Raw genomic sequence first — 72,089 nt, 5'->3', positions numbered from 1 at the left:
CGCTGCTCCCAAGAATGTTGCCTTCAGTTCTTCCAACATCTCGGTCATTCAAGCCGTACAAAGTTGCCTTCGGTTCTGCCAAGAACGTGGTTTTGGTGAGATTTAAGTTTTTTTGGTTTTTAGTTAATGGGTTTTGAATGGCTACCGATTTTTTGGTCTGATTTAAGTTTATTCAAAGTGCGTTGTTGCTCAATTCAGGATTTCAAGACATTTTTTTTTGGTACTGTCCAGCAACATCAAGGTTTGCTTGGGGACCTTTTGGTAAGTTATATTGGTTGTTCTAATTTAAATCTCGTTTCCCCAGTTGTTTGGTGAATGTTGGTGTTTATTGGATTTTAGAGTTTAGTTTTGAAACATTTCAGCTTGGCTTAGGACTATTTTGGATTCTGTCCTTGGAGCTCAGTGTAGTTCTTGTTACGTCGGCATTCTTTTTGGTGAGTGGTTTGGAGTTTTTTTTTGGTGCAATTTGGGTGAATAGGTTGTGTTTATAAGGTTTAACATTAAATTGGTTTATTCTAGGGCAATTCGAGCGTCTGACTCGAGTCAAAGAGGGGTTTGGTTGATAATTGGAGTTTGGTTGCCAATTGTTCGACATAATTTCGAGGTAAGTGGTTTACTATCGGTTTGCGCTCAATCCTAAGCATGTGTTACGTATTGGTTCCTTAGTTGGAATAAACTATTTTGGTATGCATACTGGTCCGATGAGAATTTTGAAAGCTTATGGTTATGCTACTGTATGTCAGTATTGTATGTTATTGCAAAATTTGATTGGGTGGGTAAATTATGAACTGTTGGATGGTCTTGGCATGGTTTGTGACCTTATAATCTATGACCTTGTTTGCATGCTTATGTCTGTTTGAGATTCTAGTGACTGTTAATGTTACCATTGGGCTATGTACATCGCATATTGTGAGCCTTCGAGCCACACCCTATGCTTATTTACGGTGTCCCTTTTTGGGATCCCCACCTATGCTTATGATTGTGATCCTTCGCTATCACTACTTATGGAAGTGTGCCTTCGGGTTCGCCCCTTATGCCTATGCCTATGCCTACGCCTATAATGCCCTTGTGTACTTTGGCCCAATGGAAAGACTAACAGATCACTGAATGGGCCCAGTAATGGGCCGCTTACTGAGTATATTTATATACTCATCCTTTTTTTTTCATGCTTTTCAAGTAGGGGTAACGGTAGACTGACGCATGACAAGAGGGATCCGTGACCTGACCATTTGGACATTTTACTGCTTCCGCATTTAGGATTTAAGTATTGGAGTCTGGTTTTGAAGTTAGGCGTTTTTAGAATTTTTTGAAATATTCATTGATTTTATTTATTGATTATTTACTTATTATTCATTTTAAAGTTAGGTTAGGGGTACACCGACGGTAAATTTTTTTTTTTTTTTTTTATGATTTCTCACCTTTTCTTATTGGAGTATTATTTAAATTAAATAATTTTTTTTTCTTATTCTTTTATATTGTTATTCTTTGAGAAAATGTATTGTCAAGTCTATGCATGCATAAAGTAGCGTCCTAGAAACATATTAGAAATTTGAGTCGTTACAGTTGGTATCAGAACCTAAGTTTTAGGGTCTGTAGACTGACTTACATTGCGAGTCCAATCTGTTTCTTATGGCCACAAATGGATCTTTCGTCATAGCCAGGTATGTTGTTAAAGTCCTTTAGGAAAATATATATGAAATCTTACCTGTTGTGCAGTCGTTTGATGGTTTACCCTACTAGGGGGTATTAAAGTGTTGTGTGTGGTCACCAGGTATGGTGCCACGAACTAGAGGAAGGGGCATCGAGGTAAGAAAGTAGTTGGGGAGTGGGACCCTGACTTTCAAGAAACCCAGGTGCAGAGCCAAGAGGTGCGGGACCCGCCACCTTGTGACCCTTCTAGGTCAACTTGGCAGAAGGTCAGACCAAGAAGAGGGCCTCGAACTTCGACTGTGCCCCTGTCAGAACCGTCATCTTCAAAAATTCCAGTAGAATATACGACTATGGCTGCAGCTATTGGGAACGTCGTCACGCAGGCCGTGGTAGGACAGCTAAGGGGCATGGTGGCTGAGTAGATAGCTCAGCACGCACAGTCACAGCAGACACCATCCTCGTCAGTCCCATTACCATCAGTTCAGAATCAAGATAGGGCCACAAATCAGACCGTGGTAGGCCCTTCTTTGGAAGTCGGATACCTATGAGACTTCAAAAAGTATGATCCCCTGACGATTAACGGGCCCCTAAAAGATCCCACAAATGCAGAATTGTGGTTGTCCACTATGGAGGGAATTTTTCAGTACATGAGGTGTCTAGAGGAGCAGAAACTGCAGTGTGCCGCCTTCGTTCTCATCAATAATGCCAAGTGCTGGTGGTGCTTAACTGAGAGAATGATAGAAGCCAGTGGAGGCCAAGCCACGTGGGATCAGTTCAAGGAGCGATTTTACGAGAAGTACTTCCTACTCATGTGAGGTATAACAAGCAAGCTGAGTTCATGAATCTGAAGCAGGGGACCATGTCAGTAAAGGAGAATGAGGAGGAGTTTAACAAGTCGTCTTACTTCGCCTCTGATCTGGTGTCTACTGAAGCAAAGAGGGTTGAAAGGTTTGTGCAAGGACTCCGAGACGGGGTGCGAGGTATTGTGCAAGCTCTAGAACCTCTCACCTACGCTGCAGCTTTCCGAGCGGTAGCACGAGTGGGCTGTCTTTCAGGGATAGAGTTCCTGAAGTCTTTGATAAAGGAACTGGCCTCGGCTAGAAGAGGAAAGCTGAGCAGAAAGCTTCGAGACCTCCGCAGAAGGTTTAGAGTACAAATAGGTCAGTAGGGCATGCCCAATGACAAGCTACTACTTTAAGAGGATTTTGGAGGGAAAGACCAATGTGCAAGTCATGCGAGAAGCGTCATTGAGGATGCTGTCTGACTGGCACAGGGACTTGTTTCAAATGTAAGCAGATAGGGCATACGGCGAACCAATGCCCTAGTAGTGGTTCCGGAAGTGTGAGGGGTTAGCACCTGCGTTCGCATCAAGGTAGTTCAAATCGACAGCAACAACAAGATCGAGTCTATGCCTCCAGTCGTCAGGAAGCTGAGCATTCAGGAAGAGTGGTGACATGTACGCTCCCAATCTTGGGGCACTATGCCTTGGCATTGTTTGACTCTGGCTCGGCTCACTCTTTTATTTCATTATTGTTCATAAAGCATGCTATGTTAGTTCTAGAACCCTTGGGTTATGTTTTATCAGTATCTACACCGTCAGGAGAAATTATGATAGCAAGTGAAAAGATAAAAGCGTGCCAGTTAGATAGTGAATCGCACCCTTGATGTGACTCTGATAGTGTTAGACATGCGTGACTTCGACGTAATTCTAGGCATGGATTGGTTGGTTGCCAACCATGCTAGCATAGACTGTTCTCGTAAGGAGGTGATTTTTAACCCCCCTTGGGAAGCCACTTTTAAGTTCAAGGAGGTCGGGACGATAGTTTTGCCCAAGGTGATTTCAGCGGTAAAGGCCAAGAGGTTGATTAACCAAGGTGTCTAGAGTATCTTGGCTAGAATAATTGACACAAGAGAAACTGAGATTGCACTAACCTCTGAGCCAGTTATGAGAGATTATCCCGATGTGTTTCTGGAAGAACTTCTAGGATTGTCTCCGCCAAGAGAGATTGATTTTGTGATCGAACTGGAGCCGAGCACTATCCCCATATCCAAAACCCCGTACAGAATGGCTCAGCAGAATTGAAAGAACTGAAGGTCCAACTACAGGAACTGCTTGATAAAAGGTTCATACGACCCAGTGTTTCTCCGTGAGGTGCACCGGTGTTGTTTATGAAGAAAAAGGATGGATCGTTACGTTTATGCATAGACTATCGGGAGTTGAATAAGGTGACCATCAAGAATAAGTACCCACTTCCTAGGATCGATGACCTGTTTGACCAGCTACAGGGTGTATTTTCAAGATTGACCTACGATCAAGTTACCATCAGCTGAGGATTAGAGAGAGTGATATCCCGAAGACTGCGTTCCAATCCAGATACAGGCATTACGAGTTCATTGTGATGTCTTTTGGTCTGACAAATGCTCCAGCGGTATTCATGGATTTGATGAACTAGGTGTTCAAGGACTTCCTGGACATCTTTGTAATCGTTTTCATTGATGACATTTTGGTTTACTCCAAGACAGAGGCGGAACACGAGGAACATCTTAGGAAGGTCCTAGAAAGACTGAGGGAAAACAAGCTGTATGTAAAGTTTTCTAAGTGCGAGTTCTGGCTATGGAAGGTGTCCTTCCTTGGGCATGTGGTGTCGAAGGATGGGGTTTCAGTGGATCTAGCTAAGATTGAGGCCGTTACCAATTGGCCCCGCCCTACAACGGTCAGCGAGGTGCGTAGTTTCCTGGGATTGGTTGGGTACTATCGTAGGTTTGTAGAGAATTTCTCTAGCATAGCCACACCGTTGACTCAGCTAACCAGGAAGGGAGCTTCGTTTTTTTGGAGAAAAGCTTGTGATGACAGTTTTCAAGACCTCAAGTAGAGGTTGGTTCAGCACTGGTTCTCACCGTACCAGACGACTCTGAGAATTTCGTGATCTACAATGATACTTCTAAGAAGGGTTTGGGTTGTGTGCTTATGCAACATGGTAGGGTGGTCGCCTATGCCTCCCGCCAGTTGAAAAACCATGAGCAAAACTATCCTACCCACGACTTGGAATTGGCAATAGTGGTGTTTTGTTGCACAGTAAGGTGATCCAGACCTGGTTCAGAAATGTTGTCAAGTAGGGTCGAGTCAGGCAAGTGAATTTTTCTTGTCGATGGACAAGGGTCTTTTGTATCAGGGACGGTTGTGCGTCCCAGCAGATGATGACCTGAAAGGGGAACTATTGGCAGAAGCTCACAACTCTCCATTCTCGATGCACCCAGGTAGTACCAAAATGTATCAAGATGTGAAACGGTATTACTGGTGGCCCAATATGAAAAGGGAGATAGTTTATGTCAGCAGATGTTTAATTTGTTCAGCAGATGAAGGCCCCGAGGCAGAAGATAGCAGGCTTGCTACAACCATTGAATGTGCCAGAATGGAAATGGGAGAGCATGGCTATAGATTTTATTATGGGTTTGCCTAAGACAGCGAAAGGTTTCTCGGTGATTTGGGTTGTGATAGACAGACTCACCAAGGTGGCACATTTTATTTCAGGAAAGCCCACGTACGCGGTGAGTAAGTAGGCTCAACTATATATGAAGGAGATAGTAAGAATACATGGTGTGCAAGTATCAATTGTGTCCGACAGGGACACTCGTTTCACCTCCAGTTTTTGAAAGAGCCTCCAGGTAGCTTTAGGGTCGTGGTTGAACTTTAGTACAACTTTTCACCCCCAAACGGATGGGCAAACAGAACGTTTAAATCAGACGTTGGAGGACATGTTGCATGCTTGTGTGTTAGAATTCTCAAAAGGTTGGGACTCCCACTTGCATTTGGCAGAGTTTGCTTATAATAATAGCCATCAGGCTACTATTGGCATGTCATCGTTTGAAGCTCTTACGGCAGAGGTTGCAGGTCTTCTGTTTGCTGGGGTGAGATTGGGGAGAGGAAACTGGTAAGAACTGAGTTAGTGGAGTTGACGAATGAAGCCATGTAGAAGATCAGGGCTAGAATGCTAGCAGCGCAAAGTAGACAGAAAAGTTACGCGAATGTTAGGCGTAAAGATCTGGAATTCAAGGCAGGTGACAAAGTGTTCCTGAAAGTGGCAACGATGAAGGGTGACCTGAGATTCGGGAAGAAAGGTAAGTTAAGTCCGCGTTTTGTAGGGCCATTCGAGATCTTGGAGCGAGTCGGCTCTATGGCTTACCATTTGGCCTTGCCACCGTCTCTCTCCATGGTCCATAATGTCTTTCATGTCTCCATACTAAAGAAGTATTTAACAGATCCGTTTCATGTGGTGGACTTTGAGCCCTTGTAGCTGAATGAAAACTTGAGTTATGAGGAGAAGCCTACGCAAATTGTGGCCAGAGAGGTGAAAGTTTTGCGCAGTAAAGAGGTGCCACTAGTGAAGGTTCTGTGGTAGAACCATCAATTTGAGGAAGCAACTTGGGAGCGAAAGGACAAGATAGAGAGCACTGCATCCAGAGCTCTTCCAGGATTAGAACTTTCAAGGATGAAAGTTTATTAAGGGGGGAAAGAGTGTAACGCCTCAAAGATTTATACATATATTTATTTTTTAAAAAAAGAGAGATAGAGAGTTAATAGTTAATTAAGGAAAATAGAAGGCGAATTAGGATTATAAATGAGGGTTTAGGGAACTTCGGTTTGCGTGCAAGGAAAAAAATTCCTTTTTTCTTTTTCTTTTCTTCTTCCTCCTTCCAGCCACGAAGCACCCCTTCACCCAACTTCTTTGCCGCCGCCTTCTCACACCTCAGTCCAGTGCACCACAGCTTCGTCCATCATCCACTGCTCGACCTTAGGTCTCAGTCGTTCCAGCTGCGCGAAGTTGCATTCGCTTCCAGTTGCGCCACTCGACCGTCACTTCTAACCGCGCTGCTCGACCATCGCTTCCAACCGCACTGCTCCCCGCCAGCTGAGCTTCTTCGATTTTTTTCCGTTCCGTTCTTGCATCCGCCAATCGTCAACCATTTCGGTTCTGCCAAGAACCTGGGTTTAGTGAGATTTAAGTTTTTTTGGTTTTTAGTTAATGGGTTTTGAATGACTACCGATCTTTTGGTATGATTTTTTGTTTATTCAGGGTGCGTTGTTGCTCAATTCAGGATTTCAAGACATTTTTTTTTCGATACTGTCCAACAGCATCAAGGTTTGCTTGGGTGCCTTTTGGTAAGCTATATTGGTCGTTCTGATTTAAATCTCGTTTCCCCAGTTGTTTGGTGAATGTTGGTGTTTATTGGATTTTAGAGTTTAGCTTTGAAACATTTCAGCTTGGCTTAGGACTGTTTTGGATTTCGTCCTTGGAGCTCATGTAGTTCTAGTTACGTCGGCATTCTTTTGGGTTTGTGGTTTGGAGTTTTTTTTGTGCAGTTTGGGTGAATAGGTTGTATTTATAAAGATTTAACATTAAATTGGTTTAATCTAGGGCAATTCGAGCATCTGACTCGAGTCAAAGAGGGGTTTCGCTGATAATTGGAGTTTGGTTGCTAATTGTTCGACATAATTTTGAGGTAAGTGGTTTACTATCGGTTTGCCTTCAATCCTAAGCATGTGTTACGTATTGGTTCCTTGGTTGGAATAAACTATTTTGGTATGCATACTGGTCCGTTGAGAATTTTGAAAGCTTACGCTTATGCCATTGTATGTTATTGTAAAATTTGATTGGGTGTGTAAATTGTGAACTGTTGGATGGTCTTGGAATGTTTTATGACCTTATGATCTATGACCTTGTTTGCATGCTTATGTCTATTTGAGATTCTAGTTACTGTTAGTGTTACCATTGGGCTATGCACATCGCATATTGTGAGCTTTCGGGCCACACCTTATGCTTATGTACGGTGTCCCTTTTTGGGATTCCCACCAATGCTTATGATTGTGATCCTTCGCTATCACTACTTATTGAAATCGTGCCTTCGGGTTCGCCCCCTTATGCCTATGCCTATGCCTACGCCTATGATGCCCTTATGCACTTTGGCCTAATGGGAAGACTAACAGATCACTGAGTGGGCCCAGTAGTGGGTCGCTTACTGAGTATATTTATATACTTATCCTTTTCTTTTTATGCTTTTCAGGTAGGGGTAATGATAGACCGGCACATGACAAGAGGGATCTGTGACCTGGCCATTTGGACGTTTTATTGCTTTCGCATTTAGGATTTAAGTATTGGAGTATGGTTTTGAAGTTAGGGTTTTTTAGAATTTTCTGAAATATTCATTGATTTTATTTATTGATTATTTACTTGTTATTCATTTTAAAGTTAGGTTAGGGGTACCCTGAACGGTAATTTTTTTTTTTTTTTTAATGATTTCTCACCTTTGCTTATTGAAGTATTATTTAAATTAAATAATTTTTTTCTTATTTTTTTATATTGTTATTCTTTGAAAAAAAATGTATTGTCAAGCCTATGCATGCATAAAGTAGCATCCTAGAAACATATTAGAAATTTGGGTCGTTACAGTTGGTACCAGAGCCTAAGTTTTAGGTTTTGTAGACTGACTTACATCGTGAGTCCAATCTGTTCCTTATGGCCATAAATGGATCTTTCGTCATCGCTAGGTTTGTTGTTTAAGGTCCTTTAGGGAAATATATATGAAATCTTACTTGTTGTGCAGTCGTTTGATGGTTTACTGTACTAGCGTGTATTAAAGTGTTGTGTGTGGTCACCAAGTATGGCGCTACGAACTAGAGGAAGGGGCAGTCGAGGTAAGAAAGTAATTAGGGAGCAGGACCTGACCTGCAAAACCTAAGGTGCAGAGCCAAGATGTGCGGGACCCGCCACCTCATGACCCTTCTAGGTCAACTTAGCAGAAGGTTAGACCAAGAAGCGTGCCTCGAGCTTTGACTGTGCCTCTGCCAGGACCGTCATCCTCAGAAATTCCAGTAGAATATGCGGCTATGGCTGCAGCTATTGGGAACATCGTCACGCAGGCCATGGTAGGACAGCTAAGGGGCATGGTGGCCGAGCAGATAGCTCAGCACGCACAGTCACAGTAGGCATCATCCTCATCAGACCCGTTACCACCAGTTCAGAATCCAAATAGGGCCATGAATCGAACCGTGGCAGGCCCTTCTTTGGAAGTTGGATACCTATGGGACTTCAAGAAGTATGATCCCCCGACATTTAACAGGTTCCTGAAAGTTCCCACAAATGCAGAATTGTGGTTGTCCAATGTGGAAGGGATTTTTTAGTACATGAGGTGTCCATATCAAAACTAAAAATTTTGTCATACTTGCAAAACCTCAAACATAAAAAGCATTGTTGAACAATCATATTCTTAAATTGCTATCTATTGAAATTTTGCATTGAAATTTTCTTATTTCTATACCATCATATATATTTAATAAGATGATTATATCACATTCGTTAGAAATATTCTACAAGAATCTCTATGTTATATATACTATTCACTAATATTTGAATTATAAGATTTTTGTACCTTTAATCCTTCAGGGATATAATTATTAGAAGATGTATATTAAGTTTTTCATAAACAGTCAGATATATTATATATCACATGGTATCGTATCTACCATAGGAGAATATGTCTTCACATATAACCAATATCAATTCTTTGCAAGATTTATTGTGGAACTTGTCTCACTTTATATAATGTGACCTCATTCTATTTATTTTTTATAATTACTCACTTTGTATCCTTGTACATTCTCTAATGTCTGAACTAATAATTCTCACAATTTGAAAAATTAATGTATTTCTATTGTTTCTTTTCACATAAGTCAATCCTTTGTATGTTGTGACATTTTTTTTCCAATATATATGAGTATATAATACTCATAATATCGTGAGAAACATCGTATGTATATATATATATATATATATATATATTGTCAACTTATACAAGTATGGCTCCATATTTTTTTTTCTATCATGACATATAATTTATCAAGAACTCTTTATCATCCTCTTTTACTTCAAAATTTCCTAGTGAGTACTCATATTCAGGATTTGTTCTGGAATATCCATATAAAACCGAGTCATTTTGATTATTGATTACTTTTTTAGGATCTTTATCTTTGGAACTCATTTGTCTATCATGCTTCAGGTGTGTTGCAAACTAATTAATAGTGACAACTTGTTGCACTGGGATATCAATCTTAGATGGTGTATTTGCAATAGTATCTATCATTTAGTCACTTTTTTGTAATTGTAAATACTCTATAAATACATCTAGCATTTGATTTACAATCTTTTTCAAATGAAGTATCTTTTGAACTTCTAGTTCGAAGTAATTTATATGGTGATCAAAATGAAGCAATACTTATGCATTTCATTCAATTTCTTTTTCCAACTTTTTCTTAATTCCTTATCTAATGTTGAAAAACTTGATTCATTAATGAAAATTAGCATATTATGCAATAAATTCATCACTTGTCAGGGGTTCAGAGTATTTATTAATTAATGTGTAATCAATTTCACCTAGATTTATAACATCTTTTGAGGACTCATTTTAATTGCTTCATCTTCTTAATTGTTGTTGTGGAACAATTTAAAAATTTAGTGCACATGAAATATATTTGATTGGTCATCAACGTATATGCCATTGGCTTAAAGCATATATAATAACATGAACCCATTCAAATTTAGAAGCTATGCTATTTGAATATAAGCTACATAAGTTTCAATACTTATCTCAATCAATTATCAAATGTTTGGGATGCAAACTCACTAGCATTACTAAACAAAATTAATAATTTCAAAATCATGAAATTGTACTATTAACTATTTGAGCAACTAACCTTGCAAATGTAAGTTTTTGAAATGACAATAAATATATATGTGATCATCGACTGGATGCGCCAACAAAAACCATAAAATATTTAAATGCTTCACTTGGTAGATTAATAAATCCAGATATACAACCATGAATCTGTTCCAAAAGCACAAAGGTTCAATTTCAATTTTAGCTAGTGAGAGTTTGATAATAAATCTTTTAAGAACAAGAAGCACTGATAATTTATTAGATAGAAGAATCTTTTAGTTCTTCAATGGAGGTTAAAGTATATTTCGAATAATTATTTTTACTATTGACCCAAAATGGCTCGTGTCAAATAAAAAATATATTTGGATCAATAAACTTCAGGTTTATTGGTTACATATACTTCAATTGCATGAATATGTATGTAATACAATATAGAAAAGAAAAAAAAAAAAGCAAACAACTTTTCTATATACATTTCCCTTAGGAGACAATAGGTATAGTATATTGTTGGGATTGATGTCTTAAATCTCAATGGTTCTCGTAGTTTGTAAATTCGTATGAACAAATTGTTATTAATAAAATAAGAGTTATTTTATTTATGCATTAACTCTATCCAATAAACTAAGATCCAAAGTTATTTTATATAACTTAAACATGTATGTAGTTGACATATAGGTGGATCATGTTTAAGTAATAACCTAAATAGTTAAAAGAATAAGATTGGGTGTCTTATCCTTGTGACACTACAGATACAACACACTTTGTAATTGTTACAAGAGTTATATAAAGTGTTACAAATGATTTAATTCTTATCATTGATGTAAGGATACGTGAGTGGGAGTATCCTATACAAATAGTTTGTATAAGACCGGACCGCGAAATGATTAGTCTATCTTTATAGCACCGTTACTTGAAGAGATTAGCATTTCAATAGGATGACCATAAGTGACTTGACCTTAATCCTGAGTGAGTTGTGAACTTCTGTCTATGAGGGCAGTCTTTTGATTTGTATGGGTGAGAGTGGCTAGATTTGTCAACTCAATAAGCCTACCATTTTGAGGATTTATCTGAGTAGGGAGTTGAGAATATAGTTACACAAAATGAAACTCACTCCTTCGAAGTTCTATGATAAGTAGACGAATTGTTCCCTAAAGAGCTGATTTCGGGTCTTGAACAATAAGGGTCCTTACCCTCTCACTGACCAGAGAGGGGTTTTAATTTATAATTGGACTATAACTAATTTTTCATTAGAGGGATTTGTGGTACTTAAGAAATAGATGTAACTACTGAAGGAACGGTGAAGTTCTGCAAAAATAGAGGTCGTCTCAGTTTTTAATTTTCACAGAACAGAAACTTACTGAACCAAAATATGCATAAAATCAACTAATTTACAGCATGCTGAGAGAAGGGAAAAGAAATTAGGGTTTAAAAATCACTTACCCTTGAAGAACTCACAACCTTCACAAAATCCCCTCTCCAATAATGATCAACCACGAACAATTACAACCATGAACGGTAAAACAAAGGGGCATCACCACAATAATTACCTCTGTATTCTCCGTAGGGTCTGACGATCACATGAGGTGTGAGTTCTGTGATTTTGGAATAGGGAGATAGATTGATAGGAGAAGAAAGAGTGTTTGGGATTTTCTTGAGATCTTAAAAAAAAAAAAAAATAGAGAGTGCCTTTATCACAAGTCTTCTGATGAAGAAGATTATCATTAGTCCAACTGCCCCACACACTACGTGAGATTAAGAGAGAATTAAGTGGAGGAAAGTTATTTCCCTCCCTTTAATTTTAAAATTAAAATTAAAATTAATTAATTTTAATTTAAATAAATATTAACAAAATTTTTATAAATAAAAATATCCCAAAAATATTTACATTCTATAGCAAAAAGTTTCAAAGGTGCTTTGTACTTTTGGAAATTTTTGCTATAAAATGTAAATATTTTTACATTTAATATTATATCAAATATAATATAACCTATTGTTTTAATTCTCTCATTAATGCATGGTATTTAATATAAATCCATTTATACTAAATTTAATTATATGAATCCAATTCACATCATTAATATTTGAATTGTATTCAAATATTTATTTCCTCTCAAATAAACTTTATATAATGTATCAAATACATTATATTAATTATATCATATATAATTAAGAGTTAAATTAATTATATCACATATAATTAATTCCCTCAATTAATTTGAACGATTCAAATTAATTCAAAATTGATTCTCATAAATCCCTGTTGAGCTATAGAGTGAACCTCATGGACCTGTAGATTGAAACTCCAATGGTATTTGAATAATTAATTAAACTCCTTTAATTAAATTATTCAACATCCATTAACTATCACTCCACTAAAGACCGACAACTACACTCTTCGTACTACAGATATATTTCTATGTCTATTTGATATAACCAGTTAACAACGTAATGACCCTTCACAAATTGCTAGTAAGTACATATGAGTCAAAATTACTGTTTTGTCCCTGTAGTTACATCTAACTCCTTAAGTACTACTGATCCCTTTAATGAACAATAGGTCATAGTCCAACTGTGACCAAACTTCTCTCAAGCCAAGAGAGGGTATGATGCCACATTGTTCAAGCCTCAGAATCAGCCCTTAAGAGAGCAATTATATACTTACTCCGACATCAGGGAATGAGTGAATTCTGTCTTGTGTAGTTGTGCTCCCAACTCCCTAATCAGACGAATCCTTAAAATGGTAGGCTTATTGAGTCGGCGATCTGGCCGGCCACTCTCACCCATACAAATCAAAGGACCGCCTTCATAGGTAGAAGTTCACAACTCACTCAGGATTCAGGTCATGTCACCTATGATCATTGTGGAGAAATGTAGGTTTCTATTATTAATGGTGTTATATAACGAGACTAGTCATTTTGTAGTCCGGTTTTATACAAACTTCTTTGTATAGAATACCCCCGCTCACATGTCTCCATGCAAATAATCAAGATCAGATCATTTGTAGCACTTTACAATAATTGTAATTCTACAAAGCGAGTCGTATTCGTAGTGTCACCAGGATAAGGTACCCAGCCTTATCCATCTACTACAAACCATTTAGGTTATTACTTAAATATGATCTACCTATATGTCTCTATATACATGATTAATCTACAAAAGATAACATTGGTTGTTAGTTTATTGGTTTGTAGGTTAATGCTACTAAATATTGAATAAAACATCTCATATTTTATTAAAATGTTTGTACATTACAATTACAAACTACAAGACCCACGAGATTTAAGGCATCAACCCAACAACTACATGGGTAAAACGGTAATTTGACCCAACTATAGCTATGAACGATTCGTGAAAGGTCAACTTGTTGTTGATTGGTTATATTTGTGGACATAGATATATATTTAAAGTGCGAAGAGTACAGCTGTCGGTCTTTAATAGAGTGATCGACAGTTAATGAATATTGGTTAATTAATTAAAGAGTTTAATTAATTAATCTCGTACCACTGGAGTTTCTAATATTTAGGTCCATAAGATCTTTTTGCTAGCTCATAAAGGGTTAAATAAGAATCAATTAGTTTTGGATTAATTTGATTTGTTCAAATTAAATAAGAGAATTAATTGTATATGATACAATTAATATAATGTTTATAAATACATCATAATATAAAGTTAATTTTGAATAAGAATCAAAATTATACTTTATAATATGTGAGAGATAAATATTTGGATAAGATTCAAATATTATTCATGTTAATGAGACTCATATAAAATTATAGGTTATAATTAATGTGGATGAGATTCATATTAAAACTGTAGGTTAAAACTAATATGGATGGGATTCGTATTAAAACTATAGGTTATGTGAGAGAATATTATTTGAATATGATTCAAATGAAATTAAATATATGATATTTAATTAGTTAACTAATTAACGGCTCAATAATTAATATTATTTAAATATATTTATATATTAAATTAGATTTAGTATATATATATATGTTGTGAAAATAAGAACAATGCATAAACAAAACAAGAACAAAAGAAGCAAAGTAGAAAAAAGATTGAAGAGAACAAATATTGAACTCAATTGTGTTTTGTCTTATAAAGACACCTTGCACCAGAATGATGTTGTATGTTACAACATAGAATTCAATGGAGGGTGCATATTACAACATGAAATTCAATGGGAGGTTTGTGATATTTGAACCTATGTAGGTTATGGATATCTATACTAAATAGTATATTACAATATATATTATATTTGTAATACTTAATGCTCCCCCCTTAGATGTCCATATTATATAACATAATAACGTCTCGTTAAAATCTTACTAGGAAAATCGAGTGGGAAAATCCTAGTGAAGGGAAAAGAATACATTATTTTATATACTTTAGTGACTGCCTCATTAAAAATCTTTCTAGGAAAACCGAGTGGGAAAAACCATAGTCAAGGGAAAAAGAGTGCAATATTTCTACTCCCGCTCGTGAATACATCACTTGAGTTCTCTGAGTTGTCACATTCCAATGTTGTGCACTAATTTTTCGAATGTTGGTATGGGTAGTGCCTTCGTAAGTAAGTCCACCAAGTTGTCTTTTGAAGAAATTTGTTGAAACTAATGTCGTCATTTTCTTCAAGGTCATGCATTCAGAAGAGTTTTAGTGAGATATGCTTTGTTTTATCTTTTTTTATATACCCATCTTTGATTTGAGCTATAAATGCAGTATTGTCTTTGATAACGAGCAGAAATGCACATTATTACAGTGACAAGTTATTAAACCATACAGGTTTGCGTTAATAAAATATATAAGGTTGCGTCCAAAAAGCATTAAGTTTGTAACATTGCGGTCGCATGCGTTCATCGCATAAAAACAGTTAACTTTTGTATTTTTGTGCAAAATATGCGTTGACACAAAGCAAAAAGTACGATCACAAGAAAGCAATGGTCGAGCACAGCGTTACCGCAAGGCTTTGTGGTGATTTGTGCTCGCAAACATTTGCTCAAGAAGGATTGCCACATAGAGTTGACGCAACTTAGTGGGCGCATCTGGGTGAAAAGCATAATTAATCACGATGGGACAAAAAGCTGATGACGGTCGAGTTCAAATTAAGTTGACAAGCCGCTAACAATAGCAAGTACACTCAGCTTTTCAGTGACAAATATTCGGCGCATCAGACAGGGAATTAAAGCCATCTCATTAGTGCAATCATAAGAGAGAAGACGTCTTTCCCCCCGAAGCTTTATAAATACCAAAGGCAACCTTCAGAAGATGAGTTCAGATAGTTAGAGAATTTCCCTTAGATAGAATAGCCTTGTTCATAGTTTTTCTTTTTATTTAGAAGGCGGAGCGAGAGAAGGGAAGAAACGCCGGAAGATCGCTCAGGGCAACTCGAGAGAGAACTCAGAGGCGTGGAAAAGCAGAGAGCGGGTCGACTCTCGCGAGAGCAAGACTATCTTTTGAACAGAGTAGAAAAGACAATGTAAAAGCCTTGGGAAGCAAGAGATTGCCACCAGGTTCTTTATTCTCATCTTGGATTGTTATTTTGTATTTCGACTCTATATCTATACAATGAAACTTCTTTATCTACATCTGTTCACTCTCTTAAAAGCATGCATGAGTTGAGAATAACTAAGCTAACATGACCTAGGATCTTCATCGTATGCGATTATCTTGTTTATGTTGTGCCCAACATCCCTTTAGAGCTACTCGAGAGAGAGTCTAAAGAAAGAACCTAAGACGTGAGAGAGCTAGGTTGGAATCTAGACTCGAGAGAGCAAGATTAGATCTGCATAAGCAAGAGATAGGGACTTAGAGATAAGCTCTGTTTGCCAACCTGCATCGTGTGCACCCTAGAGATAGGTTATGACATTATGTGGTCACCTTATTTGTGTTTATGTCATTTTGTCATCGCATAGATAAGAATAGAGGGTTATGTGTAGGTCCTATAGACTCATCGCATGTGTTCTAGTATTAGAAGCTGTAGCATTTGCATCGAGAGATGATTTACTATTGTATGTGTATTGCATGATCGCATAATATAAACGCACCCTAGAAAGTGTTAGCTGAAATCCTTCTCAACCCGTTCTCCGCATATTCATCGCATCTTTCGTATTATCTACTCTTTTCGTAACTCCACGACATATATTTATTTTACACCGCAAATAACAACCCAAAACAACTATTTGAATTATTTGGTTACCGCAAAGTTTTCTTGAAAATCATCACTGCATACTGTTTTCCCTAGTCTCTGAGTTCGACCCTGAACTTACCAGGAAACTCAATAGGGTTTATACTTGGATTCCGCTGAGAAAACTTGTTGCTCAACTCATTTCCATTACCGCATTTCATTCCATAATTTCACCTCATAAAATAACGCATCAAGTTTTTGAAATAATAACATTGGTAAATTTTTATTGGAAGACAAGTTGATGAGTCATTAACCTCAACCACACACATTCCCTACCAACTTCATGAATTGCAAGAATTTCTACATGATTTGAGGAAGTGGTTGTGATGATTTACTTTACGGATCGTCAAGATATAACAGTTCCTCCACATGTAAACAGATAACCTATTTGAGATCTTGCTTTGTGTGAATCAGATAAATATTCAACATCTTCATAACCAGATAGATCAAAGTTTGATTTGTTTGAATAAAAAAAACTCATATCAATCGTTCCTCAAAGATAACGGGGTATATGCTTAACTTTGTTCCAATGTCTTTTTGTTGGAGAACTGTATCTTACTAATAAATCTACTGAGAATGCTATATACGATCTTGTGTTGTTAGCAAGATACATTAATGTACCTATTGCATTAAAATATGGTACTTTAGGACCAAGTAGTTCTTCATTATCTTCTCAAGGTTAAAAAATATCATTTTTCACATCTAGTGATTGAACTATTATTGGAATGTTCAGTGGGTATGCTTTGTCCATGTAAAATCTTTTTAAAATCTCTTTTGTATATGTTAATTGATGAATAAAAATACCATCGGCTAAATACTCAATTTGCAAGCCAAGGAAAAATTTTGTTTTACCAAGATCTTTCATCGCAAATTCTTTTTTGAGATATCCTGTTGCCTTTGAAAGCTCTTTATAAGTACCAACTATATTTAAATCATTAATATATACAACTATATTAGCAAATCCTGACTGTGATTTGTTAATAAAGACACATGGACAAATTGGATTATTTTGATAACCTTCTTTTAATAAAGAATCACTTAGATGGTTGTACTACATTCGTCATGATTGTTTCAATCTATATAATGATCTCTGTAATTCGATCTAATATAATTATCTAGAATTTGAATTACATGATTCAGGTATTTTAAATCCTTCAAGAATTTTCATGTAGATTTCATTTTCCAGATATCCATATAGATATGTTGTGACAATATCCATAAGATGTATGTCAAGCTTTTCATATACAGTTAGAGGCTAATTAAATATCTTAATATAATAGCATCCACCATAGGAGAATATGTTTCCTCATAATCAATGTCTGGTCTTTGAGAAAATCTTTGTGCAACATGTCGTGCTTTATATCTTGTGTTCTCATTATTTTCATTTCTTTTACGTACAAATACCTATTTGTATCCCACGGATTTTACACCTTCAGGTGTATGGACTGCAGATCCAAAAATCTCACGTTTCGAAAGTGGTTTTAATTATGCTTGGATGGCTTCTTTCCACTTGACCCAATCCTTTTGTTGATGACATACTTCAACAGATCTAGGTTCAGAATCCTTATTCTCATGAGTGATATCATGGGCAACAATATAAGCAAAAATGTTGTATATAACTACATTAGTTCTATTCCATCTTTTTCTTGTCACGACATAATTTGTCGAGATCTCATTGTTATCTTCATATATTTCAGTCTTTTCAACATTTTTATCATTAGTCACGTACAGGGTTTCTTTTTTAATGTTCTCATTTTCAATTGAGTGATTTCAACTATTGATTACTTTTCTTTTTCAAGGATTTTTATCCTTTGAACCTATTGATCTACCATGCTTCTAGCGTACCGCTGACTCATTAGTTGTAACAACTTGTTAAGTTGGGATTTCAATTTTAGATGGAATATTTGTAGCTGGAATATGTGAATTAGTCACTTTCTTAGTATCTGTAAATGCATTTGGCATTTGGTTTTCTATGCTTTGTAAATTAATTATCTTTCGAACTTTCAGTTCGTATTGATCTATACAAGGATCTAAATGGGACAATAATGATGCATTTCAGGCAATTTTATTTTCCAACTTCTTAATTCCTCCCCCTAATAATGTTGGAAAAGTTTCTCATCATAATGACAATCAGTAAATCGTGCAGTAAATACATCACCCGTCAGAAGGTTCAAGATATCCAATAATTGATGGGGAATCAAATTCGACATATATTCCTAACCTCCTTTGAAGTCTCATTTTAATATGTTATGGTGGGCCAATTGGAACATATACTGCACAACAAAAAAATCACATATGAGAAATATTTGGCTTATGGCCATAAGCTAATTGTACTGAGGAGTACTTATAATAAGATGTCGATCTTATGCGTATAAGTGACGTTGCATGCAAAATAGCATGACCCCATATAGATATTGGAAGTTTTGTTCTTATAAGTAATGATCTAGCAATTAATTTTAAATGTTTGATAAATGATTTTGCTAATCATTTTGTATATGAACATGAGCTACAAGATATTCAACACTTATCCCAATTGACATACAATAATCATTAAATACTTGAGATGTAAATTCACCAGCGTTATCAAGTCAATTGCTTTTGATTGTATAATCAGGAAACTATGCTCTTAATTTGATTATTTGAGCAAGTAATCTTGTAAATGCAAGGTTTCGGCTTGATATGTGACCATTTACTGGATGTGTCAATTAAAACCTAAATGGTCCGCTTGGTAGATTAATAGGTCCACATATGTCACAATGAATTCGTTCTAAAAATGTTAGTGGCTCAATTCTCACTTTAGCTGGTGATGGTCTAATAATCAATTTTCCTTGAGAGCAAGCAACACATGATAATTCATTAGATTGAATAATCTTCTGGTTCATAATAGATGTCCATGAGAATTTTCAATAATTCTTTTCATCATTATTCACGTGGGATGACCCGATTGATCATGCCAAACATTGAACATATCTAGATTCATGAACTTCGGGTTCATGGTTGCATATATTTCAATTACTTATATATGAGTATAATATAATCTAGAAGAAAAAGCAGGCAGTGTTTCCAATATACGTTTTCCATGTGAAACAATAGATGTAATATAGAGATATTCTATATTATTCTTATTGTTGGTTTCAACATGATTACCATTTTCATGTATATCTTTGAAACTCAATAGATTTCTTTTTGACTTACTATAGAACTAAGCACTATTAATTGTGAATTTTGTTCCTCTACGCAAAATAAGGTTTGCTCTTCCAAAACCTTCAATCAAGTTTGTATTGTATTAATATTTGCTTCAAGCATTGTCAATTTAGAAAAATATTTTTCTACTTTTAAGTATGGTGTGCGTAGTTGCCCTATGTGCCAAGCATCGTCTTCATTTTTCATTTTTGAGTCAACCAAAATATGAGAAATGTCCATGATTCTTCATTATAAATAAAACGATTACAATAAATCTCAAATCAAAATTAACTTGTAAATGTAAAAAAAGAACAAACTAAAGCATAAATTAATATTAGTTTTGGACATTATCAAAATTAAAAGAAATTATTTGCTACTCTTTAAATGTCATCATTTTTTTCTGCAGGAGACTCAAAGAAGTCCGCAACATCCAAATGTGTCATGTTTGAAGGGTCAAATACATCATCTTGATACGCAAAGTTTCCTTCCACATTTTTCCCTTTCTCCTTCAATGAGGCTTGATAGAGATCAACTAAGTATTTGGACGTACGACAGGTACGAGATAATGCCTCTTCGTACGACATTGAAAGCATTGATTTTCAACACTTTTAGAGCTCTTATTTTGTGGAACTTTTCCTCTATGATCATCAATATTTGTGGTTTTCTTGAAATCTGAATGATTATTACCATGGAAAGAATAATTATTTCTTCCTCTACCGCGATCACCACCTCGACCATGATTATTTGAAATTACAGCATTTACTTCAGGGAATGGTGCTACTCCAGTTGGTTGAGATTCATGGTTTTTCATTAATAGCTCATTGTTTTGTTCAGTCATGAGAAGACATGATATAAGTTCATAATACTTTTTAAAACCTCTTTCTTGATATTGTTGTTGTAGAAGCATATTCGAGATATGAAATGTTGAAAATGTCTTCTCTAACATATCTTCATCAACAAATTTTTCTCCGCATAACAACAATTTTGAACTAATTTTAAATAATGCGGAATTGTAATAACTTACTGGTTTAAAATCTTCCAACCTTCGATGCATCCAATCATAAGGAGTTTTGGGAAGAATTACTTTTTTTTTTTAATGATTGTACCTTTCTTTTAAACTTTGCCTTAGGACATAGAGATCTTTTACCATAAGATATTCAATCTTTAGTCCTTCATGAAGATGATGTCGAAGGAGAATCATGGTTGTTGCTTTTTCTTTTTCTTTTTTTTAGAAGTCTTATTTCCTTCTTTAATCGTTTCTCCAAGATTCATGACATCCAAATGAATTTCAACATCAAGCACCCATGATAAATAATTATTACCATTGATATCAAGAGATAGAAACTCTAATTTGGTAAGACTTGTCATGGCAAAACTATAACAAAGAAATGTAACTTATATTAAAAATTTAATAAACATATCAATCATGCATTCCAAACAATGTAGATAATTATTACAACATGTTGTATTATGTTTTTAAAGTATATATCCAATATAAATAACATGCTCAATATATATATATATATATATGTATGTATGTTTCATAAACATGATATTCGAACGACACAATACAAAATCATTCAAAACATACATATTAATGGACCATTAAAGTTATAAACATATCATAATACATAGCAATATACCAATCCTTTTAATTAAATTATCAAGTAATGAAAATTCACATATGCACATTTAATCCACATATTGATGATACTTCAAATAAATAAATTGCAATATATGCTCATAGAAAAAAAAATATTGACAATATGCTTAGACAAAAGTGGTATAACTATTTAGATCAATGTTATGAATGACACAAATAGTAAGTTTAGATAAAATAAGAAAAAGATCTCATAGAAAATGAACAACACAACATATTATTCACATACAAGAGCAAAAACATAAATAAAAAAGAAAGATAAATCCAACCATGGAATTATTGTAAACAAATTATAATTTTGCAAGTATATTATATCAATAAGAAGAACATGTTGCCAACTTTTAAACTATACACAGTGTATATATGAGGTATTGGATACATATACACAATATACATGAAACGTTCATAACTCAAAACACATAAACAAAAGCGAAAACGAAATTAACCTACTTTTTGCAAATGAAAGTGGTAGAGTCGTGCTGATAACGTGTTGTGAAAATAAGAACAATGCATAAACAAAACAAGAACAAAAGAAGCAAAGTAGAAAAGAGATTGGAGAGAATAAATATTGTACTCAATCGTGTTGTGTCTTACAAAGGCACCATACACCACTATTTATAGGACATGAAATGTTGTATTCTACTTCATCTTCTTCCCAATATCTCTCTCACACAAAAAACTCTCTCTGCCAAAACAAAGAAGACCACACATCCTATATCTCTTGTCCTAAGAATAGTGAGGACTCCGAGTGGTAGTGTCCAGAGAAGTTCATCTTTCATGTGTTCGTGTTTGTTCAATTTCAAGAGAGGACTTTTTTATTCGTGCAAAGAAGATCCTGAAGGAACTGTGAGGTTCACTGTGGAAGCGCAAATCGTTCCAAATTCCCAATTTTCACAAAATATAAAATTAAAAAGAAATAATTATGAATTATATACATATTTTACAACATCCAAATAAGAGAAGAATGAAGGGTTAAAATTACATATCCTTGAAGAATCTATTCTTAGTGAAACTCCTCCTAGATTCGGTCACGAACCCTCCTCTTGGAATCTCGAGCTCCAAAAATTGCAACAACCCAATTTGGTTACCACTACAAGTGAATCTCCTGTATTCTCCTTTGGGATTGAGAATTAGCAGGAGTGTATGGGCTCTGCTATGATTTTGGAAGAGACGGGAAGAAATTGAGAGAAAAGGAATTTTGTTTTGGGAGAGTTCTATTGGGAAAACACACATAGATCTCTACTGTAATCTCATCTTCTGTGAAGAATAAAATGAAAATGTAAAACCAAAAAACCACTCGTTTTCCACGATTGATCCTGAGAGTATTAAGAGGAGGGAAGTTGTAACTCATTCCCTTTAATTTAAAATTATAAATTCAAATTAATTAATTATATATATATATATATATATCAAATATAACACATAGGCTGTAGTTTACATTATATCGAATATAACATAATTTATAGTTTTAAAACTCTCATTAAATCATGGTATTTAATATAAATCAAATTTATATTAAATTTAATTATATGAATCTTATCCATATAATTAGTATTTGAATCATATTCGAATATTTAATTCCTCTCAAAATAAACATTAAATATATCACATAAAATTAATTCACTCAATTAATTTGAACAATTCAAATTAATCCAAAATTAATTCTAAATGAACCCAGTTTAGCTACATAAGGGACCTTATGGACCTGCAGATTGAAGCTCCAATGGTACTCGGATAATTAATTAAACTTCGGATATCTAAAATTAATTAATTATCCAACATCCATTAACTATCAGTCTCTCCACTAAAAACTTACAGTTGTACTATTTGTACCATAAATATATTTTTGTGTCCATCGAATATAACCAGTCAACATTGCGATGACCCTTCACAAATTGCTCATAAGTATAGCTGGGCCAAAATTACCGTTTTGCCCCTATAGTTACATCTAACTCCTTAAGTACCACTAATCCCTCTAATGAATAATAAGTCATAGTCCAACCATGACCAAACCTTTTTCAGGCCAATAGAGGGTGTGGCGTCATATTGTTCAAGCCCTGAAATCAACCCTTAAGGGAGTAACTTATCTACTTACCCCGACATTAAGGAAGAAGTGAATTTTGTCTTGTGTAGTTGTGTTCCCTGCTCCCCAATCAGATGAATCCCCAAAATGGTAGGCTTATCGAGTCAACAATTTTGCCACTCTCACCCATACAAACCAAAGGACAGGTAGGAGTTCACAACTCATTCAAGATTCAGGTCATGTCATCTATGGTCATCCTTGTGAAATATAAGTCTCTACTATTGATGATGTTATATAACGAGACTATTCATTTCATGGTCCAGTCTTATACAAACCCTTTTGTATAGAACACCTCGCTCACATTTTCCCACATGAATGATCAGGATCAAATCATTTGTAGTATTTTACAATAATTGTAACATCTATAAAGTGGGTCATACTCGTAGTGTCAACCCAAACAATCTCTCACTTGTCTTAAAGCTAGTGGGATGTACAATATAAAAGTCACACTAATATACAAGTACAAAAAATAATAAATTAGGGCATAAAATGCACCCGGTACAAAATCTCCCACTTGCCCTAAACGAAATGTGACCTATCCCATAGACCCATACTCTGTAGGTGACCCTCAAACACCTTAGTCATGAAGGTCTTTATAAATGGATCAGCAACGTTGTGCACCAAAGCTATCTGCGTGACGATCACGTCCCCTTGATGCACAATCTTTCGAATTAGATGATACTTTTATGTATTTCCTGCGGTTGTGACTCCTAGGCTCTCAGGAATTAGCCATAACATCACTTTTATCACAATAAAGAGTGATGGACTTTTCTGGGACCACTTCCAAATCAGTCAAGAACTTTCTGAGCCACATAGCTTCCTTAGTAGCTTCACAAACCGCTACATACTCAACCTTCATGGTGGAGTTAGCAATGCACCTCTACTTGGTGCTCCTCTAGACTACTACCCATCCATTAAGAGTGAATACTAATTTTGATGTGCATTTTCTAGAATTCTTATTAGTCTGGAAATCAAAGTCCATGTATCCTGTAACGGTCAAATCCTTAAAACCATACACGAGCATTGTAGGTTTTTAAAGGATACATATTTTCTATGTTAATTTTCCCAAGATTGTATTGATTATTTGCTTTAAATGCTAATTTTATAGGTAAACGGTTCTCGAGGCGTTTAGGAGTCAATAAGAGAAAATTTTGCCAAAAGGATTAAAATGTTGGGATTGGTGTCCTAATTCTCCCGGTGGTCTCGTAGTTTGTAAACATTTTGTACACATATTGTTATTAATAAAATAAATGTTATTTTATAAGCATTTACTCAAATCCAATAAACTAAGATCCGAGGTTATTTCATGTAACTTAAGCATGTATGTGGAGACATACAAGTGGATCATGCCTTAAGTAATAACCTAAATGGTCTATAGTAGATGGATAAATGAGGGATACCTTATCCTGATGACACTACGGATACGGCCCACTTTGTAGATGTTACAAGTATTGTAAAGTGCTACAAATGGTTTGATCCTGACCATTCATGTGGAGAGATGCGAGCGGGGGTATCCTATACAAAGAGCTTGTACAAGATTGGACCACGAAATGATTAGTCTCTTTATATAACGTTGTTGATAATTGAGACTTACATTTCACTATAATGACCATAGATAACATGACCTTAATCCTAAGTGAGTTGGGAACTTCTGCCTATGGGGGCGGTCCTTTGATTTGTATGGGTGAGAGTAGCCAGATTGCCAATTCAACAAGCCTACCATTTTAGGGATTCATCTGATTTGGGAGCTGGGAACTCAGCTACACAAGATAGAATTCACTTCTTCCCCAAAGCAGCGTCGGTAAGTAGAATTAAATTGCTCCCTTAAGGGCTGATTTCGGGCTCTTGAACATAGTGGTCATACCCTCTCCTAGCTCGAGAGGACTTAGTCATAGTAGACTATGACTTATTGTTCATTAGAGGAATCAGTGGTACTTACGGAATTAGATGTAACTACACAAGGCAAAACGGTGAATTGGCCCAGTTGTACTTACGAGCAATTTGTGAAAGGTTATAGCATTGTTGATTGGTCATATGGACACAGAAATATATTTGTAGTGTGAAGAGTGTAGTTGTCGGTATTTAGTGGAGTGACCAACAGTTAACAGATGGTAGATCTCGTGATTAAAGAGTTTAATCAGTTATTCAAGTATCATCGGAGCTTCAAGCTATAGGTCTATGAGGTCCCTTTGGTAGCTCAATGGGTTCAAGTTTAAGAATCAGATTTTGAGTTAATTTGAAGTGTTCAAATTAACAAGAGAAAATTCAATTATATGTTGATATAATTGATATGATAATATTAGATACATTTCATTGGAGGAATTAATATAAATATGATTTATATTAAATACCATAAAATAGAAGAAAAAAAAACTATGGTTTATATGTTTCATATGATGAAATATTAAAACTATAGGTTATAAATATAATATGATAAGTTGGTTATTATATTTATTTATAACATATTAATCATATGATAATTAATTATTCTTTTTCTCAAATAACCGATTTGAGTGGGAGGTTATTGGAAATTTTATGATAACTGTGAGATAAAAGAAAAATGGTTTTCCAAATGAATCAGAGTTGATTGTTTCACTCGGATTAATCTCAGAAAAGGTTATCAAGTAAAAGTGTTATACTAAACGATAGCATAGAGAGCATACACGATCGAGTTATGAGTTTACTATACGATAGTTACTCGTTTACTCGTTGCTACACGATCGAGTAGTAAACTCTATACGATAGGCTTAATCTTTCTAAACGATCGAGTATTTCGTCTATATGATAGACAACATTCATCTCCCACTTACTCGATCGTCTACCTCATGCTTTCCTCAATCCAAAATCATATAGAGCCCACAACTCCTGGATTCTCACACCGAGAATACCAAGGTAACTATTGTGGTGGTGTTTTAATTTCGTTTGAGGATCGACTTGGACTTGATTGAGATCGAGGTTCATTCAGACATTCATTGAGATCGAGTTTTGATCGTTGCGTTCGAGTTCGTGCTATTGAATGAGTTGCTGAACGATCACGGGATACTTGAAGAAGAGTTTTTCAAAGGTTTGCATACTCTATCCCTTGTATCTTCATTTATAAGTAGCATGTTGTAATTTCAGTTTATGCATAATCGTTTCCAATTAGATTGTAATTTTTTGTGTTAATTCTGAATGGGATTTGGAACAATCTACTTTTGCTCATAGGATCTCTTGTTTAGATTTCCTTCAATTGGTATCAGAGCAAGGTTGTTCTGATATTCCAAATTCCATTACTATATTGAACTTCTTTTTATAGTCATGGTGGGTTTTAAGTTTTTCTACAATGTATTTAAGAGTTAAATGTGTTTGTAGATGATGGATGTTTAAGGGATGATTGCCTTTGTTTAAAGCTTTCTTTAAGTTTACAAAGTGCTAATTTGTAAGGGCCCCTGTGTTTTGGGCACAGTGAACAAGCAATCGAGTCTGTATTCAAAGTGTTAGAACTTTTTTGAGCCATTCATGATGAAGTTTCAAATAAGCATGAAGATGTTGTTCTCATCGAGGAAGAAAACCAAAGTTTGGTCGCATCGTGTAGCCCAGGCTAAATGATCGTTAAGATTTGGCTAAACGATCGTGTAGAAAAGTTCTACCTAATCATATAGCATTTATTAAACGATCGCATGGCTGATGCTAAACGATTGAGTAAAGCATTTACTCTATCGTTTGCGTTGGTTGCTCGATCGCATGGACGCTTGGGGTAAACGATAGCATAGAGTTTATAATACTCGTCGCATGGTAGGCGCGCGCACTAAACGATCATGTAGTCCAGCATGCTTCATCGCATAGTCACTGGCTACGCGATCACCCAGAATACGATACTTGACGCTTGCTCCGCAATCGTTTAGACAATCATGCTTCATTGCATAGTAGTCGTCTACTTGATTGTTTAGGCATGCGTTACACGATGTGCGTTGCACGATCGCGTGACCTTCATGCTTCATCACATAGTCATAGGCACTGGATCCATGCTAAACGATCATTTACACTCGTACAACATTGTTAGACGATCACAAAAAGTTGTTACATGATCAACTAGATGTGCTTCACCAGATGGTTCAAGACTCGGTTTACCTGTTTGAACTGGTGGACTCAATACTCTTTGTAATAGTTAGTTTTATTCTTCCGGATTTGAGGTTAATTATCCCGATTCATCAACTTTTATCTAATGTACATGAGATGTATGTTTGTTTATATGTCATAATGTATGACATATAGATTTAAAACTCACCTTAGGTTATGCATTTGTCCATGCATCATTTTTATATTATAAGTGTTATAATATAATAGATTGCATGATTAAATTACATTAAAGCATGCTCATGCATCATATAATATATGAGTTATATTTATGCATGCATTAAGCATATTCAGCATCATCTTTATATTATAAGTGTTACAGTATAAGGGTGTATGAGAGCATGTATGCTTGGTTTATTACTTTGTTATATAAGAATTATATAAAAGTAGTAATGAATGAACAATGCATGGAGCATGACACTTAGATTTATTTATAAAAGTTATAAATGCCTCGAGAATGTGTTGTTTCGCATTGTGGATGGTTTTAGTGTTTCTTTTTATAAGAGTTATAATGGAAATTAGAACTAAAATCAATAAGAAAGAGTTGCATGCGAACTTAGGTGGTATCATGTTTTAAAAGGGTTTTAAAATTTGATTGAGATAGACCTAAGTTCATGATTCTAATGAGATTAGAAACCTAAGTTTAATCTTTTAAATCGGTTTAAGGATTAAATTGATTTGAATGAAAGATTAAATTTCTATTAAATCTATATATAAGGGACCTTTTGTCTAAGGTGGGTTCTGGCAAGGTTGGGGTATTTAAGCTAACGAAAATAGAACACCCCTACCTGGGAACCTACCTGGAAAGGTGAATTAGATAGATTTGCGACAAGCATGCAACAGTTGATCAAATATTTCGTTAAAGTGTTTAATGAATGATGATCAAAGGTTGTTTAACTTTCCAAAGTAAGAGTTACTTTTGGGCAAACCTAAAAAGTCACTTAGTAAAAATAATTAGTCGTGTTTTTCTAAGTAAACTAAACCCTAGGTTTTAAAATACTCAGTGGGAGAAAAAGATATATATGATATGTCAATTCCACTCTCATTTCTCCCTTAATGTTCACACCGTGAGATTTATGCTTGGTCTCATGGTGCCCTGGGAGCATCCTCTTCGGATGGTGTTTGCATGAGTCAATATCAAGGTGAACGAAGAGAGTATTTATAGTAAGTGGGAGAAGATGTGTGTCAACATGTCCTACGGTCTCCTTCATTGGTTTGCATCGTGATATCTTCTTGCATGGCCTCGTGGCACCCTGGGAGCATTCCCCTTTGGATGGTTTGTGTGGTTGGTCAATATCAAGGTGAACTCCAGAAATGGATAGGGTCGCTTTAGTTTTTGTCCCAATCGGACTTTTTCCCTTTGGATTGATTGCTTGGGATGAAACTCTAGGATCTAAAATGAAGGGTCACACAAATTGTTAAGCAAGTTAATGATTTCTTGACCAAATCAATGAGAGCTAGTCGTTATAGAAACAATATTTGTTTTAGTGTAATGATTGGTTGAGAGTGTCTCAATTCATAGGAGGGATAAATTGACTACTCTTCGGTGGCTTTTGTCCTAAACCACTAAAGTGTCATTGCAAAACTAGATGTCACATGGGGTTTATTTAGATTTTATTATACCAGATTGGATTTTTTTTAAAGAGTATTTGCTAAAATCTGATGTAGATCAATATGTTTGTTTTTTCACAACATGTCATTGTATGATTTTCCATTAATTACCTTTTCTAATTTGACCGATTACATACATTGGAAATAGTCTATTAAAACGTATTTCATGGTAAACAACTTCGAGTTTGTCATGGTTGAGTGTCCTCAAGTCCCAAACCCTGATGCACCGTGAAATGTTCGTAATGCATATGAGGTGTGGATGAAGGCTAATTCGATGGCCCAACTTCACATTTTTTCCAGCATACCTGATGCATTGGCCAAAAGGGTTGAGAACATGATCATTGCACATGAGATCATGTACTCATTGGAAGAATTGTTTGAACTTAAGTTCTCACTTTTTAAACAAAAAGGGATGGATGACAAAGAAACCATTAATATAAGTTCCCAAGATAACCTCCAGTCTTTCTTGAATGTCAAGGGACTAAAAGAGAAAGCAATTGTTGCTGACTTTGATGAAGTTCATTGACGAGAATTATTCTTTGAAATGGAACTTGGAGCTTATATAGGTTTTTATACTCAAAAAAGGAAGAATTCCAAAGACGATAAATGTGATCTATTTGTCTTGGAGACGTGTTTGGTAGAGAATGATGATTCTGCATGGATACTTGATTCAAGTGCTACTAATCACTTAAGTTCTTCCTACCAAGAATTTAGTTTCGGGAAAAATTTGGAAGATGGAGAGTTGACTCTTCAAGTCGGTACTGGTGAGGTTGTTCCAGCTGTTGCTTTAGGCAGACTAAAGTTATTTTTTGGACAAGAAACATTATCTATTACTGAATAATGTTTATGTAATTCCTCATATTAAGAGGAACTTAATTTCAGTTTCTTGTCTGATTGAGCAAGGTTATTCCATCTCCTTTTCTAAGAATAAAGTGTTTATTTTTAAGAATGGCATGGAGATTGGTTTTGGTTCAATGGAAAATAACTTATATGTACTAAGATTGGTTAGTCATCAAAAGCTTGATAAGGAAAACGCCCATCTTTGGCATCTAAGGTTAGGTTACATCAACCTCAATAAGATTAAGAAGTTAGTAAAATGTGGATTTCTAAATGGTTTAAAAGAAAAATCTTTGCCGGTATATGAATCATGCCTTTAAGGAAAAATAACCAAACGACCTTTTACTTGAAAAGATTATAGAGCCAAGGAAACCTTGGAGCTTATATATTCAGACCTCTGTGGTCTGATGAGTGTTATATTTTGAACAATGTTCCCTCGAAGAGTGTGGAGAGATCGTAAAGGTAGTTTACGCCACTTTAGGATTTGGAGATATCCAGCCCATGTGCTTGTGGCTAACCCTAAAAAGTTGGAACCTTGTTTGAAAGTATGCCTATTTCTAGGTTACCCCAGAGAAACAAGAGGTGGATATTTCTATGATCCAAGTGAAAATAAAGTGTTTGTATTGACAAACACTATCTTCTTGGAAGAAGTCCACGTAAGGGATCATAAGTCATGAAGTAAGCTTGTTTTAAATGAGGTTTCTAATGAGACTGTTGAGACTTCAACAAGAGTTGTTGAACAGGCTGATAGATCAACTAGAGTTGTTGATGTCAGTACATCTAGTCAACCACCTCAAGAGTTGAGATTTCCTCGACGTAGTGAGAGGGTTGTGAACCCACCTATACGCTACATGAGTTTAAAAGAAGCCCAAGATATCATATCTGATGATGGAGTTGAGGATCTGCTGTCTTATAAGCAAGCAATAGAAGATGTTAACAAAGATGAATGGATTAAAGCCATGAATCAGGAAATGAAGTCTACTTCGATTCTGTCTGGGAGCTTGTCGATCAACCTGATGGGGTAAAACCTATAGGTTGTAAGTGGATCTATAAGAAGAAAAGAGGTGTAGATGGAAAGGTACATACCTTTAAGACTAGACTTGTGGCAAAGGGTTATACCAAGTTGAGGGAGTGGAGTATGAAGAAACCCAGGTTGAGGGAGTAGACTATGAAGAAACTTTCTCACCTATTGTCATGTTAAAGTCTATCCGGATTCTCCTATCCATAGCCACATTTTATGATTATGAGGTATGGCAAATGGATGTCAAGACTGATTTTTTGAATGGTAATCTTGAGGAGACCATCTATATGGCTCAACCAGAAGGATTCATATAATAAGATCAAGAGCAAAAAGTTAACAAGCTTAATCGATCCATAAAATGGACTGAAACAACCATCTAGATCTTGGAATATACGATTTGATACTACGATCAAATCTTATGATTTTGATCAGAATGTTGATGAGCCTTGTGTTTACAAGAAAATCATCAACAGCTCAATAGCTTTCCTTGTGTTGTATGTGTTGGGATTGGTGTCCTAATTCTCCCGGAGTCTCGTAGTTTATAATTTGTACAAATTGTTATGAATAAAATAAGAGTTATTTTATTTGGCATTTACTCATATCCAATAAACAAAGCTCCATGGTTATTATATGTAAACTTAAGCATATATATGTGATATACAAGTGGACCATGCCTTAAGTGATAACCTAAAAAGATCTGTAGTATAAGGATTAAAGAGGGATACCTGATCCTGGTGACATTACGGATACGGCCTGCTTTGTAGAGGTTTGCAAGTGTTGTGAACTACTATAGATGGTAGATCCTGACCATTCATGTGGAGACATGCAAGCGAGAGTGTCCTATACAAAGAGTTTGTATAAGACCGAACCACGAGATGACTAGTCTCTTTATATAACGCCATTGATACTTGAGACTTATATCTCACCTAAACTACCATAGGTGACATGATCTTAATCCTGAGTATTTTAGGAACTTCTGTCTTTTAAAGGCGGTCATTTGATTAGTATGGGTGAGAGTGGTCAAATTTCCAACTCAACATGCCTACCTTTTCTGGGATTTATCTGATTTGGGAGCTGGGAACTCAGTTACACAAGATGAAATTCACTTCTTCTTCGAAGCAGGGGTAAGTAGATAGATTGCTCCCTTAAAGACTAATTTCAAGTCTTGAAAATAGTGGCCATAGCTTCTCTTTGGAAGAGAGGACTCAGTTATAGTAGGACTATGACTTATGTTCATTAGAGAGATCAGTGATACTTAAGAAGTTAGATGTAACTACAGGGGCATAACAGTTATTGGCCGAGCTGTACTTACGAGTGATCTGTGAAAGGTTGTCGCATTCCTGATTGGTTAAGATGGACACATAATATATCTGTGATAAGAAGAGTTCAGCTATCGGTCTTTAGTGGAATGTTTGGCAGTTAATGGATGGTGGATCCCGTGACTAAAGAGTTTAGTTAGTTATTCACGTACTGTTGGAGCTTCAAGCTACAGGTCCATAAGGTCCCCTTGGTAGTTCAATGAATTTAAGTTGAGAATCAGTTCTTGGTGTTGATTTGAAATGTTCAAATTGACAAGAGGAAATTCGATTATATATGATATGATTGGTGTAATGTATGAGATACATCAAGTGGAGGATTAATGTAAATGAGATTTACATTAAGTACCATGAAATAGAAAAAGAACTATGGTTTATATGTTTCATGAGATGAAATATTAAAACTATAGGTTATAAATATAGTATGGTAAGTTGGTTATCATATATATTTATAATAATATTAATTATTGGATAATTATATCTTCTTCTCTAATAACCAATTGAGTGGGAGGTTATTGGTAGTTTCATAGTAACCATGAGATAAAAAGGAAAAATGTTTTCCTAAATTTAGTATGATTAAGTTTTGAGATTTTCTATTCTCAGAAAGAAAACTCATAAAATCGTTGTCAAGTGAATAGGATTCACTAAACGATAGCTGAAGAGAGACTAAACGATCGTGGAGTGACCCTGCACGATAGTTCACTAAACTGGTCATTAGCTAAACGATCGTGGAGCTTTTGCTAAACGGTCGCATAGCATTTGTTAAATGATTGGGAATCGTCTATATGATAGACTTCTGTCATCTCCCACTTGCTTAATTCTTTACACGATTGTTCTTCCTTCGATCTCTACCTCTCACCAAGTCCACACAGAGCCCACACTTCTGGATTCTCATACCGAGAATACCAAGGTAGCCATTGTGGTGGTGTCGTACTCAACTCGACTCCGTCAAGGTTTTTGGAGGTCGTTTGTTGAGTTTGCGGTGTTCGTGTGGTGTCACTATGATCATGCTATGTTGCGGTTGTTGAGTTTGAGCATTCATGTATTGAAGTCTTGGAGATTGAACAAGCGTTAGTAATTTGGAGAGTTTGAAGATGAGTCTTCAATGGTATGTAGAATCTTTCCCTTGATCTTATTGTACAACATGTTGTAACTTCGTATGTTGCATGACCAGTTAGTTTCCGTTTGTGTACTATAATTGTTGTTGTTCAATTTCGAATGAAATTTGGAATGATCGTTCCGCTGCTCATGAAAATCCTCATATCTGATTTCCTACAGTATGTGGATGATATCCTACTCATTGATGATGTAGGTTTTATGGCTGATGTTAAGAAATGGCTAGCTGCCCAATTCCAAATGAAAGGTTTGGGAGAGGCGTAATTTGTTTTAGGGATCGTAAGAACAAAAGGTTGGCCTTGTCTCAGGTACCGTACATTGATAAGATACTTGTCAGTTATTCGATGCAAAATTCCAAGAAGGGTTTATTACCTTTCAGACATGGAATTATTTTGTTTAAGGAACAATTTCCTAAGACACCTCAATAGGTTAAGAAAATGAGACGGGTTCCCTATACATTGACTGTTGGTAGCCTTATATATGCAATGTTATGTACTAGACTTGACATTTGCTATGCAGTAGGGATTGTCAGTCGATATCAGTCAAATCCAGGATTAGATCACTGGACGACGGTCAAAATGATCCTCAAGTATCTTCGGAGAACAAAGGACTATATGCTCATATATGAAGATAAGGATTTGATCCTTATAGGATACACAAACTCTGAATTTCGAACTGATAGAGATTCTTGGAAATCAACATCAAGGTTAGTGTTCACTCTGAATAAAGGAGCTATAATATGGCTAAGTATCAAGCAAGGATGCATTGCATACTCCACTATGGAAGTCGAATACGTAGCTACTTGTGAAGCTGCTAAAGAGGTTATGTGGCTTAGGAAGTTCCTTACTAATTTGGAAGTTGTTCCAAATATGTCTTTACTGATCACACTTTATTGTGATAACAACAGGGTTGTGACAAATTCTAAGGAACCTCGAAGTCATCGAAAAGGCAAGCACATAGAATGGAAATATCATTTGATCCGGGAGATTGTGCATCGCGATGATGTGATTGTCACAAAGATCGCGTCGGAGCAAAACGTTGCTTATCCGTTTACAAAGGCTCTCACGGCTAAAGTGTTTGAGGGTCATCTAGAGAGTCTGAGTCTATGGGATATGCAGCACCTTGTCTAAGGCAAGTGGGAGATGTTATTAGGATATAGTATATGCCCTAGTTTATTGTATTTTTGTACAATCTTTGTATTGTACATTAGTCTCCCAAGGCTTTAGGACAATTGGGAGATTGTTGGGAATGGTGTCCTAAATCTCCTGGTAGTCTCGTAGTTTGTAAACTCTGTAAACATATTGTTATTAATATGATGAGTATTATTTTATAAGCATTTATTCAATCCAATAAACTAAGTTCCGAGGTTATTTTATGTAAATTTAAACAAGTATGTAGAGACGTACAGGTGGATCTTGTTTAAATTAATAACCTAAATGGTCTGTAGCATATGGATAAAGGAGGGATACCTTATCCTAGTGACACTACGGATACGGCCCGTTTTATAGATGTTACAAGTGTTGTAAAGTGCTACAAATGATCTAATCCTGATCATTCATGTGGAGACATGCAAGCGGAGAGTATCCTATACAAAGAGTTTGTATAAGATCGGACCACAAAATGATTAGACTATTTATATAATACTGTTAATAATAGAGACCTACATTTCACTAGGATGACCATAGGTGACATGACCTGGATCCTGAGTGAGTTGGGAACTCATGCCTATGAAAGTAGTCCTTTGATTTGTATGGATGAGAGTGACCAGATTATCAACTCAAGCAGCCTACCATTTTGGAATTCGTCTAATTGGGAAGTTGGGAACTCAGCTACACAAGACGAAATTCACTCCTTCCTAGCTATACAAAACAGAATTCACTCCTTCCCCGAAGCAAGGGTAAGTAGATGAATTGCTCTCTTAAAGGTTGATTCCAGGTCTTGAACATAGTGGTCACGCCCTCTCTTGGGAAGAGAGGACTTAGTCATAGTAGGACTATGATTTATTGTTCATTAGAGGAATCAGTGTACTTAAGGAGTTAGATATAACTATAGGGGCAAAACAGTAAATTGGCCCAGCTGTACTTACATGTGATTTGTGAAGGGTCATCGCACTGTTGATTCGTTATATCCAATGGACACGAAAATATAACTGTAGTACAAAGAGTGCAACTATCGGTCTTTAGTTAAGTGTCCGCCAGTTAATGAATGGTGGATATCGTGATTAAAGAGTTTAGTCAGTCATTCACATACCGTTGGAGCTTCAAGCTACAAGTCCATAAGATCTCCTTGGTAACTCAGGGTTCAAGTTGAGAATTAGATTTTAGGTTAGTTTAAAGTGTTCAAATTAACATGAGGAAATTTGATTATATATGATATAATTAAATTGATTCAATTATATATGATGTATTTGATATATTGTTTGATTGGAGGAATTAATATAAATATGATTTATATTAAATGCCATAAAAATAGAAAAAGAACTATGGTTTATATGTTGCATATGATGCAATATTAAAACTATAGATTATAAATATAATATGAAAAGTTAGTTATTGTATTTATTTATAATTTATTAATTATATGATAATTAATAATTCTTTTTCTCAATAACCGACTTGATTGGGAGGTTATTTGCGGTTTTATGGTAACTGTGAGATAAAAAGGAAAAAAAAAATTCAAATCATTAAGCAAATTCTATCGAAGACATCTCACAGAAAAACTATTGAGTAAAAACTAGTTTTACTAAATGATTGGTTTAGAGCCTAAACGATCAAGTATCAAGTTTACTATACGATAGTTACTCATTACTACACAATCGAGTATCAAGTCTATACGATAGGCTTCTTCTTCTACAGGATCATTTGATCGCATACTCGATCGTCTACTCAATCCTTTACTTCCTCCATTCCTCTATCCAAAATCATATAGAACCCACAACTCTTAGATTCTCACACCGAGAATACCAAGGTAATCTTGTGGTGGTGTCTTGTTTACTCGTTGTGATCGAGGATCGAGTTTTACTCGATGAGGATCGAGGATCGAGTTTCACTTGTTGAGATCGAGGATCTTCCAGTTGCTCGTTGAGATCGAGTTTTGATCGTTGCATTCGAGTTCTTGTTTGGACACATTGAGGAGACTGATCAAGGGAAATAGGTGAAGAAAGAGTTCTTCAAAGGTATTATACTCGATCCCTTTATATTTACTTAATAAGCATGATGTAATTTATTCTTAATGCATAATCTATTTGGAATGACTGTAAATGTATGTGTTCTTTCTCAGTGGAGTTTGGAACGATCCACTTCCGCTTGCTGGTTCTCTAATTTAGAGTTCCTTCACCAACGTTCTAATGACTCCACCCACTGGCCACCACCGACAACCAACTTCGACGAAAATCATCGAAGGTCATATGCTTAAATGATTACTTCGGTGGCCAACTCCGATGATCATCTTCGACAACCACCTTCAAGTGCCAACTCCAGCAACAGCCACTGTCATCAGCACGCTTCGATGACCAAACTCTGACAATCACATTCGTGATTATCTTCGACAATCATCTCCAGTGATCACCGTTTTCTCAACGTTGAACTCCATGTAACTACCACCTTCGGCGACCAACTTCAACAATCACTTCCAGTGACCAACTCCAACGACGAACTCAACTAATCATTTACTTTAGAAGGAAAAAAAAAAAAAATTGGTCGATGAAAGTGTCTTTAAATACAAAATTGAAGTTATTAGTTCATCGTGTTTAATAGTCATCTTATGTAATAGTTTATCATTTTCATGACTTTACTTTTGATTTCACCCAAAATGCCTCATACTATTGGTAATAGTTGTTCCCATACTCATGATCATCATTTTATTGCTAATGTGTGGCTTTGATTGCATTCCCATTATCAACATACATGCATAATATACCCTAACCTACAATTTGACAAAAGATGTCATAAAAAGCCATAAACCCTTGACAACCTATTTTTTTGTGCACATTATACTCATACCTTCCACTAATTAGAAACGTTGCATAAACAAATTTGTAATATTGTTAAAAAAAAGTTTGAAATGCATGTTCCAAAAGTAAACTCTAAAACTTATTTTTCAAAAATCTCAACAATATATGCATACATAGATTATTTAGGTCAGAAAAAACAGCATTAAAATTCATAACTCAATTTGGTACCCTAAACACAAACTTCCTAACTCAAACAAAATAACTTCCACCCACAAACATATGAACTTCATCTCGTAGTTTCTAGTACATTCGAATGTCAATTGAATTATGCTCTTTTTGGCATATTTAAACCCTCCTTGACTTGTAATAAATGACGAATCAAAATGGTCATTATACTAACCACCAACAGCTTTGTATAAAAACATTTGTAGGCATATCTCATCGACTAATAGATCCAAAAAAAAAAAAAAAAAAGTCGTATATTTATTTAGAAAATGAAAAATAAAAATTGACCGATTCTCAACGTGGTGATCTAGGGAACTTAAACAAGAATCGTGCAATCCAATTAGTAAGCAGGGGTAATACCGTAAATTTAATGTTTCCAGCCGAAAAATAATTATATGAAAAAATATTTTAAATGACAAAGGTGAAAATATTTATAAATAATAATCCACCCAATGGGATTGGCGTTGGTTTCTTACTAACATAGGATCAGGTGCAGGGGAATATTTTCTATTGGTCTTCTCCTTTCTTCTGTGAACGATCCAAGAAAAAGAGATGGCAAAGAGATTCTCATCGCGATCTTCCCACTGAAACCAAATTCTCTTTGTGAAGGGTTTTTCTTCCACATTTCGCCGTATTTTCTCGTCTCTGGAAGTTAATCGACGTCGAATTACTCCACTTTTGCGGCCGTGAAGGAATAGGAAGAAGAACAGAAAGATGAAGAGGGTTTTCGGTGTCAAGAAAGACAAAGAACCGCCTCCTTCTATTCAAGATGCCTCCGAAAGGGTAATCGTTACAATTTGTTACACTAGGGTTTTGATTTTCTGTTGGGACGAATTGATTGCTTCTCTTTCGTTGAATTCGTTTGTTTCAGTTGGGGTTGAGCGCTCTGTATTGTTTCTTTTTCAGATTAATAAAAGGGGCGAATCGGTTGATGATAAGATAAAGAAGCTTGATGTTGAACTCAGTAGATATAAGGAGCAGATCAAGAAAACGAGGCCTGGTCCAGTTCAAGAAGCTGTTAAAGCTCGAGCGATGAGGGTTTTAAAGCAAAAACGAATGTATGTTTCCCTCGTGCCACCGTCCCTTTTTGCTACTTTTCTTAAAATTCTTCTGTGCTACATGTGCATATGATTAACCTTCACATTCTTTCAATCAAAGAGTAGTTTGGCTTGGAGATCTGGCAGAAGCCTGTATGTTAAGGTGTTCGTGTTTCAAGGCACATATATTTACTTTAACCATTTCTCCTTGTTGGGGTTTTCTGTCTAACTTTGACCTTTAATCTTATGAGTATGAACTTCTGTTTTTCCCTGTGGTTGTACTTCTTTTACCTGTTTGTAGTTTACTGTTAGGTTCCCAGCAATCCTATCTCTTCTGTTTTCAGAAATCCTCGATTTTATTTAAATACTTTGCTGTTGAACTGATTAGAAGTCCGGAAACTCGTCTGACTAAGATTGGATCAGGATTATTTTGTTCTAAACTTATAATTTTTCACTGCTACGTATGATTCCTTTCTTGTTTACTATCAGAATGGTTATTGAGATATTACTTATGCTTCGATGAACAGGTATGAAGGACAACGTGACATGCTTTACAATCAGACATTTAACCTAGATCAAGTTGCATTTGCCTCGGAGGGCATTAAAGATGCTCAACAAACGGTAACATCTATGAATATTTTTGTGATCATTAGTTCTTTCATTTTCTCCCCCCCCCCCCCCCCCCCCCCCAACAAAAGAAGAAAAAAACAACAATAATAAAAATTGAGCCTTCCATGGCAGATTTGGGCTTAAAAGATTTAATTTTAGATCAAGGAAATCATAGGTTTGGAAAGGGGAAATAATTGGCTTACTTGTATGCTTAATAATTGTTTGACCAGATATCCCGCATTTAAGTTTGTGTTTATAACGGGGTCAAATGACTAAGAAATGTGGGTTGAGATAATTTCTATTAATGCCGCAGTTAATTCTTGCCAAAAATTTGTTTTCTTGGTAGCAAGTACAGAGTTCAGGGCAGTTCAGGTGGAGCTTTGTCTGTCTAATTGGAACCTGCTGCCTACCTCGTGAGAGAACGAGGTAGGGGACAAACATCTGTCATTAGGAAAGCATTTCTTGAAGTTCAATAAAACTCTATCTAGATTCTCTTATGGTTCTTCCTAATATCAGTTTAGCTTGGAATGTGGATTGATATCCTGGTTGCATTTATTTAATCAAAAAGGACAGTTGCCTATTTGTCAAGCTAATGTTGTTTTGTATTTTCCAGATGTCAGCCTTGAAATCTGCCAACAAGGAGTTGAAAGGAATGATGAAAACAGTGAGGATACAGGACATAGACGTCAGTAGCAATCAACTCTTGTTAGCATCCTTAGTTTTATTTTGGCATTTCTTGAGAGGTTTTGTGTTGCCTGCAGAACTTACAAGATGAAATGATGGATCTGATGGATGTGAGCAATGAAATCCAAGAGACTCTTGGTAGGAGCTATAATGTACCTGATGACATTGATGAGGATGAACTTTTGGGTGGTAAGATTATTGCATTTAAATGCTCGATTTCGATTAAATATGGCACCCTAGAAATCTTACACCTTTACTACTTTTTTGGATTATAGAGCTCGATGCCTTGGAAGCAGACATGGGATTTGAAACTGAAGCTGATGGGGTTCCATCTTATCTCCAGCCTGATAAAGAATCTGATTTTGAAGGAGAGCTCAACTTGCCTGCAGCTCCTACAGGACATGCAGCAGTTCCTGCTGGTAGAACCAATGCACAGGTAATGATCGTTGAAACACTGGATCCAACTTCTTGGAGTCAATAATCATGTACTTATTCGTTCAAGAGAACAATCATGAAATGAAATCTTGCTTAGATTTACAGGACACGTGCTAATGCAAATGCCATTTTTCTTTCTTCCTTGAGAAAATCATTGTGTAGCATACCATGAATTGCATCCATTAACATGAAGTTACATCTGTCTGTTGAAGAGAACATCAAGATCCTTACACTGTAGATTGTAGTACTATCCGAGCAAGTTTTCTTTCTTTTTCACTTGTTGGCTGCTCAAAATTGCCTAGTGTTGTCCATACTATTTTATTTCACCTTTTGCACGTTTGGCTCTTTTACATGCATCAAGTTTTTTTTTCCTAAATTTGATGCGCAGGCCGAGGATGAATTAGGTTTACCTGCTGTTCCTCGTGCATCCCTTCGAGGCTAAAAGTTGCACTTGTCGTCTCTGACCATCTTTTCTGGAAGCTGTGGAAGTGACCTTTGTATACATGTTGTGCAGAGCTTATATTTTATTCATATATAAATAGATTATCATTCATCTTTTGATTAATCACTCCATGTATTTGAAAAACTGCATTTGGAATTGTTCCTCCAGGCAGTCTGAAATCTTTGGCTCAAACTATATATAGGCACATTCTTGGTATCATTCTTTTCTCTCTTGACATTTCATAATTTATAATTTTTATAGTTTATATGCCAGATGAAACTATACTATATAGGTACATTCTTGTTTGATCTCATTTATGGTCAACTTTTCTTCAATAAACAATTATTATTATATAGCATGGTTTTGTTGAAATTCACTTGAATGTATATTTTGGAACAGGATTAACAGAGCCATGCATACATTTCGAATGATGAATAATAGTTTACCCTCAATTTTTCTAAGCTTAAATTGCAATTTAAATAATTTTAATAGAGATCGAATTTAAATGAGTTCAATTGTTAGTTTATCTCAAAAGATTGTTATTTGAAGTCATTAATACGACAGTTGTTTACAAGACCACTAAAATGTTTTAAAAACTTAAGCCATGTTTCTTGAAGAAAATATATTATAGGATCCATTTAAATACGTTTCAGAAAACTAGTTAATAATAAGCAATAAACATAGAATGAGCATTATCCATCGATCCAAGTAAAAATTCAGAAACAAACCATGTTAAACATTACATTTACAAAGGATCATTTGAAAGATGTTGGAATGTTATCATTTAAAAAACTTAATTTAGCCTTTTTCATTAGAGAAAAGAAAGAAGTTAAATATATTGAGGATTTGCATCATGGTTCGCTAACACGTCACCATATATCTACTCTTTCAAATTCCAAAAAGAAAAAGTATGCATGGATAAAATTTCTTTCAACAATGATGGCAGATTATTGTAGGTCCATATATTGTCTTTCTTTTTCAATCTTCCATTAATTTTTCCTGTGGCTGTTAGCCAGTGAATCCTGCCTTTCGATACCGAATCAAACTCCAATTTTCTGCAAAATCCAACTTCAAGAAACCCTTCTAACACCCAAAGCTACACCAATCCAAAAGGTTCATTTTCAAAGATGAGTAAAGATGGAAGCTTGCCCCTTTCAAGTAAAGATGAGTAAAGATGGAATCAAAGTTTTCTTCCCTTTTTTTTCTTTCATGAAGTCAGATCAGTAGAAACAAATTACAATTTCCGCTTCATTGGCAGAAAATAATTGCCAATGGCAGAAAAAGTGGCAGGAGGCTAACATATCAGTCCCATGTCATCATACCTTCAAGTTTGCTCCTGGATTCTATCGCTGATGGTTCGATGGCGGTCTGGTTCTCCCTCCTACTCCGCCGAATAACGTCTCGGAAGAAGAAGGCTCAAAATGACTTCTTCACTTCCTGTCTTTCTGGAAGTTTTGCTAAAAGAAGCTTCAATTTCTCCACTTCCTTTTTTAGTACCTGGTGTCTACCTGTAGCCAGGTGAGTTTCATTAAAGCAGTAAGCACCAGTATCTGATATTTCTAGGCATTCAGAACTGATATTTCATAGAAATAAATTTATTCCATCGACTAAATAATGAAAATTTTTCTCCCCATGATTATCAGTGAGAACATTATAGGAAAATGGGCAGAAACACTCAGATTCTCCCATTTTAGGGAATTTTAATTGTTAAACAGAGTGGAAATATCAGTAGCAAGTGAAGTCCTGTGAGCTTAATTTTAGTTCCTCACTCTTATTTATAGATATGAGAAAAATTTCTAAGCTACTATCATCGATCACCGTTTGTTAAAAAGAAAAAGGGGCCTCGTTTCAGTTTTTTGTAACCACACCTCAAGGACAAAGTGTGTTGGAGGGGTGGGATATGCTAATTGGGATATTATAAGGATATATTATAATAATTAGTTAGAGAGTTTGTTGGGCTGGTTGGTTATAAAGGAGGAGGGGAATGATGAGGGGTGACCATATTTGGTGAAATGCATTAGCACTTGAGAGTATTCTCAAGATTGTAATCTTGCTTTGAGGATCCGACTACTTCGAACACTTAGTTTATCTTGTAATTCTGTTATCTTTTATAGTTCAATATATTTGGGTTCCATCAAATTTGCCTTAATCTTGCTTTGATTACCTGTTAAACCCTGAAATAACGGATTATTGTAAAACCCATAGGGGGTATTTGGATGGGCTTGGCATGAGATGTTGAACCATGTTTACTCCTTGGGTTGTCAAGCTTAGTGTTTGTTGGGCAAAATCATGGATTTAAATAGTGTCCAAAACTACCCCTCCATTTTTCCAAACGCCCAGCACCTAATGCCTGCATCTCAATACAAGTTTCCTAATTCCAAACTTTCTAAACTTGGCCCACCAAGTAAAGTTTCCTATATCTAAACTTCTTGAATCCTCTCCATTTTAGCCTCAGGATTACCATTTCCATGCTTAAAGTGTCAAACTCGTGCCCCCCAACGCCACCGTAGAGGCACAATCACATAGTCCACACCTTCAAAAATTATATTATTTTTAGAACTTAAATCACTTCTAGGGAGAAACAATGCTTTAGCACATACACATGCTACTCTCCGCTCTAAGAAGGTATCTGCTGCATTGGATAACCACTGATTTATATTGATCTTACTTAAGTCTGTAGTGACGAGACAGTTTGCTTCACCCTCAGGCTTCAAATGTTTTTCAAATTGTTACTTTTAAAGCAATACCTTCTCCTCATTCCTCAAATACAAAAAAAAAAAAATGAGTTCAGCCATTATGTGTGAGCAAATAATACGAGTGTACTGGAACAACAAAATACATATGAAAATTCAAGTTTTTATTCTGATCTGTTTATTGTAATCTCAATAACCTTTTTGTCTCTTCAAAACAGAATCTTCTTGTACAGGAACATCTTTTAAAAAATAATAATAAATTAACAAGGTGCTTCAACAATCCAAAAGAGAAAGAAGCTCAGCATGATAAGACGATGGTCTTTGGGAAGTTTAGTCCTATTTTCATGTACTTTTTTTTTTTATGCGTCAGCTATCAAAGTTGATATTCCTTCTCCCCCAAGTAAAGTTGGTTTAGAAAGTTAGGTAATGGAAGAAGGTATAAATTCTTTCTTCGCCTTCAATTCATAGAAGCATCAACACGATAGAAAGCGTGCTGAAAAAGGTACCCCCATTTCCCCCTTTTCATACTCATTCTAGGGGTACAGATGGTGCAAACCACAATATGAGCACTGACCCACTTCTTTTCGATGTCCTTTCACTTGGTAATACCGGAAGATGTCGGGAGGTTTTGGAGGCAACTTTGTTCTTCCACTTTGGGTTGGGATCTCACTTTTTCAGTAGCTTGCTAAGCACCTTCTAGAAGTAAAGCCATGTTGCTAGAGTGCAATGTGTTCAAGGCAATTTCAAGAACAAAATATTTCTTTGTGGAGTGGGATTAATCTTTTGGGGATGGATATCTTAAAACCCAATCATCAGTCATTAAGAATCTAGAATTGAATTATCACCTTTATTCTCAAATTTGACCAGGTGAATTTTCTATTTCTCAATCCAACATCAGCAAATGGAACATCACTTGTCAGTTGATTGATGCGTCTCATGGTTCCAGTGATTGATTTGCTAGAAAAAAGATTGGAGGCCCAAGACCTTAGAAGTAGGGTCATAACAGCAGCTAATAAAAAAGATTCTTTCCTTTCACTCTTGTTCAAATTGAAGACTGCAATTAACTGGCAGGTGCCCGATTGTTAAAAGCTCCCTCAAACCACATAGCATGGTCCAGGGTTCCCTAAAGAAGTTAATCGCTTTGAGAATACTGATAGCATTCTTAAAGCAACCAGTAAACTAGGCTAAGGATCTATAAGAATAAAATGGAAAGTTGCTTCTAAGATGTAGGAACCTCACCCTGCTGCCTCTATATCTAACATCAAACGTACAGCTGTTTTTCTCAACCATGTACTTACTATGGACAGAATACTTCCAACCGTCCAATCAAAATTAGACAATATCTCAGGAACGAAGGACCAAAAAAAAAAAGCAAAGGAGTGGAGGGAGTATTAGAAAAACAAAGGGGAGGAGGAGTAGGAAGAATAGAGAGGCCATTTTTTAAAACTCGCCTTACCTTATCAATTTCTTCTTTACGAGATTCAATGCATTGAAAGGAATCTCTATTACTAAAGTAACAGATATTATGTCATTTCCTGGACCCTCTTGTAAGTCTCTTTAACTTTATGCTATGTGACAAACACTGAAATGGTACCCCATGCCATGCCTTGTAATTCTAGGCTGCAGGCTTTGGGAGGATAAAAGAAAATCCTCCTTGCCTTTTATATTCTGTTTACATCAACATGATATATGTTAATTGAGAGGTTCCCATGTATGGTACATGTCACGTTAGTAAAAGTATTTGTTATTGTGATCTAGTATCGAATGCATGCTGTTAAACGGTAGCAAATAAATTATACACACATGGAAACACTATTTTTTGACAATTGCTTGCTTGCAAGTTGCGAGTGAACAAAATGTGAGAAGAAAGGTGCAAATGAAGTTACCTTCTGAAGTCAATTTTTCTCGTCGAACTCTTGCAACCTGCTGCTTTAATTGGCTATTCTCCATTGATAAAGCCACCCGTTCCTGAAGCAGTGAGGCAACTCTAATTGCCAGCTGTGATTCTACTGTCTGCAGATGAGATGAAAGCTTTCAATTGTGAGTTATATTCTTCTCAAGAAACGTTATGAAGGTAAAAGAGAACAGCATCAGTATTTCTAAGGAAAATTTTGAAGGCGGCACTGATAAAGAAAGAACAACAAGCTCTCTTATCAAATGAAAATCCTGCAGCTATGAAGATGAAATGTGCGACATCAGCCATTTGGTACATGTGGCCCAAGCTTTCTTATTTATTTGTTATTTTTTGTAAGAAACAAAAACTTCCACTACCAAAAGAGGATGTACAGTAAGGGCAGATGAGATATACCCCACAACAAAGGGATTATAAAAAATTGACAAAAGTTTCCGCACACTATAATTACAAAAATCTTTGGAAGTTGAAAACCAAGAACAAGAAACAAATTTCTAACTAGGTCCCAAGTAATATCCCTAGTTAAAGTTTAGGAATTATCAAAACTATAGTATATGAGATTGTCTTATAGAGCGAAAAATACACTTCTCTAGGTGTTTCTGTAAGTAGCAGTTTTTGATGGAGGGGCATCTCTCTTCCCCGGCCTTTAGGTTCAAAAGGTCTAGGAAAAGCTTCTCACTTATATCTCCAGGTTTCTAATAAATAAAAAAAAATAGTGCAAAGATTGACCATAAATCTGAAAAGGATGAGATATGTGGATCATCAGTCCCACAAGGATTGATTATCATATGCTAGCCCAAATCTTCCAATGAGATTACCTGGAGAACATTAACCTTCCTCTCCAGTTCAGCAATGTACTGAAGCTTACGAACCCTTGACCGCTGCCCATTGTGCCTGCAATGAAATCATTAGACTCATGACCCATCACATTACCTTTTGGAAATAGAAACAGTGACATATAAGGATAGGCAATAATCAAGGTTATACTCATGGATATCAAAATCTATATTTCAAAAAAGTGGATATCAAGAATTAAACTCATGTCCTCATTCATATATACATTAATGAGAAATCACATCCTATTCCTCGTAGTGATCTCTCAATTCTTTTCAGCAAATCACTTCATAAGTAGGTGTTCCGGTATCTAGAAGTTTCCTGAGCAACAACTAATTCAGATTTAGATGAAAAAGGGAACATGTCCTTGTCCTTACTCTCTTCAAGACCTTATTCTACGTACTTCCGTTACTGAGGCAGAACGATAACTAATTTACAAATAAATAGCAAAACTCCTACCCAAAGAACCAACCGTTTTCCTATGTCGTTGAACATTAACTGAAACTGATTTCCACCATGGCCTGGGGGGTGTGGGGGAAGAAGAAGAAACGAAGAAAGATACAAGCCCAGATCATTGCAATAGAAAAGCTTCCTTGATTTATTCTTGAAAACAGAAAGCTCAAGAGTTAACTAAAAATAAAGAAGGGGCATCATTTCACCGTCTTAAATTGGTCAATGAATCTCATAACATATTTTAATTTGACAAACAAGCTATTGCAGAAAGAGAAAGAAGAGAACTGAAATTATTGTCATGCATGACAGGCAAAAAAGCAGGAATACTTGGGCCATGTTTCAGATATAAGAAACTAAGAAAAACAAGGCTCTTTTTTTTTTTTTTTTTTGACATGTTGCATGGAGCTTCACAACATATTTTATCTCCTACGTAATATAGTTACACTACATATCAATAACAGATGCAACATGTCAATGTTTCATCAAATATTAACGTTGTTATCATCAGTAACAGCAATATATTTGGAAAGGGATACTAGGGGGCAAATGCCAAAGACAATAATCAGGTTACATGATCAGCAAGAACAATTATGCGGCTATGCCAGAGAAATTTAGAATAAAAATTTTAGAATCTAACCGTTTTGCTGCATTTTCATCTGAGTTGACATCCCTAACTGATTCGCTAATGTTTCCATTTGAATTTGAAGAAGACTTCTCGGCAAGGGAACAAACATCTGCGTGCACTGGAGCAGCATGGTGAAGACGAACAAATTCTGATAATGCTGAAACCATACTGTAGTTTGAAAAGTCTGAACTGCATTTTCTCCTAGGTGAGTTAGGGCCATAAGTGCAAGATGGATCCCATTGTTCACAAGTTTCGTTGCTAACTGAATTCTCCACATCTTTAGCAATACACAGACTCCTCAACGAGTCTGCAAGACCATCCAGAAGGGTGACTGAGTCACTAGCTGAGCGTCGAAGCGGTTGTCCTATGGAATTTGGTTCACGATCGCTTAATAATTCACCGAGCCATACAGGCTCATCCTCCAACATGGAACTTGGTGAAGAATAATTATCATGATGCAGAGAGAATTCATTAACAGTAGGGGTTGGTGCAGTGGAACCATTAATTGGTCCAGCAATTGTTTTCTTTTGAATCGAGCAGCGAGGACGAGGAGGAAGGTGAGTTTGCCTTGCTGACATGGTGAGTTACTGGACTATATCACAAGTTTCCCATCAGCATCAGCCTCTTTCTTAGCTTTTAAAAGTGTAAATTTTTTGTTGGAAACGAAAAAGACAGTATGAAAAGGAAACATCTTCCTGGCAGAAAAATCTTTATTAATTTTTTTCACCGGCTTATAACAGCCGAAATCACGGGGGAAATCAAACAACAATTAAGTTTTAGTGTAGGACAAAGGCAGTTAGAAAAATAAACTTCACGACAAGAGAAGAAAATGACCCAAAACCTGCAGAAGAGATGTATCGAACATTTTCAATTGAAAACTTCATTCACCCTTCTCCAGAGCTAAAACACCAAAGAATTTCATTCTATTTTACAGGACTATTCAGACAATATAAACCCACAAAATAAAAGATTCAGAAAGATCACGAGGTCGTTTCTTAATACGATTAGAGAAAGGGGGGAAACAGCCCTAAAATTTGCAGCCAAAGGACAGGGAACAATGTAAAAGATGTCAAATCCTCCCATCTTTTCGTTTTTTTGTTGATGTTAGAGCCCAATAAACTCTCGAAATAGTGTTTTTCTTTCACTTTCTCGCATTTTCTCAGCCACCAAACATCATTACCTCTAAAATTTACTCTAAATTTAGAACCCCACGAGTTGAAAAGCCACAAGGTCTGCATTCACCAATGCAACTAAGAAAAACAAGCTGCATTAAGTATTTTCAAAGCCCATAAGAGAAATCACAATCCAACAGTAAAACCGCACTGAAAAACGATCCACACTGTAGAAAAAGATAGAAAGTGAAATCGAAAATAAACAGCTAAAAAGACAGAAACCCCAGAGAAAATTAAAAAATAAAATAAAAACACGGTGAACCCAAAAGTCCTTGGCAAGCATTTTCAAGTGGGTAACCAACAAGAAAACGAGGGGGGTTTGAATTTCTCGAAGAATTTGAAAGAACCATGAAGTTTTAATTTGTGTTTTGGCATTTTCTTCCATTTGGGTCGGTTCGGTCGCCTTACCTTGCCTTTTTTGCTGCTGTAATTTGTTCAGAGGGAAAAAGAAGAAGAAGACGCCATTGGCTTCGAAATTCGGTGCTCGATGAGAAGAAGAAGAAGAAGAAGCAGCAGCAGAAATTTCAGATTCCCTCTCTTCCCTTCGAAGCTCAATGGTTCTGTTGAAAAAGCACTCGCTCCAAAAGCACTGCTAAACTCGCGCTTTTGCGCCCACTCCTATATTCACTGAACACCGTACGGACATTGTAGAATCATATTTGCTTCAAAATTAAAATATACCTTATTCATTCTTCAAAAAAAAAAACTACTTTTTATTTAAGAATAAATAAAATACACCTTTTATTCAAAAAAATAACTAAATAAAAATATACCTGTTATTAAAAATAAATGAAATAAAATATACTTTTTATAGTTCATTGAAATTTAAGTTTTTGAACTTTTGAAACGTCGTGTTAAGTTAACATTTTCATGACCTACATTCTTATTATATTATACAAAGTTCATTATTCATTGGATATGAAAAATAATCAACAAAATGCCAATAATATAAACAAGTAATTATTTTAAAGTATTAAATATTAGATTATTTATTACTTCTCTAAAAATGTATATTTATTTAGTGACTTTATTATTTTTTTTATTAATTTTTTTTCCTATTTAATCCAATATTGACCCATTCATTTGAAAACTTATTGTAACAAATTGAATATTGTATGTTTACTCTTCACTATTATAAGTTAGTGATAATTCTAAACAGTGAAACGGTTAATCAGATTATATGAGTTTTTACTGAATAAACCAAAGCTTCTCGTCAATAATTTACTCGAAAAATGGAAACATTTATGAATGAGTTTGATGATTGGACAGCCAAGTTAATATCGATAACTTATATATTATACTTCTTTTTCAAATTAATTAACAACTTAAAAATATAAAATTAATATACTTAAAGCTACACTTGTAAAAAAGAAAACCCATATAAGTCATAATAATATTTATTTTACTTTTTATTATTGAAAATGGCATACATGCTCTTCAAACCATTTACCTTGACAGAGGTTAAAATGCAAAAATGGGTTTAGCCGAAGAATAATTGGCAAAACATTTATATATATATATATATAATAATGGGTATACAATTGTTTTTTTAGGTCAAAGGGTCCGACCATTAATTCATATAATTAATGGACTAAACAAAATATTAAAATAAATCACCTTATTGCATATACTTTAACCATAACGATTTTTTTTTTGTTTTTGTCATAATCATCATGACTCAATTGAGATAATATCTATATTATCAAATTTAAAATCGGAAGTTTGATCATTGATATATACACTCCCGACCAACAATTTTGTCCCTGTGAAACAATTTAATATTGATTTGTTTATCCATAAACAAGCCACCAACTTTTGACCATAGTTTAAAAGTCTGGGTTTGAATTTTTCACTCCCAAATTGACATATTAAAAAATGGGATAAAAATATTTTTTTGGTTCATATATTTTAGGTATAGTTCATACTTGGTCAATAGGTTTTAAAATGCTACATTCTTATTCTTAGGTATTATCCATAGGTTTTAAAAATTTATAATTCTATCATTGAGTTTTGTTTTGTTTTGATTTATATGTTTCAAGATTTACACTCTTAACTTCAATTTTTCACTAATTACTCATTTATTCATATTTAGTGGTAATATCTATTAATTAGTTTAAAAAATTAAATGAACTGTAATTAAATAAGTTCCTCGTTTTTCTTTATCTCTCTTAAAATTAAATTACAAGTTTCATTTTATAATTATTTTAAATGAATTAGTAGACATCATTAAAAACTAAAAGTGACTATTTAATGGAAAAATAAAGATTAGAAGTGTACATCTTAAAATCTATTAATCAAATTGGAATAAAGTTCAAATTTCAAAGATAAAAATGTAACATTTTACCACATATAAATTAAAATGAAACTAAATTTAATACTTAGGAATAGTATTTTGAAATTAAAAAAAAATCAAATAAAACTTAAATCCAAAACGAAAAAAAAGGGTATTTTTCCAAAAGGATAAAAAAAACTTACGAATTGGAACTTATAAAAAGAACCAAAACCTTAAAAATAAGAAAAACAAGAAAATTCTAGATCCTTCCTCAGCATATGTGGGTTTGGCCGCCTTAGTGTGAAAATGTCAAGATTACCCCTAAGCCTCAGCTGACCACATCTTTTAAAGGAACAATCCTGACCGTCGAATTATTTCTTTATAGTTTGAGATCTGAAACTCTTCAATCCCTCTCTCTACCTCGCCGTCTCGAGCGACCCTTTTGGTTTCTCTGCCCTCAGGTCACCGATCTTTCACTTCAAGATCGCCCTTTTCGTTCTTGTAAGGTTCGTGTTTTCCCTCTTCTCGATTCATCGGTTTTCGAGTTGTTTGTTTTTCCCTCTTGATTTTGATTTCGAGATCTTGATTTTTGATTCTGGGTTAAATTGCTTTATTAGGGTTTGTTGAGATCCGATCGGTGAGGCAAAAATGTTTGGAAGGCCCAAGAAGAGCGATAACACCAAATACTATGAGATTCTCGGAGTCTCGAAGAATGCGTCGCAAGACGATCTAAAGAAGGCTTATAGAAAGGCCGCTATCAAGAACCATCCCGATAAGGGTGGTGACCCCGAAAAAGTGAGCTCTTTCTCCCTCTGTTGGTAATTTTGAATCGTTGATTTGGGTATTTTCTAACGTATTTTCCTGATGATAACTGACGGCGGATCATTATGTTTAGATCGACTGGTTAGTTTTGTAAATTGTGATGCTCTGCTGATGGTCTTGGGTCTTAATTAAAAAAGTTGATAACGCTTGTATTTTAATGAAGGGATTGTTTGCTAGGGTTGCAATAATTTTTAGAGGAATTGATGCTTTTCTTACGTAGGGTGTGAAATTCGAACGTCGGTTGTTTGCGTGTGTACTTGTGTAGTGAATAATATGTATTTCTTGAAGTGTAATGTGCAATTAGAAAACTTTATTGATCGCACGATTTCGACTCAAAGCTAGATTAATTGTATGTCAGTCGTTCTCCGTTCACTTGGGTACTTCAATTTGATGTTGGTTTATGTTCTGATTGTTTTTTTTCTTGACAAATATATTCCTAACCATCTGACGTGATCATCAAAAGAGAAAAATATTAACCTTTTTGAAAAATTTCCTTTTGCGATACAGTTCAAGGAGTTAGCACAAGCCTATGAGGTGTTGAGTGATCCAGAGAAACGTGAGATATATGACCAATATGGCGAGGATGCTCTCAAGGAAGGAATGGGGGGTGGCGGTGGCCATGATCCATTTGATATATTCCAGTCTTTCTTTGGTGGAAGCCCGTTTGGTGGTAATATTATTTGCTGTGATGTTCAATTATTTAATGTGAGGTTTACTATAAGCAATTGAAATCGATTTTGAGATTTTGTTCAGGTGGTGGAAGCAGCAGAGGCCGAAGGCAAAGAAGGGGAGAGGATGTTATCCATCCCCTCAAGGTCTCCTTGGAAGATCTCTACAATGGTACTTCAAAGAAGCTCTCTCTTTCACGCAACGTAATTTGCTCAAAGTGCAAGGGGTGAGTAACTATGATGGTTATGCTTTTTCCCTTCGTTAATTGTCCTTGACTTCAAGAACTCACGTGGATTTTGCTATAAAAATTACAGTAAGGGCTCTAAATCTGGTGCTTCGATGAAATGTCCTGGCTGTCAAGGATCTGGTATGAAAGTTTCCATCAGACACCTTGGCCCCTCTATGATACAACAAATGCAGCATCCTTGTAATGAATGCAAAGGAACTGGTGAGACCATCAATGATAAAGATCGTTGCTCACAGTGCAAGGGTGAAAAGGTTGTTCAGGAGAAGAAAGTTTTGGAAGTAATTGTGGAGAAGGGTATGCAAAATGGACAAAAGATTACATTCCCTGGTGAAGCAGATGAAGCGGTAAGATTGCATTCTTCTTGGAGATAACTTATTTGTAACTTTAAAACACGTGATATGATTGGTTTTCATTTTACTTATTTGTTCAGCCCGACACTGTAACTGGAGATATCGTTTTTGTCCTACAACAAAAAGAGCACCCGAAGTTTAAGAGAAAGGGTGATGATCTCTTCGTGGAGCATACCTTGTCGCTTGTCGAGTCTCTTTGTGGTTTCCAATTTATTCTGACACATTTGGATGGCCGACAGCTACTCATCAAATCGCTTCCTGGCGAAGTAGTAAAGCCTGGTATGCAACCGTTTGTGATTTATTATATCTACTTATGTTGGTGCATTTGCTCACAGTTTTCCATTCTCAATTGCGCACAGACCAATTCAAGGCCATCAATGATGAGGGTATGCCAATGTACCAGAGGCCATTCATGAAGGGTAAACTTTACATCCACTTCAGTGTCGAGTTCCCAGACTCCTTGAACCCTGAACAGTGCAAGGCGCTGGAGGGCGTGCTGCCCCCCAGGACTTCAGTGCAGCTCTCGGATATGGAGTTGGATGAATGTGAAGAGACCACTCTCCATGATGTCAACATCGAAGAGGAGATGCGCAGGAAGCAAGTACAAGAGGCATACGATGAAGATGACGATATGCATGGAGGAGCGCAGAGAGTTCAGTGTGCTCAACAATGATTTTGAATTGGGGGGAGGGAGCTACAGCAATAACATTGATGATTTCGAGATGAAAATTTTCGGAGAACCCCAAATGGAGGAAATGGATCTAGCCAGCAGCACCACCAGGCAGCAGTCATATCCAAATTTTCTCAATAATAGATGAATTTTATTTTAATTCAGTTGGTAGGATTACGAAGTTTCTGGATTTATGTTTTTTGTTTTTCTTATGTGCCTTTTTTTTTTCTAGCTTACCAAGAATTCAAAGATTATGTATTGATTGGAGTTGCAGATAAATAGGATTGGATTGGAAAACAAAAAGTATCTTTGGTTCTTTTCTCTGAACTGTGGTTCCAAGCAAAAAACACCCGACATTTTTTCTTGTTCTCTTAGTTTTCCAACCCTTGCTTGTTAACAGCTATTCTTTTGTGCCTTAGGAAACTGTGATAAGCTATGATAATTCTGAAAGGTGTGCGTTTCGGGACGAAGACTATCTTTAAATTATAATGTCTACCTCTTGCTATTTACTATATTTCTTCTCAAACACATAATAGGATGTCTACTTCTTACTTTGATACTATTTTGTATTATTTCATCTTTGTTAAAGTAATTACTATTTCCTTCTCAAAATTAAAACTTCAAATACATAATCTATATTTTAACCATAATAATTTCAAACATCTTCGAAGTCTCTTGTTCAATCCTATATTTACATATTTGAGATTGATATTTCATATATGTATACATATATACTTACATATTTGAGGTTGATATTTCATACATACACACACATGTATACATATATATATGTGTTTAACAGGATTCTGGTTTGTAACATTTTGATTTTCTTTAGTTTTTAGTTTTTACATATTTGAGATTGATATATATGAAATTTGAAAAAAAAAATGAAAGAAATGAGATATTTGAAATTAAAAGAGAGTAAGAAGAGATACAAAATCAAAGAGAAAGATAGCTATTCGGTTTTTCAACAACTTTTTCAAAATTATCGATAGATAGAGTGAGGATCGTGTCGGTTTGTTCGAGACATATAGAGTCCTATTTTGAATGGTTAGATTGTTGAATTAACCCGAACAATCTAGACTATCCAACCCAAAATGTAATGGTCGGGTTGAGTTAGTTTTGTTTTTGGGTTGGGTTGGGTTGAATTTTTCTATTTTTATTGGGTTGGATTGGGTTGTGGGTTGGCTAAAAAAAATTTGATTTCTTTGTATCGATTCCTCTTTATTTAAAGTTTGATTTTTTTTGTATTGATTAATTCTTTAATTTTTAATATTTCTCTTTTAAAATTGTTATGATATTTGTCTTTGTTTAAAATTTACAATAAATATTATAGATATTTGGTATTTAAAAAATATTTTTATTTAATTGATTTTACATACCAAATGAGTGTTTAGATCTTAATTTTATGAGATCTTAGTTATTAGTCATGTATTTTATAGTATATATATATATATATTATATATATATATTATATATATATATTATATATATATATATATAATTTTCATTAAAAATAATAATAAAAAAGTTATAACCCGACAACCCAACCCAATCCGAATTTTAGAGGTTGGGTTGGGTTAGAAACTTTATTTGGGTCATTTGGATTGTCAATCAAACCAACCCATATTTTCGGGTTGGTCCAAAAAATACCCTCAATCCAACCCAACTCAACCTATCTACACCCCTAGTTCTGACTAGAATCCGTAAAATTGAAAATTTCCTTCTCTCTAACTATTGCAAACCTTCCTCATGCAAGGCTTCCACTACCAGTCGCTAGCTTAAATAATTTGCGTCATCCGATAGTAATGCTTGTTGCCTGTCTATGGTTGCCATCATTGTCACTGCCGTTAGCGTCATTGCCGTGGAAATAATATTCTGGGTAAGTTATTTGGTGTTTTATGGGTTTCTTGGAAGATTTTGAGTGCACATCAATTTTTTGTTTAAGTTTTGGATTACCATAGTGTTTTTTATGTTGAAATTGAGTTTTACAGACTTTTAAGGTACTTTCCAACAAGATTAAGACTGTTCGGCGATTTTTTATGGAAGGTTTGGGGTTTTTGTTGAGAATTTTTAGATACCCATCAAGTGTTGGCTTAACTTTTTGTTTTAATTGTGATTTTTTTAAAGGTTGGATTAGAAGATCCAAAGTTGATATCCATTAGAGCTAAATATTGATTTTGGTGATATCGTTGTTGAATCGTGTTGATTTTGAAGCTTTGAAGTGGTTTTCGATCAAATCACGTGTTGGGTAAGTTGTTTGGAAACATTCGGGTTTAGTTGTCATTGGAATTGTTCCTTAAACGTTAGATTTAATTTCGGTTTATGTTTTTGGATTTATTGATTCAAGGTTTTTTTAAAGTTAAATTACTAGCTATTTGGACTTAATTCCAATGTAAGTGGTTTAGTATTGGTTCGCCCTCAGACCAGGCACCCTAACTAAGTTGATGTTAAGATTGTGTATACATATGAAAGCATGATATTATTGCGATGGAATGATTTGCTTTGTTTGCTAATGGATGGGCTGTTGAGGGTGTTCTAGAAACCTATGAATTATGCTACTAAGATCATGATAACATGTTTATGGTTTGATATCAAATTTAGATGTTGTATGTTGCATGTTGGACTGATGGTGACTGTTAGCACTCTTATCGAATAGTGTACATTTTATGTTTGTGAACTCTTAGGTTCACCATTTTATGACTGATTTGGTATCCCTAAGAGATTGCCACTATTGCTATGATCTGTGTTCCTTCGGGTTCACTAGATTGCCACGATATGTGTTCCTTCGGGTTCACTAGTTTGTCATGATATATGTTCTTTCGGGTTCAATAGACTGTCATGATATGTGTTCCTTCGGGTTCACTAGACTGCCATGATTTGTGTTCCTTTGGGTTCTCACTCGTGCTCCTTTGGGACCACTAGATTGTCATGATTTGTGTTCCCACGGGATCACCATGACTGCCATGTTACAAAATTTATAACAATGCCCAAATAGGAAGACTAACAAATTTACCTAGTGGGTCCAATAGTGGGTCACTTACTCACCCTTTCTTATGATATGTTTTTTCAGATAAGGGCAAAGACGGACTGGTGAATGGCAATAAGAATCCGTAATCGTGCCATTGAGACCAAACATAAGCTTCCACTCATGTTTTCATGTTTTTCATGTTTGAAACAAGTCTTGGTATTTGAAATTCTAGAACCTTTTATGTTAAACTTTCAAGTTCTTCAATGTATTATAGTTTTAAATTTATGGTTTTAGGGAGACTCCGAACAAAAGTTTTATTCATTTTGTTTAGTTATTGATTTGATAAGATGATATGAAGTGTTATTCTTGTTTTAAAAGAATTTTACTTCAAAAGGTCAAAAGTTTGGAATGTAGATGTATAATTATGAAGTAACGCCCCATGTTATAGATCATGAAAAGTCGGGTCGTTACAGATTGGGTCTCATTTGATAATCAGTTAACCTCATTTTGTGATCATCTTGTTTTTGTTTTTAAAGTTTAAATCTGTAGACACTATTTCTACTTCTAAATTTTTTTATTTGTTATTAATTTTTATTAATGATTTAAAAATCAAGTCAAGTTTTAACAATAAAAAAAATAGTTTTTTTTTTTTTTTTTTTTTTTTTGGATTATTACCACTAAAGCTTGGCCTAGTATTTTCATCATATTGAGACGGAAGTTCAATTTTATTAACATGGAAACGTCTTCGATGTTGATAAATTATGTGGAAACATTTTAAAATTAGAAAAATATATTTAAATCAATAGATTAACATTTTTATGCTGATTACAAAAATAGTTTTGTGTGAAAAGCTTCAGAATAAATAATTGAAAAGGAAAGAGTCATTTGAAAAAAAATTTAACTGCTTTTTTTGTGTTTGATAAGATTTAAAAATCTGTTAAATTCATTTTTTAAAAATGCGTTTCTAACTTTTAATATCCTCCTAAAATTAGGTATAATTTTTAATTAATATTTATTTTTTCAATTTTATATTTTAATTAGAAGGTTTATCTTATATATTTATCTATTTCTCACCTAATCAAATTTTTTCTATTTTTTATGAGTTTATATATTTTGTTATTTTTTTAAAAATAAAATTATTTTTTCTAATATTTAAAAATTAATATATAATATACCAAATTTATCATACTAAACAATTATTTAAAATATTTAAATTATAATTTTTTTTTAAAAAAAATTATTATAACTCTATTTTAATTATTATATCTAAAATAAGATATTTTTTTTATATTTATCTACCAAACACTCTAACCTACATTTTCAAGTCTACGGATAAATTTATCTAACATTATTTTATTTCTTTTCACAGTTGATTTTTTAAAAAGTTAATTCCACATGGAGTCTGAGTAAGAAAAATGTAAGAATAAGACAACATAATTTTCTTTTCTTATTAAAATCGAGAAGACGTATAGGACTTTCGACTTTTTAAGATAAAAATGAAAAATTATACCTTTATTTTTTGAATAAACAAAATAATTTCTTAAAAATTTTTGTTTACACAATTAATTTGCAAGTTATTTTGAACTTGAGGAGTACAACGAGAACACATATATCAATAAAATATAATATTAAAAAAATATAATAAAATAAATAAATAAAACAACAAAATATGAATTTCTTCACTTTCTCCAATATTTTTGGATTGATCAGCAATATGTGCGTCTTCGAAATCCACCAAATGCCACTATTAATAAGCAATTTAGCAAGTAGGAGGTGGATTACATTGACACTAATAGTATGTAATATTGAGACACATGGACAACACATGGGAAAATTGATAAGTGACACACAACCAATTTACACTAATAATGAACATCTACATTACACCTAATTGAACGTATTTATAATACAAGTAACAATTTCATCTAATAAAAGAGTACAATGACTTGAAAATTTGTCCCTATTTCGATATTTAGTTTGGCATGAGCTATCTCTTGTGATCGGAGGTATATTTTTTACTACATTTTTGTTGTATGTATAAAATTAAATTTTTATCGACATTTTTATATATCTATGATTTGATATCGAAAAAATCGAATAGACATTTCCACTCTATCATATAAATTTAGTATCAAAATAGTACACATTTAGTCCTTTAAGTTTTGAGTTTTATTTGATTTAGTCTCTAAATTTCAAGAAGTCATAATTTTACTCTTGAGATTTGAGTTTGTTTTAATCTGGTCCTTAGGTTTGAAGAATTTATATTTTTTACGGTCCTTTTTCATTAAATTTTCACTTTCAATCATTGACAACAATTTCTATTAATTAATTAGAAATAATTATGAAGTGAAACTTTAATTTTAATTTGAAAAGTGATAAAAAAAAATAGTTAAACTTAATTAATTATAATTTTTAATGATTTATAATTTATTACATAAATTAACGCTAAAGACGAAAAATGATTATTTAATGACTAATCAACGTTAAAAGTGTGCATCTTAAAATATAGGGACCAAATTGAAGCAGGTTAAGATAAAATGATAATATTTTGAAACCTAGAGACTAAATAGAAATTAGACCCAAAACCTAGGAATCAAAAAAGTATTTTGCCCTAAAAACATATACAAACAAAAATGAAAATTAAAAAAAAAGAAAAAGTGGATCCCCGGTACCAAAAAAGAAGGATGGTTGTTCATTGGATTTTAGGCGAACGCCCAGATGAGTGTTGGAGTCCAATTCATTTCAACCATTCCTCTTCGCTTCACTTCCATCCCTAATCTTCGTTCTTCTCCATTTTCCATTTACGGGTTACTTTCTTGATTCTACACCTAATTTAACATATCTATATACCTCCTTAGATACCCATTATATATGAAAAATGCCTCGTTAAAACTGTACTAGGAAAAAACTTATTGGGAAAAAATCTTAGTGAAGGAAAAAGAGTACATATTTCATATGATACTCTTAAAAAGTATATTTACTCCCTCTCATGGAAACATCACTTAAGATCTCTGAGTCACCGCATTCTAATGTTGTGCACCATTTTCAAAAGTCGTGGTTGGTATTGATTTTGTAAATAAGTCTGGCAGGTTATCTTTCGAGTAAATTTGTTGTACAGTGATGTCACCATTTTCTTCAAGATCATGAGCGTAGAAAAGCTTTGGTGAAATATACTCTGTTCCATCTCCTTTTATATCTTGGTGAAATATACTCTGTTCCATCTCCTTTTATATATTCTCCATTGATTTAGGATATGCATGTTATGTTGTCTTCGTATAATATCGTTGGAAGATTTTTACTTAAAGACAAATCACATGTTCCAGGAATGTGTTGAGTCATTGATTTTAGTCATACATATTCTTGACTAGCCTTGTGAATTGCAAGAATTTCAGCATGATTTGAGGAAGTGGCTGTTATGGTCTGTTTCACCGATTGTCATGATATAGTAATTCATCCACATGTGAACAGATAATCTGTTTGAGATCTAGCTTTGTGTGGATCAGATAACTATCCAGAATCTGCATAACCAAGTAGATCAAAATTTGATTTATTTGAACAAAACAAACCCATGTTGATCGTTCCTCGGAGATAACGAAGTATATACTTAATTCTGAAACGTCTTTTTGCTGGAGAAGAACTATATCTTACTAGTAAATTTACTGAAAATGCAATATCTGGTCTTGTATTATTAGCAAGATACATAAGTGCACCAATTGCACTAAGATGTGGTACTTTGGGACCAAGAAGTTCTTCATTATCATCTTGAGTTCAAAATATATTTTTCTTTACATCTAGTGAACAAACTTCAATTGAAATGTTCAATGGATGTGCTTTATCCATGTAGAACCTTTTTAAAAAAATTTCCCATATAAGTTGACTCATGAACAAATACATATGCTAAATGCTCAATTTGCAAGCCAAGAAATTTTTTTGTTTTTCTGAGATTTTTCATCTCAAATTATTTCTTAAGATGTTCTATTGTCTTTGAAAGCTCTTCAGAAGTCTCAATTATATTTAAGTTGTGAACATATGTAGTTATAATAACAAATCTTGATTGTGATTTCTTTATAAAAACATATGGACATATTGGATTATTTTGATATCCTTCTTTCAACAAATATACTCAGGCAATTGTTCCACATTCGTCTTGATTGTTTTAATCAATATAATGATCTCTGTAACTTTATTAAATGTAATTCCCGAGAATTTGATTTATATGTTTCAAGTACCTTAAATCCTTTTAGGATTCTCATATAAATATCATTATCAAGTGATCCATATAAATATATTGTGAGTACATCTATAAGATCATATCTAGATTTTCATACATAGTCAGACCAATTAAATATCTTAATATAAATACATCCACCACTAGAAAATACGTCTCCTCATAATCAAGACCAGGTTTTGTGAAAAATATTGTGCAACTAGTCTTGTTTTGTATCTCGTGACCTCATTATTTTCATTTATTTTCCTTACAAATACTCATTTGTTTCCCATAGGTTTGACACCTTTTGGTGTTCAGACTACTGATCCAAAAGTTCGACATTTAAAAAGTGATGTAACGAACCGAATTCATGAGGGGTACATGAATGAACTAGTATCACATCCGAATGAGAGAGATCTTGAGGACATGAAAGTCTGGTTAAGAAAGGCTTAAAAGAATTGAAAGTTACTATTTATACCAACAAGGTGCACTTTCCTTTTCGATACCTCAATCATAGGGACTTCAAAGTTAAGCGTGCTTAGCTTGGAGCAATTTTATGTTGGGTGATCTTGAATTTTAATTTTTAAAAATTATGAGAATTTAACATTTTAATTATATTTTTTAAATTGCATGTGTATGATTGTTTTTTAAGGAAATCAGAACTGAAATTTCTATGAGCAGCGGAAGAATGATAATTCCAAATTACAATCATGAACGAACAATGCATTTACAGTGGATTTCAAACAAACGGTTATACAATTCATACAGAGAAATTACAGCATGAATAAACTCAAATGAACAAGAGAGGAACTCTACGAACATTTGAAGCCTCGTCTCCATGCTCCGTTGCACGACCACTAAAACAACAGCGACCACGAACGCTCGATCTACACGACCGCAACACGGCAATGACACAGTACGAACACTTCGTGCTCATCCTCAACGATCGCCTCAGTACGAACTCCTTAGCAACACGAACGGTCTCCACAGCACCACGAACGACCTCCAGAAAACCTCGACGGTGTCGAGTTGAGTATGACACTACCAATAAGGCTACCTTGGTATTCTCGGTGTGAGAATCTAGATGGTGGGCTCTGTTCGGACTTGGTGTGAGGCAGATGAAAGAGGAAACACCGATCACGTACACGACTGGTCAAGTGGGAAATGGCGGAAACCTATTGTATAGGTCGATGCTCAATCGTTTAGATAAAGCTAAGCGATCGTTTAGCTCATCATTTAGCTCAGTCTGTTGCCTACAGACACTACAAAATCATTTACCTTGGGCCAACAATCGTCTAGCAAAGTTATGCGATCGTTTAGTAAATACTGCACGATCGTTTAGCTCGCCACAACACGATCGCTTAGCTTGCCCAGCCATCGTTTAGTAAATCCGAATTTACTTGACGACATCGTGAGTTTCTTTTGCACGGAGAGAAAACTCAAAACCTTTTCAAATCTTTTGTAAAACCTTCCCTTTCAAAATAGGAAAACTATTTTCCTTTTAAACTCACGGTTACCATGATTCAATAAACACCCACTACTTTGGTTATTTAAAAGAAAAAAAATTAATTATCCAATAATTAATATTATTATAAACATAAATGATAACCAACTTATCATACTATATTTATAACCTATAGTTTTTAATATTTCATCTCATGAAACATATAAACCATAATTCTTTTTCTATTCCATGGTATTTAATGTAAATCTCATTTACATCAATCCTCTACTAGATGTATCTTATACATCAAACCGATTATATCATATATAATCAAAATACCTCTTGTCAATTTGAACATTTCAAATCAACACCAAGAACTAATCCTAAACTGAATCCATTGAGCTACCAAGGGGACCTCATGGACCTATAGCTCGAAGCTTCAACAGTACGTGAATAACTGATTAAACTCTTTAGTTACGGGATCCACCATCCATTAACTGTCAGGCACTCCACTAAAGACCGTCAGCTGAACTCTTCTTATCACATATATATTATGTGTCCATCTTAACCAATCAGCAGTGCAACAACCCTTCACAGATCGCTCATAAGTACAGCTGGGCCAATAACCGTTATGCCCTTGTAGTTACATCTTTCTCCTTAAGTACCACCGATCCATCTAATGAACATAAGTCATAGTTCTACTATGACTGAGTCTTCTCTTCCAAAGAAAAGTTGTGGCCACTATGTTCAAGCCCCGAAATCAGCCCTTAAGGGGGCAATCTCTCTACTTCTCTCTACTTCGAGAAAGGAGTGAATTCCATATTGTGGATTGAGTTCCCAGCTCCTAAATCAGACTAGTCCCCAAAAAGGTAGGCATGTTGAGTTGGAAATCTGGTCACTCTCAACCATACTAATCAAAGGACCGCCCTCAAAGGCAGGAGTTCCCAAAACACTCAGGATTGAGGTTGTGTCACCTATGGTCGTTTAAGTGAGATGTAAGTCTCTAGTATCAACAGCGTTTTATACAGAGTCTAGTCATCTCGTGGTTCAAGTCTTATATAAACTTTTTATATAGGTCACCCCCGTTCCACATCTCCACATGAATGGTCAGGATCTACCATCTATAAGAGTTTACAACACTTGCAAACTTCTACAAAGCAGACCGTATCTGTAGTGTCACTAGAATCAGGTATCCCACCTTAATCCTTATACTTCAGACCTATTTAGATTATCACTTAAGGCATGATTCACTTGTATATCACATATACATGCTTAAGTTCACATAAGATAACCAAGGAGCTTTGTTTATTGGATATGAGTAAATGCCAGAATTAAATAACACTTATTTTATTCATTTAAAAATCTGTATCTTTACAAAACAACGAGACTCCGGGAGAATTAGGACACCAATCCCAATAATCTCCTACTTGTCCTAATGACTCGAGAGACTAATGTACAATACAATATAATAATGTACAATATACAATAAACTAGGGCATACCCCAGTATCATCTCCCACTTGCCCTAGACAAGATGCCGCATGTCCCACAGACCCAAACTTTCAGGTGACCTTCGAACACTTTAGCCGTGAGGGCCTTTGTAAAGGGATCATCAACATTGTATTCCGTAAGGATCATCAACGTTGTATTCCGTAAGGATCATCTCCATATACAAGCATGTAATCCCTCGTTCTCCGAAGATACTTAAGGATCATCTTGACCACTGCCCAGTGATCAAATCCTGAATTGGACTGATACCGACCGGCAATCCCTACTGCATAGCAAATGTTGGGTCTAGTACACAACATTGCATACATCAAGCTTCCTACAGCAGAAGCATAGGGAATCCGTCTCATCTCCTCAACCTCTTAAGGTGTCTTAGGACATTGATCCTTAGACAGAACAATTCCATACTTGAAGGGTAACAAACCCCTCTTGGAATCCTGCATCATGTACCTGATCAACATTTGATCAATGTACGATGCCTGAAACAGGGCTAACCGTTTGTTCTTGCGATCCCGAATAATCTGAATCCCGAGAACATACCGTGCCTCACCTAAATCTTTCATTTGGAACTGGGCAGCTAACCAACTCTTAATGTTAGTCAGATACCCTACATCATTCCCAATGAGTAAGATATCATCCACATACAGTACCAGAAAAGCTACTGAGTTGTTGATGATCTTCTTGTAAACATAAGACTCGTCAATATTCTAGTTAAAGCCAAACGATTTGACAGTAGTGTCAAATGTGATGTTCAAAGATCTAGATGCTTGTTTCAGCCTATAAATGGACCTATTAAGCTTGCAAACTCTTTGCTCTTGATCTAGAACTACAAACACCTCTGGTTGAGTCATATAGATGGTCTCCTCAAGATTACCATTAAGAAAGGCAGTCTTGACATCCATTTGTCATATTTTATAATCATAAAATGTGGCTATGGACAAGAGAATCCTGATAGACTTCAACATGACAACATGTGAGAAAGTTTTCTCATAGTTAACTCCTTCAACTTGGGTATAATCCTTTGCCACGAGTCTAGCCTTAAAGGTTTACACCTTTCCATCTACACCTCTCTTTCGCTTAAGAATCCACTTACACCCAATAGATCTTATCCCATCAGGTGGATCAACAAGCTTCCAAACGTTATTGAAGTACATAGACTCCATTTCCTGGTTCATGTCCTTAACCCATTCATCTTTGTCAACATCCTCCATTGCTTTATTAAAAGACAACGGATCCTCGACCCCATCATTCGTAATGACGTTTTGGGCTTCAGTCAAACCCATGTAGCGATCTGGTGGGTTCATAACCCTCTCATTACGTCGAGGTAGTCTCAACTCTTGAGCTGGTTGACTAGATGTCCCAACCTCAATAACTCTTGTTGATCTGTCGGTCTGTTCAACAACTCTTGTCGAACCCTCAATAGTCTCAGTCTCACTTGAGATCTCACGTAAAACGAGCTTACTTCGTGGCTTATGATCCCTCATATGATCTTCTTCCAAGAAGATAGCATTAGTGGAAACAAACACTTTGTTCTCACTTAGATCATAGAAGTATCCTCCTCTCATTTCCTTAGGGTGGCCCACAAAGAGGCAAACCTTCGAACGCGGTTCCAACTTCTTTGGGTTAGTCGCAAGCACATATGCCAGACAACCCCAAATTTTGATGTGGCGTAAACTACCTTTACGACCTCTCCATAACTCAAAAGGTGTTTCAAAAACATTTTTCGAGGGAATGTTGTTCAAGATATAACATGCAGTCTACACTGCATAACCCCAAAACGAGTCTGGAAGATGAGCATAACTCATCATAGACCGAACCATGTCCAACAAAGTTCTGTTTTTCCTTTCTGATACACCATTTTGCTGAGGTGTACCAGGGGTCGAGAGTTGGGATGCAATCCCATGTTCTATCATATAGTTCTGGAATTTACTCTCCACCACGATCAGATCTTAGTGTTTTTATCTTCTTACCTAATAAGATTTCAACTTCAGCCTTATACTCCTTGAACTTGTCAAGTGCTTCAGACTTATGTTGCATTAGGAAGAGATACCTAAACCTTGAATAATCATCTATGAAAGAGATGAAATATTCATACCCACTTCGAGCTCTAACATTCATTGGACCATAGATGTCTGAATGTACAAGCTCCAAGGATTTTCTTGGCTCTGTAACCTTTTCCAGTAAAAGGTTGTTTGGTCATCTTGCCTTCGAGGCATGATTCATATACCGGCAAGGAGTTTTCTTCTAAACTCTTTAGAAGTCTACTTTTCACCAACTTCTCAATCCTATTGAGGTTGATGTGACCTAACCTTAGATGCCAAAGATGGGCGTTTTCCTTTGGAGAAACCTTTGGTCTTTTAGCTGTTGTTGTTGTACTGAACATTTCAGTGTTAAACAAGGCTTTTATGACTAACGACCTTAGTACATATAAGTTATTTTCCATTGAACCATAACCAATCTCTATTTCATTCTTGAAAATAAACATTTTATTCTCAGAAAAGGAGATGGTATAACCTTGTTCAATGAGACAAGAAACCGAGATTAAGTTCTTCTTAATATGAGGAGCTACAAAACTATTATCCAGTAACAGATAACGTTTCTTGTCAACAAATAACTTTAGCATGCCTACAGCAACAGCTGAAACAACCTCACCAGTACCAACTCGAAGAGTCATCTCTCCCTGTGGCAATGTTTGCCAGGAACCAAATCCTTGGTAAGAGGAACTGACATGATTGGTAGCACCTGAATCAAGGATCCAGGCAGAATCATCATTCTCTACCAGACATGTCTCCAAGACCAATAAATCATATTTACTGTCTTATCTCCTCTTTTGGAGAGTAGTGGGATGGAGGTTGTTTGCCATGAAATTCGTTTCACACGATTCTTTCCACTGTAAGTAATCGGTCATTTGTAAAAGCTTTAAACAGAAATACTAACGAGTTGCTGAAAAGAAAAACACATTGACCTACATTAGGTTTTAAGCAAATACCCGTTGTAAAACAAAACAATATCTAATAAGATTTTAGCAAAACTAACAAGAACCCCGTATGACATCTAGTTTCGCAATGACGCTTCAAAGGTTTAGGACAAAAGCCGCCGAAGGAGGTCAGTTATCCCTCCTCTAAATTGAGAAGTTCTCAACCAATCATTAATACTAGAACAACTCTTGTTCCTATAACGACAAGCCATCATTGATTTGACCAAGAGATCATTAACTTACTTAACAATCTCCCGTAAGTGTGATCCGCCATTTTAAGCCCTAGAGGTCCATCCTAAAAGGCCAATCTGAAAAAAAAAATCCGATTGGGGCAAAACCTAAAATGACCCTATCCATTTCTGGAGTTCACCTTGATATTGACCAACTGCATAAAACCCATCCGAAGGGGGATGCTCTGAAGGCGACACGAGGGCGTATAGAATGATCTCATGGTGTGAACCAATGACAGAGACCATAAGACGTGTTGACACACACCCTTCACCCGCTTATTATAAATACTCTCTCCGTCCACCTTGATATTGACTCATGCAAACACCATCCAAAGGGGGATGCATCTTGGGCATTTCGAGGCCAAGCATGAGTCTCACAGTGTGAACATACAGGGAGAAACGTGAGTGGAATCATAGACATATCTGATACGCCTCTTCATCTCACTGAGTATTTTATAACCTAGGGTTTAGCTTACTTAGAAAAAACACGGCTAAGAATTTTAACTAAGTGACTTTTAGGTTTTCCCAATAGTAACTTTTACCTTGGATAGTGAAACAACTTTTGATCATCATCCATTAAACTCTTTAATGGAGTCTTTGACCAAATCATCGCATGCTTGTTGAAAATCTATCTAATTCACCTTTCCAGGTAGGTTCCTAGGTAGGGGTGTTACGTTTCCGTCAACTTTAAAACCCCAGCCTAGCTAGAACCTGCCTTAGACAAAAGATCCCTTATAGATAGATTTACAACAAATTTAATCTTTTATTCAACCAATTTAATCCTATTAAACCGATTTTAAAAGATTAATCTAGGTTACTAAACTCTTTAGAACATTTGAACTTAGGTCTATCTCAATCCAATTTTAAAACCCTTTTAAAAAACTTGAGTTTACGCTAAGTCCCCATGCAACTCTGAATTATTGATTTTAGGTCTAATTTCCTTTATGACACTTATAAACGGAAACAACCACAATGCTAAGCTAACACATGCAAGGCATTCATAACGATTATAAATAGCCTAAGTGTCATGCTCAATGTATTGTCCATTCATTACTACTTCTTTTTTATAACACTTATACAAAACAACAATGAAACAAGCAAAACATGCTTCCATTCATCCTTATACTATAACAATTATAATAAAAGGATGATGCATGATAATCCTCAATGCATGTAAAATATAACTCTTATATTTCATGATGCATGCGCATGCTTTCAAGTAATTTCTTCATGCAAGATTATAACATTTATAATACATGATGCATGAATAATTGCACAACCTAAGGTAGGTTTTTAACTATATGATAAACACTTTGGCATATAAGTACCATACATCACATGTATAAGCAATAAGAGTTGATGAACCGGGTAAAATTACCTTAAAACATAAAAAGGAAAGCTACTATTACAAAGACAAGGAGTCTCCGGTTCAAATAGGCGAACCGGGTCTTGAACCGCTCGGCAAAGCATCGCTTCTCCAACCAACCATCGTGTACTAAGCACCCCATGATCGTCTACACAATAAAACAAACACTTCGTTCTATCGCTTACCAGCGATCCAGAGTTAAACGATCGTTTAGCATTTACTATACGATCGTCTATCCAAACGATCATTTAGTTATTACTACACGATCATGTACCTTTACTAAGTAATGAAGCCTGAAGTACACGATCTCTTAGCGTGCTCCGCACAACGCCCGCCTTCCGCGATCGTCTAAGCGACTACGATGCCGCGAAGCACCATCGCCTAAGCGATCGCTTAGCTAGCATCTCCGTATCGCATACGCGCGATCGCATAGGTAGTAACTAAGCGATAAAGCTTGCTAACTACACGATCGTCTAGCGCACGCCTTCTACTAAACAACGGAGCATCGCATTGCTCCCACTTACACCTTCCAGCGCCTACGCGATCACGCAACCAACGCTACGCGATATGAAACGATACCCATCGCTAGCATTAGCTAAATGATCGTTCAGAAATACTTACACGATCGTTCTAGGAAAAAAAAAAATCTAAAGGATCGCCATAGGTTAAAATCCCAACGATCGTTTACCCTGAGCTACACGATCTGACCAACGCTTGGTCTTCTTCTTTGTTGAAGAACTGCATCGCCATGCGCCCGAAGCTTCATCACGAACGGACTCGACGAACTCGAACTTTTCGATATTACATACTCGATATCCTTCGTTAATTTCGCCTTAAAACCACAGAGGGCTCTTAAAATTAACACTTTGTAATACGAAAGCTTTAACAAAAAGGGCAGATTAACCCGGAAACGTTCATCAAATACATTCACAAATGCAGAAAACCCACTGCGGACTGAAATTTGCGTTTCAATTCAGATCTTAATTTAGGACATATCAGAGAACCTGACCCCTAATACCAATTGAATGAAAAATCGGAACTGAGATTCCATGAGACAGTGGGTAGAATAATAATTCCAAATTACAACATGAACGAACAATGCATTTAAGTGATTCAAACAAAGGTTATACCAATTCATACAGAGAAATTATAGCATGAATAAACTCAAATGAACAGAGAGGAATCTTGAACATTGAAGCCTCGTATCCTGTTGGCCGACTGCTACGAACAACAGCGACCACGAACGCTTCGATCTACACGAAGACACGCGCAAGACAAGACGAACATTCGTGCTATCCTTAACCGATCGCCTCAATCCACAAACTCCTCAGAACACGAAGGCCTCCCAGAAAACCTCGACGAGTGTCGAGTTGGTATGACACCATCAAAAGGCTTACCTGGTGTTCTCGGTGTGAGAATCAGAGGTGGGCTCTGTTTGGACTTGGTGTGAAGCAGGAAGAGGGAAACACGATCGCATAACGACTGGTCAAGTGGGATGATGGCCGGAACCTATGTATAGGTCGATGCCAATCGTTAGATACTAACGATGTCTAGCAAAAGCTAGCGATCGTTTAGCTCATCATTTAGCTCAGTCTGTCCTACAGACACTACACATGTTACCTTGGGCCAAACATCGTCTAGCAAGTATTGCGAATTGTTAGTAAACACTGCACGATCGTTTAGTCGCCACAACACGATCGCTTAGCTTGCCCAAACCATCGTTTTGTAAATCCGATTACTTGACGACTCGTGAGTTTCTTTTGCGGAGAGAAAACTCAAAACCTTTTCAAATCTTTTGTAAACCTTCTTTTCAAATAAGAAAACCATTTTCCTTTTACTCAGGTTACCATGATCAATAACACCCACTCTTTTGTTATTTTTTAAAAGAAAAAAATTAATTATTCCAATAATTAATATTATTATAAACATAAATTGATAACCAACTTATCATACTATATTATAACCTATAGTTTTTAATATTTCATCTCATGAAACATATAAACCATAGTTCTTTTTCTTTCCATGGTATTAATGTAAATCCATTACATCAATCCTCACTAGATGTATCTATACATAAACCGTATATATTCATATATAATCAAAATACCTCTTGTCAATTTGAACATTCTCAAATCAACACAAGAACTAATCCTCATTGAATCCATTGAGCTACCAAGGGACCTCATGACCCATGTAAGCTCGGGAAGCTCAACGTACGTGAATACTGATTAAACTCTTTAGTACAAGATCCACCATCCTTAAACTGTAGGCACTTCACTAAAGACGACAGCTAAACTCTCCTTACACAATATATTATGTGTCCATTTACCAATGTAGTGCGGCAAATACCTGTCATAGATCGCTCCTTAAGTTACGCTGCAGTACCTTAAATCCCATCTTAATGAACATAAGTCATAGTTCTACTATGACTGAAGTCTTTCTCTTCCAAAGAAAGTGTGGCCACTATGTTCAAAGCCCCGAAATCAGCCCTTTAAGAGGCAATCTCTCTACTTTCTCCTCTTCGGAAAAGAGTGAATTCCATTTTGTGGATTGAGTTTCCACTCCCAAATTAGACAGTCCCCCAAAAGGTAAGCATGTTGAGTTGGAATCTGGCACTCTCACCATACTAATCAAAGGACCGCCTTCAAGGAGGAGTTCCCAAAAAAAACTCAGGATTGAGGTGTGTCACCTATGGTCGTTTAGTGAGATGTAAGTCTCTAGTATCAACGCGTTTTTCAAGAGTCTAGTCATTCGTGGTTCAAGTCTTATAAAAACTTTTTTATAGGCACCCCCGTCCACTCTCCACATGAATGGTCAGGATCTCCATTTGTAGAATTTACAACCTTGCAAAATTTACAAAGAATGCGTATCATAGTGTCACTAGGATCAGGTATTCCACCTTAATCCTTATATATCAACCTATTTGATTATCACTTAAGGCATGATTCACTTGTATATCACATATACATGCTTAAGTTCACATAGATAACCAAGGAGCTTTGTTTATTTGGATATGAGTAAATGTCAGAATTAAATAACACTTATTTTATTCATTGAACAATCTATATCTTTACAAAACAACAAGACTCCAGGAGAATTAGGACACCAATCCAACAGTTTATAATTAGTAAAATTGATAATATTTCATTTAAATGAAAAATTCCATTGAAAATGTTTAAAAATTGTAAAAATAATATATTTAATTGAAATAAAAATATATATTTAGAGAAAAATAAAGGCGAAAATTTTTTTCCAGCGGGGAACCACGATCCCCGCGGTATCCCTGTAAGAAATCCCCACCCCGCTCGTGGACATCTCTTATTTATGGGGACAACTTTCACTTCTAAAAAAGCATTCAAGGCAAGGGAGGATGAACATAACCAGGCTGTAGTGGATGCAGGGAATGCCGGGGCTAAAATCTGGATTCGAATCCTGGCCTAGGGTATTATAGATTGTATCAGAGAGGAACCTCTCCCAATAAGATGTGGTTCGGGGACGAACCAACGGAAGCTGATGGGTATGTAACGACCCGAATTCAGTAGGGGTATATGAATGAACTTAGTATCACATCGAAATGAGAGGGATCTTGAGGACATGAAAGTATTGGTAAGAAAGGCTTAAAGGGATGTCGGGCCATTTAGGGATTTTGGTTAGAATACTCAATTTCAGATATAAATTATCAAGAGCTGAAGGAAATCAGACTCGAGATTTCTATGAGCAGCGAAATAAAGATATTTCCAAATCACAATCATGAATGAAACATTACATTTATAGTCGTACAACAAACAAGCAAT

The 72,089-nt window shown here is 35.4% G+C and overlaps 3 protein-coding genes and 2 long non-coding RNA genes across 11 annotated transcripts; 4 read left to right on the top strand and 1 right to left on the bottom strand.

The window, feature by feature from the left end:
• Positions 1 to 38,160: 38,160 nt before the first annotated feature.
• Positions 38,161 to 41,141, top strand: LOC120080870 (vacuolar protein sorting-associated protein 60.1). Its single transcript, XM_039035532.1, has 7 exons — positions 38,161 to 38,452; positions 38,576 to 38,727; positions 39,234 to 39,327; positions 39,929 to 40,000; positions 40,077 to 40,188; positions 40,275 to 40,435; positions 40,823 to 41,141. The coding sequence occupies exons 1-7, from the start codon at positions 38,384 to 38,386 to the stop codon at positions 40,874 to 40,876; spliced, it is 714 nt and encodes a 237-aa protein (XP_038891460.1). The 5' UTR covers positions 38,161 to 38,383; the 3' UTR covers positions 40,877 to 41,141.
• Positions 41,142 to 41,769: 628 nt separating this feature from the next.
• Positions 41,770 to 49,112, bottom strand: LOC120081447 (basic leucine zipper 2). 5 transcript variants are annotated; one of them, XM_039036324.1, is made up of 5 exons: positions 48,974 to 49,112; positions 47,406 to 47,985; positions 46,300 to 46,375; positions 45,456 to 45,582; positions 41,770 to 42,384 (listed from the first exon to the last, which is right to left on the bottom strand). In XM_039036324.1, the coding sequence occupies exons 2-5, from the start codon at positions 47,969 to 47,971 to the stop codon at positions 42,293 to 42,295; spliced, it is 861 nt and encodes a 286-aa protein (XP_038892252.1). In that variant the 5' UTR covers positions 47,972 to 47,985; positions 48,974 to 49,112; the 3' UTR covers positions 41,770 to 42,292. The 5 variants fall into 5 exon arrangements, 4 of the variants coding, with proteins under 4 accessions (XP_038892252.1, XP_038892253.1, XP_038892251.1 ...); XM_039036325.1 differs by having other exon boundaries at positions 47,406 to 47,980; positions 48,974 to 49,109; XR_005482819.1 differs by having other exon boundaries at positions 45,026 to 45,582; positions 47,406 to 49,008.
• On the top strand, positions 45,582 to 47,817 carry LOC120081448. Of its 2 annotated transcripts, none has more exons than XR_005482821.1 (3): positions 45,582 to 45,775; positions 47,479 to 47,598; positions 47,677 to 47,817. It is a non-coding gene; the product is annotated as an uncharacterized LOC120081448 (long non-coding RNA). The 2 variants fall into 2 exon arrangements; XR_005482820.1 differs by having other exon boundaries at positions 47,476 to 47,598.
• On the top strand, positions 47,835 to 49,271 carry LOC120081449. The gene is made up of 2 exons (XR_005482822.1): positions 47,835 to 47,972; positions 49,005 to 49,271. It is a non-coding gene; the product is annotated as an uncharacterized LOC120081449 (long non-coding RNA).
• A 1,919-nt stretch (positions 49,272 to 51,190) lies between these two features.
• Positions 51,191 to 53,964, top strand: LOC120081488 (dnaJ protein homolog). 2 transcript variants are annotated; one of them, XM_039036423.1, is made up of 7 exons: positions 51,191 to 51,343; positions 51,455 to 51,632; positions 52,167 to 52,329; positions 52,413 to 52,554; positions 52,643 to 52,919; positions 53,006 to 53,204; positions 53,285 to 53,964. In XM_039036423.1, the coding sequence occupies exons 2-7, from the start codon at positions 51,486 to 51,488 to the stop codon at positions 53,596 to 53,598; spliced, it is 1,242 nt and encodes a 413-aa protein (XP_038892351.1). In that variant the 5' UTR covers positions 51,191 to 51,343; positions 51,455 to 51,485; the 3' UTR covers positions 53,599 to 53,964. The 2 variants fall into 2 exon arrangements, with proteins under 2 accessions (XP_038892351.1, XP_038892352.1); XM_039036424.1 differs by having other exon boundaries at positions 51,203 to 51,338.
• Positions 53,965 to 72,089: the final 18,125 nt, after the last annotated feature.

The sequence above is a fragment of the Benincasa hispida genome, chromosome 7, assembly GCF_009727055.1.
Source record: "Benincasa hispida cultivar B227 chromosome 7, ASM972705v1, whole genome shotgun sequence".
NCBI classification, from domain to species: Eukaryota; Viridiplantae; Streptophyta; class Magnoliopsida; order Cucurbitales; family Cucurbitaceae; genus Benincasa; species Benincasa hispida.
This window is presented reverse-complemented; position numbering and strand designations above follow the sequence as displayed.

Coding starts and splice junctions, on each gene's coding strand:
- LOC120080870 (XM_039035532.1), top strand. CDS start 38,384: ATGAAGAGGGTTTTCGGTGTCAAGAAAGACAAAGAACCGCCTCCTTCT. Junction 38,453..38,575: donor TTCAAGATGCCTCCGAAAGG/GTAATCGTTACA, acceptor TTTCTTTTTCAG/ATTAATAAAAGGGGCGAATC. Junction 40,436..40,822: donor CTGGTAGAACCAATGCACAG/GTAATGATCGTT, acceptor TTTGATGCGCAG/GCCGAGGATGAATTAGGTTT.
- LOC120081447 (XM_039036324.1), bottom strand. CDS start 47,971: ATGTCAGCAAGGCAAACTCACCTTCCTCCTCGTCCTCGCTGCTCGATT. Junction 45,583..46,299: donor GGAAGGTTAATGTTCTCCAG/GTAATCTCATTG, acceptor TCTCATCTGCAG/ACAGTAGAATCACAGCTGGC. Junction 42,385..45,455: donor AGAAAAATTGACTTCAGAAG/GTAACTTCATTT, acceptor ACCTGGCTACAG/GTAGACACCAGGTACTAAAA.
- LOC120081488 (XM_039036423.1), top strand. CDS start 51,486: ATGTTTGGAAGGCCCAAGAAGAGCGATAACACCAAATACTATGAGATT. Junction 51,633..52,166: donor AGGGTGGTGACCCCGAAAAA/GTGAGCTCTTTC, acceptor TTTGCGATACAG/TTCAAGGAGTTAGCACAAGC. Junction 52,330..52,412: donor TGGTGGAAGCCCGTTTGGTG/GTAATATTATTT, acceptor GATTTTGTTCAG/GTGGTGGAAGCAGCAGAGGC.